The sequence below is a fragment of the Talpa europaea genome, assembly GCF_964194135.1.
Source record: "Talpa europaea genome assembly, chromosome: 5".
NCBI lineage: Eukaryota > Metazoa > Chordata > Mammalia > Eulipotyphla > Talpidae > Talpa > Talpa europaea.
In genome coordinates, this window is record NC_140071.1 from 59,953,301 (window position 1) to 60,025,389 (window position 72,089).

The 72,089-nt window shown below is 38.1% G+C and overlaps 1 protein-coding gene across 1 annotated transcript; it reads left to right on the forward strand.

The window, feature by feature from the left end:
* Positions 1–16,350: 16,350 nt before the first annotated feature.
* On the forward strand, positions 16,351–21,596 carry PLK2 (polo like kinase 2; the record flags this gene model as incomplete). The annotated part of the gene is made up of 14 exons (XM_084233719.1): positions 16,351–16,660; positions 17,224–17,331; positions 17,474–17,590; positions 17,775–17,904; positions 18,145–18,232; positions 18,702–18,797; positions 18,889–19,087; positions 19,174–19,321; positions 19,671–19,768; positions 20,077–20,206; positions 20,423–20,663; positions 20,777–20,906; positions 21,160–21,270; positions 21,405–21,596. The coding sequence occupies exons 1-14, from the start codon at positions 16,391–16,393 to the stop codon at positions 21,594–21,596; spliced, it is 2,058 nt and encodes a 685-aa protein (XP_084089845.1). The 5' UTR covers positions 16,351–16,390.
* Positions 21,597–72,089: the final 50,493 nt, after the last annotated feature.

The window sequence follows — 72,089 nt, forward strand, 5'->3', positions numbered from 1 at the left end:
TAGCCACATAATTTAGCACCCCAATAGCAGGTATGCCACTTATCTTGGACTGTGTACACAATTTCACAAGTTAGATAACGGATAAACTATTTCAAAAATTCTTTTAAAATTCACTTGAAGGAGATAATACTGTGGATTAGGATTAATAACAGACACCAAGTCAGTCATTCTTTAATTCTGTAGGCGTCTTTAGTAAATGTTAAGAGGTATGTCATGACATTTAATAATTTTTTAAATACATATTTTGAAACTTCACACTGTAGTCAGGCTGGAAGAGAAGACTAGTAAATATCAGACACCTTTCTCCCATGAACAACAATGGTCACTATTACCATTTCAAACTATTACCAAGTCAGGCTGGAAGAGAAGACTAGTAAATATCAGACACCTTTCTCCCATGAACAACAATGGTCACTATTACCATTTCAAACCTGGTGAGGACAGGCAGGCTCACCAGAGGAACATACTATTCTAAGTCCTTTGCTTTCAGATCCTGGATGATCTCAGCTGTACACTGATACTGAGCAAGGAACTAGAGAAGGCAGAGGACAGTAATTGCCTTAGATTCACTTTTTTCCCCCCAAACTGGAATGGTAGCCTGTTTAACTCTATTCCCATAAAGAGTAGAAGGTAAAGTAAACATAACAGACACTAACAGACTGAGTGGGGCAGGGGATTTGTCTAAAAAGGCTCCCTATTGTTCCCCTGTAGAAAACATACTTCAGAAGTCATTTCAACTTTAGATGAACAGAAAAGTGAAGGCATTCATGTGAGGGGCAAGAATGGTTAATGTCTCAAGTAAACAAGGGTAATGCTCTAGAAACATATGGAATAAAATGGTTCAACATCACTTATTACAAGGGAAAAGGAAATCAAAACCATATTGAGAGATCATCTTACCTAGTGAGGATGGCCTATATCAAAAAGATGAGAAACAAGTGTTAGTGAGCACTTACTATTGTTGGAAATATAAATTGATATGAACTCTTTGGAAAACAGTATGGAGGTTTCTTAAAAACTAAAAATAGAAACACCATATGCTCCAGAAGTACTACTCCTATGTATTTATTGTATAACATGAAAACACTAAGGCAAAAAGATTGTGTACCCCTACATTTTTAGCAGCATTAGTCACAATAGCCAAGACATGGATTCAAACTGGAGGTTACTGTAGACAGGTGAATAAAGAAATTGTGGCATATATACTCAATGGAATACTACTCAGCTCTTGGGGTTTTTTTTTTTGTTGTTGTTGTTTAAAGATTTATTTATTTATGCATACAAGAGCTGGGGTACAGGCCAGAGGTGTGGGGGGTGAGAGGACTCACCAGAGACAGAGTGGGGAGCAGAACAGCAGATTCACTGAAATACACTGCTGAGGGGATCAGCGGGTAAGTCAGGAGTGGTCTGCTGTGCCATGTGGGCCGCTCCTGGCCAGGGATCAAAATCGTGCTGCAGTGACTGCCAACAGCTTCATAGGTTATGTCTCAACCCCTTGCGCCACCAGGGAGGCCCCCCTATTCAGCTATTGTAAAAGATAACTAGTGACTTCTGGGACAATATGGCTGGATTTGAGGTGATTATGCTAAGTGAATTAACTCAGAAAGTGAAAAACAATTACTGGATAATTTCTCTTGGTTGAGGAATATAAATAAGCAAAGAAAACAAACTGGCAAAACACAACAAAAATAACTCTTAGATTCTCTGAAAACCAGAGTGGTTACTAGGAAGGCGAGGAAGAAAGAAAGGCATAGAAGTGGTGCATTATTAGTGTTCCAGGGCAGGAGCTTGGGTGGAAGGTGAGTCCACTTGCTGCGGTGTGAAAACTGTATTCCCAAACTTACATATTTTTGTAAGTGAATGAAATCAGTACTATTTTGATGGGAAAAAACTTAATGGGTGAAAAGCTTGTTGGTTTTTATAAAAGTAAGTACCCCAAAAAGTTACTCTGCTCCACATAAAAACATGGATATATATATAGCAGCTTCATTCATAACTGCCAAATGACTTTCAATAGATGAATAGATAAATAAACTGTAGTAGCTACAGACAATGGGATGTCATCACTCAGGAGCTATCATAGAAAAACATGGAAGAAAGTTAAATGCATATATATAAGTGAAAGAACCCAATCTAAAAAGGCTACATTTTACATAATTGCAATAATATGACATTCTGGAAAAAGCAAAACTATGGAGATCAAAAAATGATTAGGGGTTGAAAAGGGTTGGGAGTTGGAGGAAAAGAATAGGCAGAGCACAGAGGATTTTTAGGACAGTGAAAACACTCTGTATACTATCACAGTGGTAGATACATATCATCATGCATTTGTGCAAACCCATGGAATGTACAACAGCAAGGGTGAACTGCAAGGAAGGAATGCTGATATTTGGGGAGGCTGTGCATGTTTGGGAGCAAAGGGTATGTGGGAAATTCCTTTTTTTTTAAAGATTTATTTATTTATTTATACAAGTACCGAGGTACAGGCCAAATACGTGGGAGGGTGAAAGGATTCACCAGAGACAGAGCGGGGAGCAGGACAGGCAGACTGACGAAATACACTGCTGAGGGGAGCAGTGGGAGAGACAGGAGAGGTCTGCCACGCCATGTGGGACCCTCGCTGGCTGGCTGGGATCAAACTGGTGCTGCAGAGGCTGTGGACAGCTTCACAGCGCAGTGCTCAACCACCTGCACCACCAGGGGAGGCCCAAAATTCCTTTTTTCTTAATATTGATTTTTTTTAAAAAAATTTACATCATTGTTCATTTTTAAACAATATTTGCTTCCCCCACCCCATCAGGTATAGTCCCCATAGTGTTTCCTTCATCAATGCACCTGTGCACCATCACCTCAGTCCCCTGTGCTCCTCCCTTCCTCCCTTCCACCCTCTGATCGCTCTCCCTCCTCCTCCCCTGCAGGATGTCTCTGATTTATAATTGTCTATTTTTGCTTTGTTGTGTTTTGTACTGTTATTATTTTTTTACACTGATGTCTTATTTGGTTCCCCTATATTCCTACTATAAGTGAAACCATCCGATATTTTTCTTTTTCCTTCTGGCTTATTTCACTGAGCATAATTCCTTCTAGTTCTATCCACGATGCTGCAAATGGCAATGAGTTTATCTTTTTTGATTGCGGAATAATATTCCATTGTGTATATATGCCACATCTTCTTGATCCAGTCATCTATTTTTGGGCATTTGGGTTGTTTCCAGGGTACTATCCCTTGATTTTGTTAGGAACCTAAAACTATTTTTTAAAAAAAGATGCAAAATCAACTGGAATAGGATCCATTACGTGAAACCCAAATTGTTACTGTTAAATTGCTTATATGTATGTATGTACCTATGTACCTATGTATATCTTTTTTTTTGGGGGGGTGGGGTGGGGGGACTGTCCTTCAGGGCTACTGACTGTGGTTGGGCCTTTGGCTATGGATATTTTTTTAAAGGTTTATTTTATTATTCATACAAGAGCTGGGGTGCAGGCTAAAGATGCAGGGGGTGAGAGGATTTACCAGGGACAGAGTAGGGAGCAGAACAGGCAGATTCACTGAAATACACTGCTGAGCGGAGCAGCAGGAGAGACAGGAGATGTCTGCTGTGCCATGTGGGTAGCTCCCTGGCCGGGGATCAAAAACCTGTGCTGCAGTGGCTGCTGATAGTTTCATGGTGCTGAGACTTAACCCCTGTGCCACCAGAGAAGCCCTATATTTATCTTTATACCATCTTAGGCCAGGCTTTATTGATATGTCTACATTCTATCAGAGCTCCTTAGTTGCTAAGGTCAGAGCAATAACTCAAACTGACCTAAACAAATGGATTTATTGACCTATATAACTGAAGAGTCCATGGGTTTAATTTCTTTGTAATCACTTATTTCTTAAACTGCCTTGCGTGTACAGGTAGGAACATGATGCTCATTATATTAGCTTTCACACCTTTTTGAACATCTAAAATATTCCATCATAATAAATACAAATAATAATAAAATAAACCTAAAGTGACTGTATGTAAAAGCTCATCATCAGTTTTGGCACCTTCTCTTGGTTAACTCTTTCCACTGTAGGCTCTCCCACGTGGAAACCCCTTAACACAAGGCTTGATACATATACTGCTGATAGTATAGAGGCAAGAGTGCCTATTTTCTGGACAGTTCCAGAAGTCATCATTGGCCTGAGCCAGGTTTCAGCTAACCTTGGAAGACTTTTGTAGGCTAGAGACATGTAGTGCTCTCAGGGTTGGGCCAGCCTTGCATGCTGACAAATGAGGCTAACCACTTCTCCCCTGCTGACATGGCATGGTTTGCCAAATGATATCATGGTATTTTGACTATAAGAAGTCTAATGTATGCCGTGCAGAAGAAATATAAGTGGCCACTTCAGTTCCCAAAGATTATTTACAGGGGAAAATCTAGGAACAAGATTGTTTCCTCAGAACAGAGATATCTATTTCTAGAGTTAATGCACAAATTCTACTGAGATCGCAAAGCTGTTCCAAAGCAGAATTATTGTCATTAAGTCACTGAGAAGTACTAACAAGGTTCTATTGGTATATGGGCATAGTGGAATTACACTTTTGTCAATAAAACCAGCATAAATACCCTCCCCGTGACAAAGATTTTCTTCATAGCCAAACTTAGTCTCCTGGGAGCCCTTTCTAGACTAGGCCTCAATGTTGGCCAAAAAGATTTGAATTGACACTGCCATAGTTTCTAAGAGATCAAGAATAAACCCCTAGGATGACCCTTATCTCATTTGAAGTACCTGCCTGAGAAAACCCAATGTTGCCCAACCCATTTACTGTTTGTTCCAGCCAACAACTGTAGTTAAGGCCCCTAACCCCAGTTTGTGAGGGACAGGAGACTAACTTCAACAAGCTCCACCGAACAAATTCAGATGGGTTTCATAAGGACGAACATCCCCATCTGCCCTGCCACCCTTTGCCCTTTATGTAAATTTTCACTTTTCTAACTTTACTTAGTACCTGGCTCACCGCCCATTCGAGCCCCTCATTTTCCTATTAACTTGCCTTCGTAAAAATGGAAGCTGTGTTCAGTTCATGTTGAACACCTTTCTCTATTATAATAGTATATTACTGATTTTAATATGTCCTTTTCACTTTACCTAGCGTTCAGTTTTGTTTATCTTTGACATCTATATCATAGGTAGGGAAAATATATATTAATATGATATAAATATATGTATTATGTATATTGTGTGTGAGAGAGAGAGAGAGAGAGAGAGAGAGAGAGAGATATTAAGGGCTGGTATGCTCCAGGAGAAAGTGTTGTAAGATAAAAAGCCTAGAGAAGGCTGCCCCCTGCCGGTTAAACATCTTAGTTTGCTGATGTGCTTGTTCCTCTCCTACTACCTGCCTGCCAGGGTATGATGGTTCCTAAAGACCAGTTGTATGGAAGTCACCGGTGTCTTAACAAAGATGATTCATCATGATGCAATATTCTGTTATTGTACTGCTAGGTTTTGTTGGTTAGATGTCTTATTTTAAAATCCATAATATTCATAAGTAAGATTATCTGTAGACTTTTTGGTATAATCTTGTCAGACCTTGATGTCAATGCTATGCTTGCTTCATAAGAATAAAATTCTAAGTTTTTGTCTTAGTTTATGATCTGGAACAGTTTTAAAAAGTTTGACATTATTTTAACTTTAATTGCAGTATGAAACTATGTAGGCCTGATATGTTTTTTAGTAGTCATTCTTTTACAGTTTCTCTTCTTGGAGACTGGTCTGTTTAACTTTTTAAATTTTGGGGTGTTAAGCTTGATAATTTTTTTTTCTCAGAAAAGTGCATCATCATAGATTTTTGTTATTTATACAGAATAAAGTAGGTTCCAATTATTCTCTAAATTTCTTCTGTGTTTATTTTATTTAAAAAATAAATGTTTTATCTGCCTGTCTCTCAATTTTCTGGAGGGAAAGAGTGGAACCTGGACTAACAGTTTACCCCCATTACTTTTAAGTAAATCTATTATTCTTCATTTATTGATATATAAACATTTTTTTTTTAGAGGCATGTTATTTTATTTATTTGTTTGTTTTATACATGCACTGGATACAGTCAGAAGCGCAGGAGGGTGAAAGAATTCACCAGAGCCAGAGCGGGGAGCAGAGCAGGCAGAAGGACCGAAGTACACTGCTGAGGGGAGCAGCGGGCGGCAGGAGAGGTCTGCGCGCCATGTGGGACCCTCCTCTGGTGGCCGGGGAGCAGCCGGGGATCGAACCGGCGCCGCAGAGGCCGCGGGCAGCTTCGCAACCCAGCGCTCAACCTCTGAGCCACCAGGGAGGCCCGATATATAAACATTTAAAGCTAAGAATTTTTCCCCTGAGCATTACTTTAATTCAGAGTTTCTCAATCTCAGTCTGTTGACATTTTGGGCTAATTATCTGTAATTATTTGTTGTGGAGGGTTTTCTTGTGTATTCTAGGATGTTTAGCAGTATCCCTGCTGTCTACTTAGTAGATGCCAATAGTATCCCCTTCCTCCCCAGTGTGACAACCAAAAATGTCTTTGGGTATTACTAAAGGTTCCCTTGCGGAAGGCAAAAATTGCCCCAGCTGAGACCTAGCTGCTTTAATTGTATACCTTAAATGCTCATAGCTCATGTTTCTCATTGATTTTTTCACATTTCTAAAATTTAGGTTTGCATGTTTTATGTAACCCAACTGCTAAATTTTGAACCATTGTAACAGGGTGGTCCCAGGAAAAAAGCCTGCCCCACCCAAGGGCGGGTGGAGCTGAGCAGGGAGAAGCTGGAAAGAAAACTGAAGAAGGAAAGGAGAGCAAGAAGGAGACTTGGAGGAGGCCCATAAAGAGAAAGACATGTGAAGCAGCTGTGCTTACTTCTTGGCCTTGGACTGGTACTGTTAGGGGGAAAGGATGTCCTAAGCAAACTCCATATGGGCTTTGTGGACTCCACCCCCATTCCATTAAGTCACTGGGAACTACAAATCCCATGATCACCAAAGGGAAGGTGGTGAGGACCTGAGGGCGGAGTTAAGCAACTAGGCTCTCGTTTGGGTTTGGGTATTTAACTGGCCATGTTGTGGGGGTGGGGGGTCACAGGGCCTTGCCAGTGAGGTGTACTAGGTTTTTTTTTTTTTTTTTTTTTTGCCAGCTTGGCTGTTTATTGGGATTCCAGGTGAGCGGAATGGGTAGGATGCATTTATGAACTTATCTCCCCCTTTTTTCCCTGAGTTATTCATTTCCCCATTTCCCCTTCCCTTGTAAATAAACCTTTTATCAACGTGTTATGTATGTCTGCAGTTTAGCATTAATAAGTCCCCTTTAAGCGCACGGGTGAGGACCCACAGTCAGGCAACCCCATTTTATATCGGGGTTTGCCCTGTAACAGTACCAGGGACTTGGAAGGAGACACTTGAAACAGAAGTGGGGGAGAGACCTGTAGGGAGGTTAACAATAGCAAACTTTATCTTGATTTTGATATTTTTCTTCCAGACTTGTCTGGCCCCTCTGTACCTGTCCTGTGGGACCTACCAGAAGGTGCTTTAGGCTTTAGGGCCTCAGTGACCCTGCTTTAAGCCAACCCTATTTGTCTGGGCACTTACCCACGAGGGGATGGGTAACTTTGGATGCTTGATTTGGAAACTTGATTCTTCCCCTTTTCTGTATTGCACACTAATTGTATTAAAGTTTGCTTCCATTAAAGGTTTTACACACTAGAGTGTGTTTTGACTTGATGTGGCAGATGGCAGAACCTATTTAGAGCAGGCAGGCTTAGGGCCCTGGGGTGCCCCTCTCCATGTCATGTAGCAAGTAGACAAGTGAAAAGCAAGGACAGTTAAGAGACCTGCTGTTTCAAGATGTGATGCCCAAAGTGGTCCTGATAATATAGCCCTTATAAGTAGTGTAAATATAGGAGCTGAAATAAGCCAATTTGAGCACTTCTGGACCCCATGACCTTGGTCTGATAAGCTCTCTCCAGACCTTTTTTTTTTTTTTTAAGATTTATATATTTATGCATACAAAAACTGGGGTACAGGCCAGAGGTGTGTGGGGGTGAGAGTGAGACATAGGGCAAGTTAGGGTAATTAGGCAGTTTTAGGGATAATGCTGGAAGGGACCTCTGAAGAGTTTAGGAAGGCTTCAGAGATAAGGACAACTAGAGGAATGTAACTAATTCCACTGGGAAAAACAAATATCCCAGGACCAAGGACAACATTGTTAACACTGGCCTTGGTTTCCCTCAGGTGATAAAGGGAGGTGGAGTTTGGGGAAAGGGAGAGTGGTTTAATTTATGGACAAATTAGGAGGGCAGCAGACTCTTGTCTGGTAGGATCACCATCCTCCCCTTTGTCAGAGCACAGGGATATTTATGCAAGGGGGAGATGAGAATGGGTCAGCACTGAGACTGGTGGGTGGCGGCCTGTTTTTCTTCAATAGCTGATGTTTGACTTTCTCTTTCCTAAAATGCAGGGGTACTCATCTGGGAGACAGGGCCATAAAGATATATCAAACAAGGGGGAAGGTACAACAAATGGGGAAAGACAAACCTGCTAGATAAGGAATGTGAAGATCCCCCGCTCAGTAGCAGATTAAGTGAGACAGCCGAGAACTAACCAATCACAAAGAGACTGGTGGAGCTTTAGAATAATGAGGGAAAGAAGGTATATATTCCCTGAGACATGACTCCACTTTGGCTTCCTTGCCCCTCCCTGGTCTGGTTTCATGGCGTGGGAGTCCCACTTTATTTCTGTTCCTTTTCTCCTCAATAAACTTTTTCTTCCTCTAAACAAACCTGCCTCTTCTCGCTTGCTTGCCTGAGCGTCTGCGAAGTTCCTGCTGCGGCTTTGTGAGACACCAACCCGTGGTGGTCTATTGGCTGGGACTCAGCGCTGCCCCTGCAGCCTGGGATCCGTTCCTCGCTGGGAGACTACGCCTGACAATTCCGGTATCAAGAGGACTCACCAGAGACAGAGTGGGGTACAGAACAGGCAGACTAACTGATACACACTGCTGAGGGGAGCAGCGGGCTAGTCAGGAGAGGTCTGCTGCGCCATGTGGGTAGCTCCCTGGCCGTGGATAAAACTTGTGCTGCAGTGGCTGCGGATAGCTTCATAGGTGGCGTCTTAACCCCTTGCGCCACCAGGGTGGCCCAGCTTTCTCCAGATTTTTGCAAAAACCAACTAAGATTTTCTCTGTGAGAAGCAGTCAACTCCTGCCCCAAAACTGACCCCTGTAAGGGTCTCTCCAGATTTTGTCATCTGCCCAGGTCTCTAGGATTTCCTTAGTGACTCATGCCCTTCTATTATTGCTACCTGAGTTGTATGCCTATATTGTTGTAATATAGACCCCTGCCCAACAAATTCACATTTAAATTCATTTAACTTGAGTCTTAAATGAAATCTCTCTGCTCCGTGTGAGTTAGCACTTTTTAGATCTGAATCTAACATTACATTAAAGAATGTAAGGTCAGTCTTTGATGGTTAAGGCAAAGACAAGTTTGTGAAGCATTTTTAGCAAACTTCAGTTAAAGCTATTCCTGCCTCAAGGAAGAGGCTTTATAGGGAGGCTTTGTTAAGAATTCTTTCCTTTGTGATATTAATGAAACTCCTTAGCTGAAGTCCCTGGGGTTATAGCAGTCACCCAAGAGGGCAATCAGGGGATGGCACAGCCATTCATCGAAAGAGCTGGCCTGCACTCTATCTTTGTATGCTAAGTACCCTTTGTTTTTCAAGGCAGAGATAAATTAACTCCTCACTTAACATCCTTAATAGGAAAACAGGCCCTTAACCTCATTTTATACAGTCCACTCTTTCTTTCTCATCAAAGGTTGTAATAAAACATTCAAACCTCTGGTGTACTTTACATTTGTAAGTTTAGTAATTTTAACTCTTCTGTATTAAAAGCAGTATTGGAATAGTTCTAATAATCTTCATGTCTTTGTGTTGTATTGAAGGTTCTAGTGGGAAGCCTTCAATCTAGAGACTTTCAAATGTCTGCCTTTTTATTTCCTACTTGATGCACCCATAGATTTCCCAATAAAATGTTTTTTCAAGGTTAATGAACAATAGTTGACCAGTTTTTGCAAATATTCTTAAAATAGTAAAACAGGATCTCAAACCCATGGCATGAGAGGTGTGTCGCACCTCTATTGTTTTTCAAGCATATGTTTGAAGAGATGATTTTAAATGAACAGAAAACTCAGAAGTACATGTGTAGAAGACAAACTTCAAGACTTCAGAAGAGGAAGAGAGGAAGACATTCTTTAAAAAGTTATTTAAATTTTAAATTATTTTAAAATCTTTAATTATTTTAAATTAAAAATCATTATGTCATTTTTATTATTTTTTTATATTATTGATTTTTTAAAGATTTTTTTTATTTATGCATACAAGAGCTGGAGTATAGGCCAGAGAGGCAAGGGGTGTGAGGACCATCAGAGACAGAGCGGGGAACAGAACAGGCAGACTGACTGAAATACACTGCTGAGGGGAGCAGCGGTGGGTGAGACAAGAGAGGTCTGCCTCGCCAAGTGGGTTTCTCCCTGGCCAGCCAGGGATTGAACTCGTGCTGCAGAGGCTGTGGATTGCTTCATAGTGAGGTGCTTACGCCCCTGTGCCACCAGGGAGGCCCAATTTTTTTATATTAATACTTAGAAAACATTTTCATTTTCAAGAAAGTTAAAACATCTTTCACTTGGTTTTGGGTTTTTAAATTAGAATTTAAAATAAATTAACTTTAGAAAATAATTGTGCCCTTTCAAGATAGATTCAAAAGTGAGATTACTTTTTTATTTTGACATAATAACTTGGGGATCACTTAAAAGGACAGTTGCATTTCAAACAACCTTGACTTTCAGGATTGATTGGCACTATCATTTTGTACCAGTAGAGGGAGATGTAAACTCACAATAATTAGCTGCTGCAGTTTGTGGTATGGTGGCTATGGGAAAACGTGCTCAAACACTATTACCAAGTTCAGAAAGTAGATAGAAGATTAACTAGATAGATAGATGAGTGAATGAGTAAGAATTTTTGCTGAGCATTTCAATGGCTGTATAATATAAATCTTTTTTTTTTTTTTTTTTTGTGGGACCCTCGCCGGTGGCTGGGGATCAAACCGGCGCTGCAGAGGCTGCGGGCAGTATCACAGCCCAGCGCTCAACCGCTGTACTAGTCCTTTCTACTAGTCCTTTGCAAAAGAAGAATGGCCAAGTGAACATAAAAGACATTTAAATTCATATACTAAAATTAACCTTTTATACTTATTCACTTTTCATAGAGTTAGATATGAAAAGTCAAATATCCAATCAACTTATACTGTGGTAAATATGAAATAAGGTTTGGGCTCTTTTTCACCTTCCAGACTGAAGCTGCAGATGACCAGGTTATTTGGACTTGGAGTCATGAGGTCCAGCCTGGACCCTGCAGCCTTATTAGAAACATGCTTGCATATCAAATTATTCTTCCCATATGTTTCACTTCCCTCACATCGTATGCTTATTAGGAATCAATATTATTTTTTAACCTGGATTTAAAGTAGACGTGATTAGATTTGTTATGCTCCTTGGCTCATGACAGAGTTTCAATTCTCTGCATGTATCAGTCTTCTGCTTGCTCTGTTCTTAGGGGAAAGAAGAACTAACCTAACTGAAGAACTGAATCAATTTTAATATTTCATGGTGACCTCTGTGTTCTTCCGTCTATGTTTCTGACCACACCCACACAAGGTAACTATTATCCTATATTTTGTGTTTTAATATTTCCCCGTTATTGTAAATAGTACTCTAGATCAATATATGTGCATGTATTTATGAAATATTTTGAAAATTTTCTTGAATTTTATTAAAAGAGTAATCTGTGATTTGCCTTTTAGAACTGAACATTAAAATGGATCAATATTGATATGGATATTTGTAATTCATTGCTTATCATGTAGTATCCTATTATAATATGTAGTATGATTTATTTATCCATTCTCTTATTTTATGGGCATTTTGTTTGTGTCTGCTTTGTTTCCTAAGACTAAATGAGCTGCCACTGCTGTACTTGTATGTTTCTCCTAGTACACATGTGCAAGCATTTCTCCTGTTAGGTGGTAGGTATGGTGTAAGAATGACAAATCTACTTTCCCAGCATAATTGCGTAAATAAATTATTAATCTACATCTTCTCCAACACTTGACATCTTAGGCTTCCTAATTCTTATCAATTGAAACAATTAAAATGGTTTTGATTTTCATGTGAATGATAATGAATTTGGGAATCTCATCTCACTTATTAGTTATATATAATCCTTTTTCTATGAAATGTTTCACTCATTTTTCCGTTGATTCATTTCAATTATCGATTTGTAGAGGTCCTTTATGTACTCTTGTACTAATTGTTTATTGGTAAACGTATACAAATTTGTACATGTACCCATTTATAATCTGAGTTTTTATTCTTAGGTGTTTTTGATGAGTAAAATTTCATTTTAATTCAGTCAAATTGATCATTCTCTTCTACAGAGTTAATGATTTTTGCATGCAAAGAAATATTTCTCTTTGTTGTATATCTTTTTCCATTGTATATATTTGGATATATATAAAGAACAATCTCTTCAATAAATGACATTGGGAAAACTAGACAGACATATAAAAGATGTACAATCTATTTTACATCATACATAAAAATCAACTAGAAATTAAACTAAAGACTTGAATGTAAGACCTGAAACCATAAAGCTCTTAGAAGAAAACATAGAGGGTAAGCCCCATGAAATCAGTCATGGAGATGATTTTTTGGAATCTGACAGCAAAAACAAAGACTAAAAAAGCAAACATAAACAAGTGGGACTATATAAAACTAAAAAGGTTCTAAACTAAAAAAGAAAACTAAAACTAAAAGGAAATCACAAACAAAATGATAGGGTAACCCATAAAATGGAAGAAAATATTTGCAAGTCATATATCTGATGAAGGGTTAATCTCTAAAATACATATATAGCATTTCTACAACTCAATAGCAAAATACCCAACTAAATTAATAAGTGAGCAGAGGATCTGAAAAGATACTGCTCCAAAGAACCATAAAAAATGCTAACAAGTACATGGCAGGGTTCAACATCACTAATCATCAGTGAAAAAATGCAAATCAAAATTATAGTGAGCCATTATTGCATCACACCACTTAGAATAGCTTCCATCCAAAAGACAAGAAATAATAAGTGTTGGCAAGGTTCTGGAGAAAAAGGAATACTTATTCACTGTTGTTGAGACTGTAAATTGGTATAACCACTATGGAAAATAGTGCTGAGGTTCCTCAAAATATTAAAAATTGAACTACCATATGATCCAGCAATTCCACTTCTGGATATTTATTCAAAGGAAATGAAAGCACTAACTTAAAGATACATATGCACTCCTAAGTTCAGTGTGGCATTATTCACAATGGCCAAGACATTAAAATAACAAAAGTGTTCATAGACAAATGAATGCATAAGAAAATGTGGTGTGTATCTATGTAATTACTATTCCATCATTAAAGCAAAGGAAAGCCTGCCATTGCAGCAAGGATGGGCTTTAATGGCATTAAACTAAGTGAAGTAAGTCAGAGAAAAACAAATACTCTATGACCTCACTTATATATGGATTTAAAAATAAAAGTGAACTCTTAGTGGTGGATGCTAGAGGTGGGAGGTGGGATTTAATGAAATGAGTGATCAAATGACACAAACTTCCAGTTTTAAGATAAATTAGTTCAGAGATGTAATGTACAACATGTTGACTATAACTAAAACTGTATCATATATGTAAAAGTTGCAAGGAAAGTAAATCATAGAAGTTCCCATCACAAGAAAATGTTAACTCTGTGGTAGTGAATATTAGGTCCTCCATTCCTCATTTATTATGCCTCCTCTGTCATATATCAAAGTTTCATATGTGTATGATGATCTATTTCTAGCATATTCTGTTGGTCAATCTATCCCTGTGAGCTTTCTTGATTGCTATAGCTTCATTATATCCTGACAGCTGGGAGATTTTCCTTTCTTCTTTTACACACTTTCATGTTTTTCAAGTAAATCCAAAATCTTATTGTTATTTTAATTTTACGTGCATTAAGTATATAGAACTACAAATAAATATTTTGTAATTAAAGATTCATCTCTACTGGGAGGTACATTTATTTCCTTTTTTGTTTTCTGGACTACAATTTTGGTTCTATCCACATGGTGGCAGCACAAACTAAAAAATCAGATTTTCACAGTTGGAAAGAAGACAATTTAGCACTTAAGAGTTGATATTTTTAAATACCTGCATGTTTGGGAAGGTAGACCTGTGCTTCATTTCGAGTGTTCAGTAGTCTATCAAATGCTGACGTGCCCTAGGTAAAATTATAAACAAAAGTATGAAATAATCAAAGAACCGAAATAACAATGGAAAAAATCCACGGTATTCTTCACGGTCCAAAAAAATATATGTATCAAGAAGATGGCCAAAAACATAGCTTAGAAGGCCAAAAACTTTTATTTCAATATCAACCAATAAATAAAGACATGGCATAAAGTTAGCTCTAGAAATTGAAGGTAGCATTTCTGAACTAGCAAGCCTAGTATAGGCTAATGAAAAGGTTTGCATAAATCTGGAAAGCAAAGGTCATTCTCAGGTTTGCTGAATAAAGGGACAGGTTATGTAATTCTTTATTTCCACCCCAGGCCACCCAGTATTTTAGTATGTATAATCTTGGAGTAAAGTCTACTTTCACTTATGAGAAACATGCCCAAGCATGCCCGGATTTGTTAAAAATAAATAAGAGAAAACATTCCCTTTCTATTATGTAATGTCACATGAAGTCTTTCTACATTTTATTCAAAGTATGAGAAAGGATGTCTTGTAAGTGCTTTTTTGAAACCCTGCATACCTAACTTGACAGTGGATTAATTTGTTATACAAAATAGTAATGGGGCTTAGTATCAAAAAACTGTCTAATTCCTTTTGTCAAAAATACTTGAATTCTCTAAGCTCCAGTTTCTTCATCTGAAAAACGGTGATGTCTTTTCCACTTGGAATTACTGTAGGATTAAAGGAGGCACTTAAAAATACTAAACCTGATGCCTCGCACGTGTTCAATAAATGTCACACTATTGCTGTCAGAACAAGGTAAAATGGTGTTTCTAGGCTGGCAGAACTGAATAGTAAAATCTGGAATTAAGAAACTAAATAACATTTTGGCTCACTTGCCTGCGGTCCTCCCTTGATCCTACCAATCCCCTCACCTTAGAAAGCTTTGGATTGATTCTCCCAGCCACGAGGCTTAATGAGCAACAAGAAGGACGCATTCTGCAAAATCCATTGGCAATATGAAGTGGGAGGCGATATCGATGGTAAAACCCTATTCAGCAGCATGAGGGCTTTTCACGCCGCTGTCAATGGCCCACACCGCCCTTAACCTCTGCCACGGAGACGGCTGGGCTTCTGGAACATTCCATGAGATGGCGCCCTTGTTTTCTGGTTTTCAGCAACTCGAAGCCTTTCGTCCTCCCTCTCCAAGGTTAAGGGCCTGACCTCCGACCGAGGCCCCGAAGCCCGCTCTGGGGTGATGGGTGAGGCCCCCGCTGGCTAAGAGGACTCGGGCCCGGGGCCGCGAGCCTGACTCCGCATTCAGAAGCCACAGTGGGCTGGGAACATCCGACTCTTGGCGTCTAAGCTCGGGCACGGCCTCCCCGGCGTGCCCGCCACCAGACGGCAGCTAATGGGGTAAAAACGTGCGGGAGCAGCACCGAGTGGGCAGCAGGGCGGGCAGCCGCGGCTCGGAAGCCCTCCGGGTGGCCGGGGCGGGGCCCCACGTTCCCACGCCAAGAACTCGGGGCACACGCGCACACCATGGCCCCGGAGGCGGGAGGCTGCGGGGCGGCCAGGCCGGGCCGCGCGGGGGATGGGCCGGGCGTCCAGCACGCGCCGGCAGGCTCCGCACGCCGCGCGCCCGGCGGGAGGGCGGGCCCGACGGCGGTCCTCGCGTTTCTATTTCAAACCCCGAACTGCCGAGCGTCCGGAGACGGCGTGGCGGCCGGGACACCGCCCGGCCCTTCGGCTGCCCCCCCCCCCGTCGCGGCGAGCGCCCCCAGCTCCCGGAGCCCGGCCCGGGCGGCCGCCCCGCGCCAGGGCCCACGGCGCTCGCCACCCGTCGTGACCTCGGGCCGGCCCCGCGCGCTCGGGCGGCCGGTGGGCGGGGCGTCACCGGTGACGTCTCATCCCGTTTCATTCTCCGCCCCCTTCCCGGCCCATTTATAAGACTTCGCCGGGCGTTCGCACTCGCACAAGTGGATGAAGGCGTCGGGCTCGGGCGGCGGGCGGCGGCGGCTCACGGACTAGGGCCGGCTCGGACGCGCGTCCGCGCCTCGGGGGTGGCGGCAGGCGGCGGGGCGACGATGGAGCTCTTGCGGACTATCACCTACCAGCCGGCCGCCGGCACCAAGATGTGCGAGCAGGCGCTGGGCAAGGCTTGCGGCGGAGACTCGAAGAAGAAGCGACCGCAGCAGACCCCGGAGGAACCGCAGGCGCCGCAGCCCCAGGCGCCGGTGCAGCCCGCGGCCCCTCACCACCACCACCACCACTCGCACTCGGGCGCCGAGATCTCACGGATTATCGTCGACCCCACGACGGGGAAGCGCTACTGCCGGGGCAAAGTGCTGGGAAAGGTGACGAGCGGCGGGCGCCTGGCTGCCAGGAGGGAGGGAGGTCTGACCGGGCGGCCCCCCGAGCCGCGCTGGATGCGGAGCCCCCGCGCCCACAGCTTCTGGGGTTCCAGCCCCGGCGCGACGTGGGCTGCTCACCTGCCCTCCTCTGCCTTTTGTGCGCTGACAGCGACGGAATTGACACTACCTCCTGAGCCGGCTCTGATGCCTCTTGCAGCTAAAAGACATTGATCATGAGGCCAGAAAAGCAGGGGCTTTCTGTACCAGACCTAGCTCCCTCTACCTCCACCCTGGAAACATTTTTGACAAGTCTCTTCACACATTATTTCTCGTCAACCCAACCTACCCCCCACCCCCACCCCCACCCCCATAAAGCTCCTCTTTGTATAGGGAGAAAGGAAAATTCTTGCAAACTGCTGTTTTCAGGAATGATTTTCCCTTCCTCGAGGAGCTTTTAAAAAGTAAACTGCATCCCTCTGTCTCCTTGTATTTTTCCTTATTTTAAAATACCTGCTGTCCATTTTTCTGCCATACTCAATTCCCTTCTCGGCTTTGTTTCCTTTCAGGGTGGCTTTGCAAAATGTTACGAGATGACAGATTTGACAAACAACAAAGTCTATGCTGCAAAAATTATTCCTCATAGCAGAGTAGCTAAACCACATCAAAGGGAAAAGGTGTGTATGACTGTTGAGTAAAGTATTTTCTTTGTGTGCAGGGATAGCCCTTCCCTGTCAGGAAAATGTCTTTTGCATGTGTAAGCAACTGCTCCTCAGAGGTGAAGAGAGGCTAATAAGGTTTATGCTGCTTTTCTTTTAGATTGACAAAGAAATAGAGCTTCACAGAATTCTTCATCATAAGCATGTAGTGCAGTTTTACCACTACTTTGAGGACAAAGAAAACATTTACATTCTCTTGGAATACTGCAGTAGACGGGTAAGCATTAACTTCTCAGTACATCTATTTCTGTCAAACCCAGTTGGTATTCAAATTGTGGTTTATTTGGTATTTTAGTTGAGGAGCTGTACTAAGGCAACATTAACTTTCGTCACTCTTTCTGCAAAAGGAAACCGTTGATTTTTTTGTTTGACGCATTCTCTTTTTTTCCTTCTTTACATAGTCCATGGCTCATATCTTGAAAGCAAGAAAGGTGTTGACGGAGCCAGAAGTCCGATACTACCTCAGGCAGATTGTGTCTGGACTCAAGTACCTTCATGAACAAGAAATCTTGCACAGAGATCTTAAACTAGGTAAGCCCTGTACTCCAAATGCTCACTTTGGTGTTGGGTGGGGAGGGGGGGGCTTTTCTTTTCTCTCACCCTTTTTAATCTGTTAGTGTTGTTAACTGGGATCTAGCTGATGCAATCTTGCTTTTGAATGGGTAACTTTAATATTAAACAACCGGCTCTGTGCTTCCAAAGTGAATGTGTATGCACTTGGTTAGAATGCCTTTTCATAGTAATTCAGATTTTGTTTTATTTGTCCTCTAGGGAACTTTTTTATTAATGAGGCTATGGAACTGAAAGTTGGGGACTTTGGTTTGGCAGCCAGGCTGGAACCCTTGGAACACAGAAGGAGGTAAGAGCCAGAAATGAATACCCTAGTAGTGTTTCTTGGAGATCAAATGTGCCTTTATTACTTTCCAATTAATGTTTCAAGAAGCTTAGCGGATAATAAAATGTTGGTTGATCTATAAACCACAATACTGTTAATTTAAGGAAACATTAAGTGCCTTCTGTGGACCAGACACAAGTACCTTATGCCTACATGGTGATTATGAAAGAAATCTGTCTGATCTTTGCCTAAAATGTATAAAAAGGCCATGCTGTACCTGGTCTCTGTTGAAAACATTGTCATGAGTTCTGAGAACTCCTAACGGGTTAAAAAAAATTACCAGGTCACATGGTCAAATGTCAGTTGTCCAAATGCCAAAAATCAAGAGTCAGATGAATCCAAATAGAAATTCAACATAGTACTTTCAAGATTTTTTTGTCCAGCAAACTAAGTTTGAACAATAGAATAAGATCTTCCTATTTTGTATTTCCAGAACAATATGTGGTACCCCAAATTATCTCTCTCCTGAAGTCCTCAACAAACAAGGACATGGCTGTGAATCGGACATTTGGGCCTTAGGCTGTGTAATGTAAGTAAATGCACCAAGTGATCCGAAAGAAAATTTGGATTTAGATTTTAACACTGGACCATTCCTAAAAAAAATGTTTTCTTGTATGCAGGTATACAATGTTATTAGGAAGACCCCCATTTGAAACCACAAATCTGAAAGAAACCTACAGGTGCATTAGAGAAGCAAGGTATACAATGCCATCGTCATTGCTGGCTCCCGCTAAGCACCTAATAGCTAGCATGTTGTCCAAAAATCCAGAGGATCGTCCCAGTTTGGATGACATCATTCGGCATGAATTTTTTTTGCAGGTTTGTGTGTTTCTTGTGTCTTTTTATTACATGTTATTAGTCCCATTTCCCTAGCCAGTTATTGAAAGTCTTCTGCTATTTCATAGGGCTTCACTCCAGACAGACTTTCTTCTAGCTGTTGTCATACAGTTCCAGATTTCCACCTATCAAGTCCAGCTAAGAATTTCTTTAAGAAAGCAGCTGCTGCTCTTTTTGGTGGCAAAAAAGACAAAGCAAGATATATTGACACACATAGTAAGTATTAAAAGTTCTCGCTCTCTTATGTAACCAATATTATATTAAATTTTAAGTGAATTAAAATATTTTTATAGTAACATAACTTAGCAGGTATGCTTATGTACACTTGACCTTTTTATATAGCCTAAAATCCCACACTGCAAATTGTGATTGATAGCTTTTTATTTCATGTATGTTAAAGAGTGCTGTTTGCATATTGCAGCAGATGTCAATGATAAATCAAAACACTGTTTTTGCCTTTGTTGCTTATAAGCTAGTTATTAATGCAAAAGGAGGAAATATGACTAGCTCTGTTCCTATCTTGTCAGGCTAAATAATGCTCATAATTCTTTTCCTTGATTTACAGATAAAGTGTCTAAAGAAGATGAAGACATTTACAAGCTTAGGCATGATTTGAAAAAGACTTCGATAACTCAGCAACCCAGCAAACACAGGACAGATGAGGTATACTGGAAATAAATAAAATAGACACAAACACTTTACATCGCTTTCATGCTGCATCAATTATCACTTGGACTATGATTATCACATTTCAAGCATGCTGAATTGACTTCAAATTTTCCCTTTAAAAGGAGATATTCTGTCTTTCAGTTAAACCATGCATGCAGTTGATTTACTACAGTATCTTTTATGTCCTTGTGCCCTTTACTTCTTGATAAGATTTCCCAGGAACTTAACTCAACATAACCCCAAAATCTCAACCTTAAATGAATTTTAGAAGCTTGACTCATTGCTTGACTTCTCTTTTCTAGGAGCTCCAGCCACCCAGCACTACAGTTGCCAGATCTGGCACACCTGCAGTAGAAAACAAGCAGCAGATTGGAGATGCCATTCGGATGATAGTCAGAGGGACTCTTGGCAGCTGCAGCAGTAGCAGTGAATGTAAGTGGTTGTCAGTCATGTTTTAAATGGTGAAACTGTAAATGCCAATGATTGAAGTCAATTTGTTTTGTAGCCTGATTTAACATAGAAGCAGAATCAGAGGAATTGGAAAAAGGAGAATTTTAAGTTCTGTGTCTTTCAAATTAGTGTGGGAAGGCTTAGCATCTACCAGAGACAGATTTTATTAAGTATTTTGTAACTTTTTGTGACCTGCAGGCCTTGAAGACAGTACCATGGGAAGTGTTGCAGATACAGTGGCAAGAGTCCTTCGAGGCTGTCTAGAGAACATGCCTGAAGCTGACTGCATTCCCAAAGAGCAGCTGAGCACTTCCTTTCAGTGGGTTACCAAATGGGTCGATTACTCTAACAAATATGGCTTTGGGTACCAGCTCTCTGACCACACTGTAGGTGTCCTTTTCAACAACGGTGCTCACATGAGCCTCCTTCCGGACAAAAAGTAAGTATCCAACTGATGAAATCCTGTCAGTTCTTTAGTCTTGTGCTAGAGAATCCTGAAAATGATGACTAACTTCTTCTATTTTTTTTTTCTTTTATTGTCCTGTTTTTTAGAACAGTTCACTATTATGCAGAACTTGGCCAATGTTCTGTTTTCCCGGCAACGGATGCCCCTGAACAATTTATTAGTCAAGTGACGGTGCTGAAATACTTCTCTCATTACATGGAGGAGAACCTCATGGATGTAAGTACTGTGACTTTGGAGCAGTGGTATTTGAAGCCTTGTTGAGAGCCCAGAAGCATCTGTGTACACTTGGAGCTTGTTAGAAGCACAGATGCTCATGTCCTACGCTAGATTTTCTGAGTCAGAACCTCTGTGAGGTGGGGGTAGAAAACTAGCATTTTGATGCTTCCTTAAGTGTGAGGCATTTGCTTAGAAGAATTGAGTTCACATCGCAAAAATCTTAATAGGAACTAACACTTCGAATATCTTTCAGGGTGGAGATCTGCCTAGTGTTACTGACATTCGAAGACCTCGGCTCTACCTCCTTCAGTGGCTAAAATCTGATAAGGCCTTAATGATGCTCTTCAATGATGGCACTTTTCAAGTAAGTGAACCCTTTCAGAAAGTGCATCTTTAGGTCCTAAAAAATGGTTTCTACCTAACGAGTTTAATTATTGACTAAAATTTCTAATTCTTTAACATTTGTAGCCATCTAATATCTCCGTTTACTTTTTAAAGGTGAATTTCTACCATGATCATACGAAAATAATCATCTGTAGCCAAAATGAAGAATACCTTCTCACTTACATCAATGAGGACAGAATATCTACGACATTCAGGCTGACAACTCTGTTGATGTCTGGCTGTTCACTAGAATTAAAACATCGAATGGAATATGCTCTGAATATGCTGTTACAGAGATGTAACTAAAAGACTTGAACGGACCCTATGGGACTCCTCTTTTCCACTGTGAGATCTACAGGGAAGCCAGTAGAACGATCTATAGCATGTTGAAGAAGAAGGGCAGGTGGTGGTACGAAAACAATTCCTTTGTGGCCTGCTGGACTGAGTGGAGCCAGACCAGGCTGAGGCATACAGTTCGTGACTTTGGATAATCCAAGAGTGAACCAGAATGCAGTTTTCCTGACGTACCTGTTTTAAAGGGTTTTTCAGACAATTACGCAGAAAGGTGCATAGACTCTTAACTTCTCTCTGTTGAGAGCATTTCAGACAGAGGACTTGGAACTGTGAATAAACTTCCTGAAGGGGAGGGAGAAGGGAGGAAGCTCCCATGTTGTTTAAAGGCTGTAATTAAAGCAGCTTTTGGCTGCTTAACTGTGAACTATGGCCATATATAATTTTTTTTTTTTTTTGCTTAATTTTTGAAGATACTTGTGGCTGGAAAAGTGCATTCCTTGTTAATAAACTTTTTATTTATTACAGCCCAAAGAGCAGTATTTATTATCAATTTTTTTTTTATGTTGACCATTTCAAACTGTTGGCAATAAAGCGTATGGAAAAGTAAAAAATAATGGTCTCCCGTCTTTGGTATGTCACATCACTGCATCACAACCTCCTTTGCCAACGGATTCTTGGCACTATAGCATATTTAGTATGGAAGCATATCAGAAAGTTAGACCTTTTATTTTGCTAATAATAGTTTAGGAAAGTCAGTCTCTTAACACCTGAAATACAATCATCCTGGATGAATCTATCTAGAGAAGAGAATATAACAAGAATACCACTCTTGTTACAACCAAAACATAGGATTCCTACTAAATCCAAAACTCATTTCTCCCTGGAGTATTTCCTCAAAACTTGTTTAGCTTGGACCTGAAAGCCAGAGTAATCCTGTGTAAACAGATCTCTGTTATTAAGTGTTAATAGGTACAGAAGTTTATCTTATGGGCACAACTCTGTAATACTTGCTGTGCACCATCTAAATGCATTATTCAGCTTACACCTGGCTAAATGCTTCCAGTGCACTGGCAGTACTGGCATGTAACTAGCAGTGGGAGATATTTTGTAATAAGTTATTTTATTATCCTCTGGTACATGGCAGATAAGGGATGGTATGGGAACCAACCTATGGTTTTAAGTCTATCTTTTAAACTATTAGATTATCCAAGAGCCATGCAGAGGTTTTTCTCTTTCAGTAGATTTACTCTTTGACAGATGTTAAAAAGCTGTTCATCCTGTTACTTTGAACTCACAGGGACCTGTGTGAGATGCAAATACTTTTTTTTCTTATAATCCCACTATAACGAAAACACTGCCCCAAGAAAATCAGCACTTTGTGTAGTAGACTCTTCCTTTTAGGATACTGCCTAGTGGAGCATTGAGATCGTGGTTATACTTACACATTTTCCTAAAATTTTTTTTTTTAAAGATTCATTTTATTTATACAAGAGCTGGGGTATAGGCCAGATGCGCGGGAGGGTGAGAGCGGGGAACAGAACAAGCAGACTGATGAAATACACTGCTGAGAGAAGCAGCGGGCGAGACAGGAGAGGTCTGCTCGCCGTGTGGGTTACTCTGAGGCCGGCGGGGATCGAACCGGCACTACAGAGGCTGTGGACAGCTTTCACAGCGCTGTGGTCAACCACCTACGCCACCAGGGAGGCCCATTTTCCTAAAATTATTCCAAAGTCTACACCTGGTATACCTAGTTAATAAAAAAAAAAAAAAAAAAAGTTGAACTTGCTATGGAGACTTGAAAGACTAGATGAACTCCTCCTGGCTGGAGTTCTCCAGTCACCTCTATAACCTCAGTCTTTGTTTAATGGCTTAAAGTAGTATTCAAAGAAAACTGGATTATTACTCTAGTAGTTGCATGTATAAAGCAGAATCTAGTCTCAGGTACAGCGCAGATAAAATAGAAGTTTTAAACAGCAAAAATGTTCTTTTGAGCTTCATGATGTAGATAGTATATTAATTCAAAGTTTCAAAGTAAGCACTTGTCCATTCTAGTAGGTACTGAGGGATTACCATGTTCCAGATCCAGGGCCTGGCAGTGAAAATGTGCACTGAACCTGAGCCTCTCCCTGCCCTCAAGGAAGTGAATGGAGGAGATAGTGCATTTGCGTATTAGTCTGATAAGTGCTGTGATATGATGAAAAAGGTATGCACTAGGTATTGTGGGAACTGAGAATCATGAAGGAGCCCCAGGCATGGGAGAGGAGTTTCCAGAGAAGGAAATTCCTTTCTATAGTGTTTTGAAACATAAAGGGGGTTAAGCAGAAGTGTGAGATGGGGAGAGGTGTTAGAATTAGTGGGAGCAATATGTATATAAGACAGGTGAAAGGTTTTGTAGAAGGGGGTATGTTAATCTGAAGGGGATAGGTAGAGGCTGGAAGCAATCAGACACGATGTATCCCACATGTCATGGCAAAGCATTTAGACTGCATGGAAGGCTGTGTGTAACTACTGAAAGACTTTAAGAATGTTTCAATTGTAAAAATTCATTCTGGGGTCATAGGCAAGATGGGTGGAGAAGAAGATGGAAAATGACAGCTCAAACAGTAAAGAGATTAATAATGTGATCCAGATAAGAAAGAACTTAAGGAAAACATGGACATATAAAGAGTTACACAGGAAGTTACTCCTTCAGCATATGAGGTTTATTTTAATACCCCAGGACTGAGGACCAGGCCTGGCAAAAGGCCTGGAAGAATACATAAGTGATGCTTTCATTAAATATTTGAAGAATGAATAAGTGATACTAGATTTGGGAGGGACTTAAAAAGTTGATGATAACAGTATTTGGTAGCTGGTTGGATGTGGAGCCTGAGGAAGAGAGTGGGGTTTAGAATGATTGACTGGGGGCCTCCCCGGTGGCGCAGCAGGTTGAGCACAGCACCGTGAAGCTGTCCACAGCCTCTACTATGCTGGTTCGATTCCCAGCCTGCCAGGGAGATTCCCACATGACGTGGAAGACCTCTCCTGTCTCACCCGCTGCTCCCCTCAGCACTGTTTTCAGTCTGTTTGCCTGTTCTGCTCCCCGCTCTGTCTCTGGTGAATCCTCTCACCCTCCGTGCTTCTGGCCTGTACCCCAGCTCTTGTATAAATAAAAAATAAATCTTTAAAAAAAAATAGAATGATTGACTAGGGCAGTTGATAGGGGAAAGGTGGTGTACTATGTGCCCAGTATATAAATATAGAAGGAAGAGCCTTATATTCAGGGAAATACAGTGAGTGCAGGGCATACTGAATCTGACTTATACGAGAATAACAAATAGAGCCAGAGGTAGTGGATATACATGTTTATATCTCAAGCGAGAGCAAGATCTGGGGGGTAATCAGGTTTTGGTTAACACAGAAGCAGATAAGAGCACCTATTCCTTCCACCTTTCCCACAGCAGCATTTTTTTTTTTTTTGATACTGAGGATGTCTAAAACAGAACAATGTTAATAAACTTTTTCAGTGGAAGGAGGATGAAAAGTTCCAAAATAAATTGTTCTCTTCCAAACACAGGGATCCTAGAGTCCATGAAAACAACTCCAGAATAACAGAATGCTTAATATATATTTTCAGTTCTCAAAAATAAACACTTTCTCAGTCATCCTCAAATCCTGGCAGGATATAGACTCATGAAAGGCAGTCTTTAAAGAGGTAACAGTTGTGCTGCATAATAATGGCTACATTCAGCTAAGCTTGGTATGGACATAGCAGTCAGTCAAATTCCAGGTTACATGATATTTACTACTTTTATCTCTTAGTTCCCCCAGTCCTTCAAGAATATTTCTAAATGTAGGGCCTCCCCTGGTGGCGCAGGCAGTTGAGCGCAGTGCTGTAAAGCTGTCTGCAGCCTCTGCAACGTGGGTTCAATCCCGGCCTGCTGGAGAGGGTCCCACATGGCGAAGCAGACCTCTCTAGTCTTGCCTGCTGTTCCCCTCAGCAGTGTATTTCATCAGTCTGCCTGTTCTGTTCCCCACTCTTTCTCTGGTGAATCCTCTCACCCTCCCGTGAATCTAGCCTGTAACCCGGTTCTTGTATAAATAAATAAATAAATCCTAAAAAAAAATATTTCTAAATGTAACTTTGCTAGGGAAGAAGTATGCTTCAGTGACAACACTTTTGAATCAGTCCTGATTTCAAATTCTTGTTCAACCATATATTAGAAATAGGATCTTAGTAACGACCTAATTTCTCTGAGCTTCAGTTTCCTCATCTGTCAGGATGAAATGTAATAAAGCACTTGCATACCAAATGTACTCAATCAGTATTTGTTCCCTTTCTTGTTCCATTTCCCCTGCCTCTTTTCATATAGACAATAGCAGTTACCCTGGTTACCATGAAGGAAAAACAGCTGATTCATTTTCCAGCCTTCAGTCTTATATCTGTGTCCATCAGGGTCCAGTCAGGGGCACAAAAATCATTTTAGAAACTTTCAAAGAAGAGAAATTTAGTGGATTATTTCTTATACAGATGATGAAAGAACTCAGAAGCCACACAATGGGTGGTAAGGCCACTCAGAGATTACCAGCAGCAGGAAGCACAACTACTCTTAGAGCTAGAGAGACCCAAAAGAAAGTAGTCACACCTGAATTCAGACCTGGGGGTTACCGGCAGATACTAGAACCCTGGCTGCTGATGTAGTCACTGTTTGAGGTGACCCCCTGGATATATTTGGTTGATAAAGAGACAAAACACTCCAGATTCTTTTTCCCTTTGCCCTCCACTCTTGCATTAACCAACTGAACTGGAAGCCAGTTTAGAAAAGAAACCTGAGTTTGCAGGCATCATTCTAATATTCTAGAACAAGTCAGGGAATAGCAGGGATGGGTTGACCTTTAACAGAAAATCACATGGCCTACCTTCCTTCTTTCTTAACTTTACTACTCCATTAATTTTGTTGCCACCCTTATCTACTCTTCATCGTAAATCCCAAAGTGACCTAAGTGCTAAGAGTTATAGTGCACTCCACAGGGGAGTGACAGTTGCTGGAAGGTTGGGGAAGGATCAAAATAGGCTGGGGAAGGATTAAAACTTGAGTCATTCTTGTCCTAGATTTCTGTGATTTAAAACCTCATCAGACCTTTCAAACATTATAGCAGTTTTAGTCTAAATGAAAATAAGTGGGATTAACAGTGAATAATATGCATTTTTATAGGTACACAGAGAAATCAGTGATGTTATTTTATAACAATTCCATGCATGAGAGTCAGTGGATTCCTAAGACTTGCATAGACACTTCTATTAATAGAAAACTGTAGATTCTATTTTGTTTCTCCATGACTTGAAAGAGATTCTAGTCTGTACATTCTTAGATTCATGCTTTGTTCTAACACTTCTTTATGCCTTATTAACTTTAGTAATAGAAAGCATCTCAGTTTGAATTGCCACAATTTAACTATATTAATGAATCTAAATTAAAAAGTTAACTTCACGTATGCAGTGCTGGGATCTAATATCATGGTTCATCAATATTTGGAATTCAATTGCATAAAATATAAAAATTTTTCCCCAAGAATTAGTTGTGTGTGTGTGTGCATGTGTGTAAACAAAATTGATTTTAATGATAGATTTTAAATAACTTCACTTCCAAGTTAAGGGAAAAACATTAAATTTACCGAGCTATCTCTGTTACAAAATACTGGATGATTGATATTTTAACCCAATCATGCACAGTAGGACAAATTCTCTTTTAAAATTCACCACTTAGTATTGCCAAAAAAAAAAAAAAAAACAACAACAACAACAAAAAACAGGCAGCAGTCCTAAATGAAATAACATCAACAATGTCTCTTTCCTGCGTGGTGCTTTGAAATCAATGGCAGCAGGATGACCTTTAAAGTTGGGATCATGTAGCTGAATATGCCAGAAGAGATTCATTGAGCATAAAAGTCAATGTCACCAAAAAAAATCTCATTGGCAAACTTTTTCTGGGCATTTGGTTTGGGGATGAATATAAGCCTATAATTTCATTGCAGCAATATGCTTTTGAGAACATGATGTGAACCAAGAACTAGTAGAAATGAATAGGAAAGATGAAATCTACATAAAGGGGTAGGTAAACCATCAGAGACCAGGTTGGAAATTGGCAGCAAAGAGACTTTTGGTTCAAATACAGAAGGCTTAAAAATATTGTCAAAAACGATTATCCTCACTTAATGGGACCTTTCAGAGAAAAATTAAACACTTCAACTTCTTTTGAAAAAATTCCAGATCAGGCAAACTGGATTTCACTTCTGCATATCGACAGTCAATAAATTGCCTATTGATTGCCAGAGCTAAATAGGCTCTGGACCCTCCAGAAAGGGCAAGTCCTCTCCATGGTCCTCACCTTACTGTTTCACTCATTTGGCTCCTCTAAACTTCTGTGTTAGTGATTTATGAAATGTTTTAAGCATTAGGTAGAGCTGAAGAGAAATGAAAAAATAAGCTAAAACTGACAAATAAAAACCTACCAAAGTCTTCATCAGAAAGGGTCCACCAAAATATGGATGACTTCTTTTCTTCATAGATATCTACTGATCAACATGAGGATACTGAATTCACCTCATAGCATTCTCTTTAGGATGAAATCTGGAATAAAGAAAGATGAATTTGGAAGTGTAATAGACTACAAACAGCAGATCATTCCTTTCTTAACTGCACTGCTGGCTCAGATATACATTTTATTAGCAGTTACCATTAACCTGTCTCCATTATTCCTTTCTCTGTCTTATAGATTCACTTTACTGATTCTGAAATATTTGAAGTATGTGGTCTGGTGTGTCTAATCTCATTTATTTTACCATATTGATAGAAAATAAGGTAAAATGCTGTCTATGGATAGTGAAGCTGCAGCTGTATAGCAGCAAGCTGTGCCAGTCACAGATGAACTTGACCTCATGCATTCTTTTATGACCACCCTTCTTGCTTCCATTCACTATTCTATAGGTATGACTGAAATTTTTGCTACAGAGACACTAAAGATTAAACCTCAAAGAATGTTCTCCTTGTAGATTAGTCATAGGGAAGGGTAAGTAACCGAAATAGTCCCGGGCAAAACATCATAACTTTTGGTTATATCTAAATAATATACATTGATTTGAAGCACATAAATCTTCCTCCAAATGCAACTTTTCTACCTAGACTAACTAAAGAAAATTTTGTGGTATCTGATATATTCCTCTCAGGTTGTCTTTCCTCTAGATTACACACACACACACATATTTAAAATCAGTCACTTTACATGTACCCAAGTTAAAATAATTTAGTTAAAAGTATAACAGTAAATAACTTTCTCACTTTAACAGAGTAATTAAAAATTGGAATCAAAAATACCTTTGGAAATGGATTTTTCCAAATGCATTCCAAGATAACAATGAAAACAAACTTGTTTGCTCTGAATTTTTTATATATATATATATATATATTAAAAGGCTAATATGTAAAAAGGGGTTAATAGATAGAAAATATGCAAGTTATGATTTTTGTTTAAAATACAAAACTTATGGTAAATATCACTTCCCCAAATAAGAAACATTTGTGACTAAAACAAAAATAAATTATTTTTATCTTTACATGATGTAGCAGAAAAAATTCAAAATTTTAATCAGATATAGCAAGCTTCATGCAACTGGGTCAGTTGTTTGCTGAGTAATCAGGGACACTGATTTTTATTTTTCTCTGCTGTAGACAAGAGTCATAAAAAATATATTAGAAACTACTAGGTTGAATAATATGATATTGACTATATTTTACTATTTTAAACAAAAAAACATTTCTTACCATTCAGAAGAATAACAAAAAGGAAAAATGATTCTCCCTCTTTTAATATTATTTTTATTAATATTTCTTTGGGCATATGACCTTTTTTCCTATCGACACCAGTGGTTATGTATATTTATATTATATTGTCATTCAGTAGAGACTATCTCATACTTAAAAATATTATTAAAGATTTGCAATTATTAATTGTTTTATTCATTATGTTCCTGGGGAATCAAATAGTGAGAACTATTTATTCTTTCAGATTGACAAAACAAGTCACAAATACTTCCCACAATGAGACCTCTCGTTTATTCCTGCTGCAGTCTCTTCTAACTTATTTCCAAAAGACTTCCCCAAAGGTTTTTAAGGAATATCAAATATCTTTGCTATTCTAAAATATTACCTAAAAAATATATTCACTGGTGGATTAGATTAGGAAATTAAAGTAAACAATTTCTTTATATCTAGCATACTCAGGAACTTTAATATGCTATATCTGCACTGTAAATCTCTAAGAAATAGAGCATATAGGTTTTTCCAAACTTTTTTGTCATATATATTTTTTCTTGAATTGCTTTTAAGTATTCTTTGAACATAGTTTGTTAATATATATAATATTTGTCCTCAATAAGTTACCTATAAAGTAACTTGGGTCTGTGAGATGGGTTGGGATAAAACCATAGATCTTTATGGTAGAACAATATTTAGATAAATAGGGAATTTATCATCTCTCTGATATCATAGTTCCAGAGTCCTCAGATGTCTTGTCTACAATCTCAATAAGAAAATCTTCCTTCTAGAGGGAGAAATGTATGGCTTAGATTTCAACCAGATGTCCAAGTAGCTAAGTTAACTTTGCAAAGCAGACATCCCACCCCCAGATAATAACGAGTGGCCTATAATTAAATTTTACACCAATCTATTTCTTTATGATAGAATTGAAATATTTTAAAATGGTTTGCAGAAACTACCTGGGTTTGGAAAAGAGCATATTGGTAGCTCTCTACACTAACCAATACAGTTGTAAAAGCTATATGCTCTCCTTCTCAACTACCTCCTGTGAAGACCCTATTTAACAAACCCTGTGAATAGCATGTTGAATATATTAGAGGAAACATTTTTAATTTTTAGATTACTATAGAACGATAAACTCAACTGATTTACTTCAATGGCATGATGAAGAAAGGTATCATATATTCAGAAATGACATAGAAACTCAGGTCAGTGAAGAAATTCAGGAAATCTGATGAATAAATCTCATGCAGTTCCTGAAATATAATTTTACATTTCCACTTCAAGATAAGGTCCCTCAATATCTACTACATGGTTTGGAACATGTTGTGCTAGCTATTGATGACACAGTCCAATTTTTTAGTTTTTTTAAAAATATCTATTTTATTGAAGTAATTTTTCATGATAACATTATATAGGTTCCAGGTGTGCATCACTGTCCAATTGATTTTTTTCATTCGTATTGAACAGCCATGTGCTGCTAAAGATATGATGGAGAATGACCTTGTATTTCAGTCTACTTGGGAAAGTCTTAACTTGTCTTATTCCAGTGAAATTAATCTAGTCTGGATTTGGAAGATGAATTACATGGCTTCTTTATGAAATAGTAATTGCTATTCCATGTGAGATTAATATAGCTAAAATACTTCTAGCATGATCCACTCCCCTGTTACAGAACTTCTGATTTTAATTCCTTTTTCTACAAGAGGTAGGCTAAATTTTTCATTTCTGGTAGTATCTATGATCTTTTTAAATATTTTATTAAGCAGGGCAGGAGAAAAATGAGTCTAGGCAGTATGAACTTATTCATATCTTATTATATGTTATATGCTTCTTCACTTTATCTGGTTGTTAAGACTATGACAATGATGGCAAAATATTAATTTTAGTTAACGACATAAGTGCCATCTGGTAATTAGAATGAAAGAATGTATTTGGTCAGGATCAAGTTTCTCTAATCACTAACCTTTTATAGACCCTGACTCATAATCAATTACTTGTCATTTCAACATGGAGGTATATGGTTTTATTACAGTGATTTGATTTCAACCTGGCTTCAAAGAGGAAGGACTGAAAGAGAACTATGGAATCCTTGTTTCAGATAAAAGTCATTTCCTACAATTTAGGTGGAAACAATGAGGAAAATAATTTGATGGGAAAAATGAATTTGAAATACGATCTGAGAAAAATAGATCTAATTGATTTTAAAATATTCAAAACATTCTGTAGAATGTGATGAGCACTTTCGGAGATAAGAATTTAAATATAACCATCCTAGCTTCTTTGGTCAATATTAGCTGAAGTGCCAAATTCTAAGCAAATATACCAAGATATCATAACTATTTATAAAGGAGAGGAAGTTATAAAATAATGTCCTTCTGAGTTCCTAGATAAATGAAAGAATTTCACCTTTAACTCAGTAACACTGTCAATTTACTAATGCATTTAGAAGTGCAGTTGTATTGGTATATTTTATGGGCTTAGCTAAGAATTAAAAGGATGCACTTTATTTTTTTAAAGATTTATTTATTTATGCATACAAGAGCTGGGGTACAGGCCAAAGGTATATGTGTGTGTGTGTGGGGGGGGGGAGGTTGACAGGATTCACCAGAAACAGAGTGGGGAGCAGAACAGGCAGATTGACTGAAGTACACTGCTGAGGGGAGCAGCGGTGAGTCAGGAGAGGTCTGCTGTGCCATGTGGGTTGCTCCCTGGCTGGCCAGGGATTGAACTCCTGCTGCAGAGGCTGCAGACAGCTTCATAGGTTGAGTCTTTACCCCTTGTGCCACCAGGAAGGCCCAGGATGCACTTTATATCAGACATGTTAACAGCTGGTTTGCTTTAGTGACATAGACAATACACTGCATAGAAATGTAAAATTTTCATTTGAATTTCCCAGATTCTAAGTGGCTTTTCTCCTAATATTCCTGGCATAAGAATGATTTATGGTTTCTTAAAATTGTCTTATTATTTAATTGGCGAGAAGAGTAACGACAGGAACAAAGATTGGGGGTCACAATATCAACAATAAAACAGGAATTTTATTGCATGTATTTAAAAATTTGCTAAGAATAGTCAAAAGAAACATTTTTAAAAATCTCTGGGCTATGTCTACCTCTTTTATTGAAGACCTAAATGTTTGTGATTTAAAATACACAGACATAGGCCATGTGAAAAAACTTTAAATTCTTATAGAGAATGTAGATTCTACTTCTTGTTCTTCCACTCTGTTAATTACTAAAACTTATGTTAAACAGACATGGTTTTTAATTCCTTATGTGTTCAGGTGACTTTTTTTCAGTAAAGCACTATGAGTTTTTCCAAGTAGGCATTAAATATATTGATATCATTTACTTACTACTGTTGCCACAGTAGCAGGCTGGTATTAAAATGTATCAAGTGTCTGTAGGGGCAAATTTCTTTTCAGCATAAAGGAATTTTAAGTCAATAAAGAGAACTTTGATGTTCAGTTATATTCCAATCTATTGACCTTGTTGAAGTTATTGTGGATTGTTTTCCAAAGATGTGTGCTTGCTTTAAGTGGGTGTGAGATGAATTAAAGGACAGTTTCTTGACAAGCTAATAGAAATATGTTGTTCACTTACACAGTAAAACAAAAAACTAAAATGCACATTCCTTAGCAAAGGGTACAAAAGATAAGATAGGTGCCAAGTGGAAGAATGAACATTTTTGAGAACTTTGGGCTAGGAATCCCTATATTTTAGGAATAAATTAGACATTTTGAGGAATGGACTGTTCTGTATGCTTGTCTGCTCTTGTGGTCATGTTTGTTGTTTGTTTGGTTTCATTGTTGGTAGACCATAGTTACTAGGACTAAGTGAAGCACTTTGACAGAGGTTTGAAAGACAGGCATTAAAAAAAAAAAGGTGTTTATTTATTTGAAGACATTCAGTAGGATATTAATTCATTGAAAACCAAAAAAAAGTCAAAAAAGAAAAATGACACTAATGCAATTTAGAAAAAAATTCATTCCTATGAAATAGTTTATAATACATAATATCATTCATGAAAACCCTTGCTTGTGAATCTTAGAAAAATGCATCTGTATTAAATAAGCCAGAAAGAAAAAGAAAAATACCAGATGGTCTCACTCATAGCAGGAATCTAGAAAACTTAAATAAGGGACCAGGAAAAAGAATAACTATCAGAAAGAAAATATCAAAATCGACAAACAACTATAAACCAGAGACACTCTATTGGGGGTGGGGTGCGGGGAAAGGAGGGCTTGGGGACAAAATAAGGGGGTTGTAATTGTATGGGGAATATAAAAAATAAAATTTAAATATGAAAAAATGCATCTGTATTATTTCAGGTCAACCTTGACAATCAATAGCAGCTTTAAGAAAAATATTTTGTTGGCTCAAGTGCTTTAGACAATCCAATTCGGGTGAAAGTTTGCATTTCTTATCTAAAAATGGCTTCTCAGGAATAAGTATGCCTTATCAAGTTTGCAAGCCACAGCTGTCTCCCTGGTTAATAGTTTTGCCCCTAGTAATTCAGGCATGTTTAGGTAGAGTCATTCATTAAGATTTCAGCTATCTGGGTGCTGTATCTTAGGCTCTCTTTGGAGAGATTACACATCTTATAGTTCCCTGAGTGTGAGGCACCAGCTGACTACTGGAGGCAGTCACTATGATGTCACAGTCCCCAGGCCCAGTAATGCTGTTGTGTTGATTCTCGGTTAAAGAGCAAAGTGGCGGGGCACCCTGGTGGCACAGCAGTTTGAACGCCACGCTGTGAAACTGTCCACAGCCTCCGCAGCACTGTTTCAATTCCTGGCCAGCTAGGGAGAATCCCACATGGCGAGGCAGACTTCTCCTGTCTCGCCCACTGCTCCCCTCAGCAGTGTATTTCAGTCAATCTTCCTATTCTGTTCCCTACTCTGCCTCTGGTGAATCCTCTCACCCCACACCTCTGGCCTGTACCCCAGTTCTTGTATGCATAAATAAATAAATCTTTTTAAAAAAAGAGCAAAGTGGCACTTTTAGTACTGAAGCAAAGTCTGCTTCATTGTTTTATACTTTTTTCCTGAGCTAATGTTCAAAGAAATAGTGTTATTCATTTAAATCTTTAACTATTACAAGTAAAGTAAAATGAAGTCTCAGGTGGAAGGTATAAGATTATGAGATTTCAATCTTCAACAACAGACTGTAAAATGGTAGAATCTGTAAAATTGGAAAGTATTTACTGTCTATACACTTGCAGTGGAAAATAACAATTATGATAATACATATTATGATGAGTTCAATGTGGTAATAATCATCGGTGAAGCTCTTATTTCAGTTAAAATCATATTTATAAATGTTATATATACATTCACATTTCTGTTTCTAGACACCTCTTTGAAACCATCTCTTCCATATAATTTTAGAGGCATTAGTTCCTTCATTCTAGTGAGGTCAGTGGTGGCAAAGATCTTCTTCACTTTAAAGACAGAGAAATTGATCAACAGAGAAGTTAACACTTTGTTCCTGTGGCAGAGTTAGTGGTAAATAAATAGAATCTCAAGACAAAGCGTGCAAATGAAATAAAATCCAATTCTTTTCTTACTTCATTCATCAATTTAAAGATACCATACTACTCCTGAATCCATCAGGATAAAAAAAAATAAAGATAAATCTTCCCAGAATCATAGAAATTCATTTTCTCAGAGGCTTGCCCACAGCTAGCGGTATCATGAGGTGGTGCCAAGAGCAGGTGCCCAAAGTTGTAGTGCTGTCTTTGCTAGTGGCTAGCTGTTTAACCTAGACTAAATGCTTCTCTGAGTCTGTGTCCTCATCTGCAAATGAAGGCTAATGCTGCCTTAATGCTCCATTAGGGGGTATTGTGAGGATCACACTGGGTGAGAGGTTTGAAATACTTTTAGAATGTGAAATAATCAACAAAAGCATTATTTTTAAAAAAGATTTATTTATTTATAGAAGAACTGGCACACAGACCAGATGTGTGGGAGGGTGAGAGGATTCACCAGAGACAGAGTGGGGAACAGAACAGGCAGACTGACTGAAATACACTGCTGAGGGGAGCAGCGGGCAAGACAGGAGAGGTCTCCTCGCCATGTGGGTTGCTCTGAGGCCGTCGGGGATTGAACCTGCACTGTAGAGGCTGTGGACAGCTTCACAGCGCTGTGCTCAACCGCATGCACCACCAGGGAGGCCCTCCACAAAAGTATTATTACAAATCATTATTATGGATGATGGAAGCAAAGACCTGATCAGCAGAAGCTTCTTCTACTCAGGGACAGAGGAGCATACCGTGAGAATATCCATATGGAGCTTAAAGGCACCCAAAGTTCATCCTTCCACTAGGGGCAAAGAAAGCCTGGATCATTCTTTATTGCCAAGCTTCATTCAAAGGAAACACATGGGTAGGCAATGTGTTTCTAAAAATGATCCCCAGACCCTGTTTGCAATACTTGTTCCTGGCATTGTTCTTGGCATTGTTCCTGAAAACTCAGAAAATCATCTTCTATTTCATTCTTTTAGTTTTGTCTCAGCTATCTCTCACAACCAGTGTGTCACTCTGGTATTGCTGACACTGAACAGAGAAAGCTGCCTGTCCCTCTTCAAAGGGACATACAACACTTGCCCCTCCCCCACACACAAACACATGCATGGATGTTGTGCATATATGCTACAATCATTGTCCCCAATATCTGGTCATAAGCTGTCTCCTAGTTTATTTTTGAATGTAAAATCCTCTAGGCCATGGCTGTACTTTTTTTTTTTTTTTAAGATTTGTTTATTTATTTATACAAGCACTGGGTACAGTCAGAAGTGCGGGAGGGTGAGAGAATTCACCAGAGCCAGAGTAGGGAGCAGAACAGGGAGACTGACCAAGTACACTGCAGAGGGGAGCAGTGGGCGCGGCAGGAGAGGTCTGCGTGCCACGTGGGACCCTCGCCAGCGGCCAGGGATGGAACCAGTGCTGCAGAGGCTGTGGGCAGGTTTGCAGCCCAGCGCTCAACCACTGCACCACTGGGGAGGCCGGCTGTACTTTTTTTTATTGGGAATTGCTGGGACTGGTGGTAGCCTTGAAAAGTAATAATACAGGTTTCTCATCCATAGTTAACTAAAAATGTCAGAAACATGAAACAAAACAAAAACCAGTGATTAAGTTTGGGTAACAGGCCCTGTCTAACCCCTTCCTGGCACCGACATGGCTGCTATTGTGTTGACTTGTTTTCTTTGGATAACTTCCTAAACCTATGTATTAACTTTGAGTATAATTACAATGTCAATTTACCTTTTTGGGCCAGAGACAATTATATGCTGTATTAAGGAGATAAACCAGGTCTTGATAATCACAGTATGATATACAACTGATAATGCACAGTAAGCCCACACATATGAAAACATGAAAATCAAAGCCATCAAAAGTGGAATGAGAAATGATTAAAACACTATTTATGAAAGAGTTAGCACACAAAGGACATTGTCAGGGAACAAAACTCACAGTTTGTTTTCTTAGGCTGTACCAGACTTGAAGGGGGTGGGGAATAGGTAAAAAGGGAACAGTTATAAAGCTGATTTTCTGGACTCTCACTCCTACTTACTAATGCAGAATCTTCAATTTCCAGAGATATTTTACCCCCAATTATTTATGGGCCTTCCAGCTGCTTCTGTTTCTCCTACTCTTCCAGCCCCCTAAAGAATGCCCAAATTTCCACAAGGCCCATACACTCAGTGCTCTCAGGAACCACCATGAGCCATATCCTGCCCTTATGCTGAAAACTTCCAGATGCCAAAATGAAAGTATACATTCTAGCACCTTCACTGGTTCGATAGGGAACACATGGGAAGGCCCATTGTACCTTCTGACACATGGAATTCCCATTTTTGTATGGGAATTTCATGATGTGGGTATCAAAATGTTGCTGTTTTATGAATTTTTAATGAAAACAACTGGTACAGGTTTAATTGATAGTCCTGTTTCTACCTGGACCACGTCATCAATCAATGGGATCAACAGTGAGGGTAAATCTAAATGACAGACATCAGGCTAAAATCTGGAAATTTTTCTCCCAACTGATGAAATAGTAAGGTATGCAGTTCTAAAGTAAGGTCACTGAATCCAAGTTTCAGCTCTATCAAACTAGTTTTATGACTGGGCAAGTTTCTTAACTTCCCTGTCTGGGTCTCTATCACAACTCTATAAACTGGCATAAACCCATGTCAAAGAGGCATGACTCTTCTGAGTGCTTGTTAAAATAATCCAGACAGTGGCTGGCAGAGTCAACTCAGTAAATATCAACTATAATTTTATTAAAAATATTCAATGTTTGGAGAAATTATTTCTCAATGTGAAAAAAAAATCTCATTTCAAGTGAACATGGGAAAAAGAGCTTATATAAAACCTTTTTTGTAAGCACGTGATGGAAATTACATATCTCCTTTGTTGGGGGGTGTGGGGGAAGAAGCTGTCCCATCTCAACTCGATGAGTTAATTCACATGATAGGCAGGAGTTAGGTCTGAAGTTTTCTAGCAAACATATCTTGGGTGACCAGAGTAAATTCATTTGGGCCCTCTCTACAAACACATGAGCTTATTCTTGTTTCATTTTCTTTGTTGTGCAGCCAGTGCTGAATGTCTTGACTGAGCTGCTATTTTTTCTCCATGGCTGGATTAGCTGTGCTGATGGGATAGATTTTTTTGGCACAGCACAAATCTAAAGTCTTAATATCTCTATTCCTGGTTTCCTTTATCAAAGGGCAATTATCATAAAATCACAAAAGACACAGCGAGAAATGACTGATAAAACTCATTCAAATCCTCTGACATGTAGTGTCCTATAAATAATGGTACATGGGGGCCTCCCCGGTGGTGCAGTGGTTGAGTGCTGGGCTACGAAGCTGCCCGCAGCTTCTGCAGCACTGGTTCCATCTCTGGCCAGCCAGCAAGGGTCCCACATGGCACGCAGACCTCTCCTGCTGCGCCTGCTGCTCCCCTCAGCGGTGTATTTCGTCAGTCTGCCTGTTCTGTTCCTGGCTCTGGCTCTGGTGAATTCTCTCCCCTTCCACCCTTCTGACTGTACCCAGTGCTTGAATAAATAAATAAATAAATAAATCTTTAAAAAAAAATAATGGTACATGGTAAGTACAACTTGAGGACCGGCCTTTATATTTTATGAATCACATTTCTTAAGGGGAAATCTATGAAATAAAAATACGAAGCTCCAAAAATTAAATTTCATCCTCTTTTCACATAGGTACTTTGAAGCATTAAGATCAATTTCCTTAGCAGTGGAAGGGTTTGGTTGAAGAAATAAACCTTGCATTCTGAAGATTACCTCAAAGGATTTCATTGCATCAACATTCTTTTATTCATGAGTAATGAGTACCAAAACTTATTTCAAAATATAATGATGAATATGCTAATATAAATTTGTTCTAGCTACAAGTACTTGAACATCTTAGAAATAAGAATTTGCTCATTATCACATGTGAATGCTGAACTCAGTGGGTTGTTAGGAGTTTTCTTGACTTCTTTTGCATATACAAGACCATTTGCAATCAAGTTGTTAGAAGCACATTTTTGTACTGTGTAGCTGCACAATTTCCCCTCCCTTTGAAACAATTGAGTAAAATTTGCTAATGCCAAAATACAATATGTTGTATATTTTCCCACCTCGTTCTACAGTGATGGTTCCAGGATTTTAAGATATGAAATCATTAGTTACATATAATTACTGACATTTATTGGTTGAAATATAAATTTCTATAGAAAAGGAATGAAATAAAATTTTATTTATATTTAATCTGATGAGATTTAGAGATGTTCCTGAAAAGCAATTAAGACTGAATAAAGAACACAATATACCAAGTCAAAAATTACACAATGTATCTGAAAATAGATAACAATGATCAGAACAAAAAGCAACTGAGGGAAATATGTTTATTTGCTACCAATAAAAAGTAGATCAGTCAAAATATTACCACATTATTGATAAAAATGATATATTTTATATAAATGATAAAATCCACATTTTATTTTCATGTGGATTATAGGTACAATTCCTATTTCTAAATTTTCAAATCTTAATATTTCAAATAAAATGTGCATTTTAAAAACTAGTATCAACTAAATAATCAAATTCAGTGTTTAAATCTCAAGCCATGGGAAATTACATTGATTGTATTTTATTAGAGTTAACTGGCAGCTTTACAAATTTAAGGAGATGTGAGAAGTCATTTTGCTGTGAGCGAAGAAGAGCTGTCTCTTATTTGTGGGTGATTTTAACAGAGTGATAAGGAGATGTATTTAGATTAGCTGAGTCAGACTGTGCCTTTTATTCTAAGGGGGGCATTTACCAAATTTAAGATTAAATACTTAAAATATCTTTCTCACACATTAATTATTTTGTTCAGATTTTCTTACCATTGCATCATACCTCCTAACACACTGTGTTATTCAAAATTAAAATTTTAAATTGTGGGGGATTTGCCATTCTCTGTGAACTTACTTTAAAAGCAATAATATTACATTCAGAAGGAAACTGATTTTAAATTATTGAGTATAAGACATTTGTTGATTTGAGTGAACATCACTCATATTAGCATTTTTTAATCATTTCTTTAAACTCCCCCATCTTATCCAGAGATTGGTTTATTTTTAGACAACCTCCTCTTTTTTCTTTCTTTTTTTAAAGATTTATTTATTTATGCATACAAGAACTGAGGTATAGGCCAGAGGTGTGGGGGGGTGAGAGGATTCACCAGAGACAGAGTGGGGAACAGAACAGGCAGACTGACAAAATACACTGCTGAGGGGAGCAGCACGCGAGTCAGGAGAGGTCTGCTGCACCATGTGGGTAGCTCCCTGGCCAGGGATGGAACTCATGCTGCAGTGGCTGCGGACAGCCTCATAGGTTGCATCTTAACTCCTTCCGCCACCAGGGAGGCCCTAGACAAGCTCCTCTTTACCAGATTCCATTGCATGGCCACTTTTTGGAGATTTAATGCTTACTTTTCTCTTGATTGGTTAATTTCTTGTTGAAGCTACCTCAAGAGAGTTGTTTTCTTTAAGGAAAAAAGACAATTCTTCTTGCTAACTGAGATAGTTTTTGTAAAGAGACATAAAGATACTTTATAATCAGATTTCTTTTTATAAAACATACATTGGGGAAATTGACTGTCATTGTTGTCCTGAATTATTTTTCAAATAACTAGCTTTTTTATTTTTGATGAAATAAAGTATAATTTTAAAATCAGAAGACAACTTCAAAACCATTTACTCCAATCTAGTCATGTATAGAGAAGGGATTTTTGTTCAGAAGATGTGTTTTGCTAGGATAAAATCAGATCTGTATGATAATGCCAAGGGAAGGTGTTACTGTTATTTATTTTACATGAGTAAAATTTTACTAAATGTTTTATCTACAAAAGTCAGAGGTAGATTTTTTGAATGAAATTAATATAAAATTAATAAAGCTTTGCTTGTAAGGACACTTTCTACAATTCTGGAAGCATTGCAATGTATCCACAAGAATATGCATTTTGTAATGTTGGCAAAATATTTCAGCCACAATCAGTTAAGACTTTATCTCTAGCCAGGCAGCACTGAAGTAGCTACAGTTTGGGGATTTGGCACAAACTGGTGTTGAGCTGGGAAATGTGTTAAGCATAAAGTGTTTTTATGAAGCAGTATTTCCCCAATTTATACAAATTTCAGATCTGACCTTACATTTTTACCTCATACTCTACACTGTTAGTAAATTAGTGTTCTACATTATAGAACATAATTTATGAAATTATTTAAAAGATATTTGACAAAGTACCTTATTCATTAAGAGATGAAAAGACTGGCATACATTAAAGCATAAAAAAGGAGAACCTGTAGCTGGCTGAGAAATTGATAAATGTGATATTTGTATTCTGTCTTTATAATTTTGATATGTCATTTACCTTGGAATTTTGCATTAAATTTGCCTTTTTAAAAATATTCCATTAAGGGAGCTTCCATATGATCCAGCAATTCCACTCCTAGGTATTTACCCAAAGGACACAGAAACATTAAAAGGACACCTGCACCCCTGTGTTCATAGCAGCACTATTTACAATAGCTAAGCTATGGAAACAACCCAAATGCCCCAAAATAGATGACTGGATCAAGAAGATGTGGTACATATACACAATGGAATATTACTCAGCAATCAAAAAAGATAAACTCATGCAAATTGCCGCAACATGGATGCAGCTGGAAGGGATCATGCTCAGTGAAATAAGCCAAAAAGAAAAAGAAAAATAGCAGATGGTCTCACTCATATCAGGAATTTAGAAAACCTATATAAGGGACCAGGAAAAAAATTAATTATAATAAAGTAAAATCAACAAGCAACTATAAATCAGAGACACACTACAAGGGGGAGGAGGGAGTAGGATCAAAACAAGGGGGGTGGGAATTGTATGAGGACTATAACCAAGATGAAAATGCATACATTGTGCAAAAATGAAAAATGATGTAAAAAATATACAAAATAAAATAAAAATGCTCAAAAAGAGACTGTAAACCAATCAGTCAAAAAAATTCATTAAAATATTTTAAAATACTGATTAGTTTTTTCACCCCCTTAAATTCTGTACCTGATTTGAGTCCCCTCCAGTCTCAAGTCTTAGCCCTACCATATTCAAAACATTTAATATTAATTTGAATGTAGTTATATAAATCATATTTATTGTTTTCTATATTACATAAGGCTAGGTGGGATAGAGAGAGATTTACAGCATCTTAAAGGCTGATCAAAAGTTAATGATGAAACTAAGCAAGTACAAGAAACTAAGCAAGTACATAGGTTTTCTAAATTCCCTTACTTCACAAAGCTAATTGCCAAATACCAAAAACAACTAGTTTATTAACTTGTGAATAAACTAGAGAAATATGACTTGTGAACAAAGATCATAAGAATAAAATGTGATTCCAAAATGTATCTGATAAAATATGAATGTGACCTGGGTCTATTTGACAATCAACTCAATATAAACTCGAAGTGTGATGTGGTCATTCTGAGCTTTTTCTCTGATAGCCAGATGGCTCTCAGACCTATAACTCTTTCGCCTCTGCCAGCCTTAGCTTCCCTATTCTTCCAGCTCTCCTAGACCCCGGTTAGGTTTCTGGTTAGGTTCAGTTCATGCTGGGCTTTGACTGACAACTGGCGGGTGGAGAGAGAGGAAGATCAAGAGTATTTCAGCCCCCAGACCACATACCTGTGTCCTGTGCTCTCATTCCCACAGACAGTCCATACCAGGCCTTGATTCTTAGCTTCTAAATGCAGACTGGCTTCAGGCTCTGCTTCTGTGTTCTAGAGATGGTAAAGTTTCTTGCTCTTGCTAATCTCTTGGTTGCCTCTTTACCCTGTTTGGCCTCTCAATTCTTTGATCACCTGTGTAACCAATTCCTTCTATTTTGGTTCTCCATGTTTGGAAGTTGTAGAGTGATTTCTATTTTTCTGGCTGATAACAAACTCACATTTCAGTAATAGATGTAATGGAAGACAGGAGATTCCTTCAGTGTGCAATTGGAGCAGCACACATTGGAGGAGCAGGGTACTTTAAAATAGGTGTGGCACTGAGGAAGGAGACATCCTGCATGTGGAACCAGCCTGTGTCTACTTCTCCGTATAGAACCTACTACTTGGGACTTCTTGTGAGTCAATTACTTTTCCCAGCCTGAATTTATTAACCTATAAAATGATGATGGTGGTAATATGTATGCTATGCACTGAGAGGCTCAACTAATATATGTGGTAGAGTTTTATTATGCACAAGGCAGGTGGTTCTGCTCTGGTTTCTATGGCATTTAAGGAAATGTTTACCAAGCAAAAGAGACACCCCAGAGAAGTGGCAGTAATCTGCACATATGGAGAAGATAAGTAATCTTTATATAGTGTTATAGTGCAAAAACATGTCCAATGGATGGAAATTCCAGGAAAACATATTTTGGCTTAGCAAAAATAAGCTCTTTAGTTTAATAATGTAAAATGCTACCTTAGGGAGTAAAGAACTCCTGATCTCTGATCATTCCAGCAGAGCCTGTTGGCTCACAGCAGGGTGACATAATAATTCCTTAGATAACAACAATAACATTATTAACAGTTGACATTTATTGGGGGCTTATCAAATGTAAATTTCTGCACTAAGCACTTGATACATATTAATTCATTTAATTCTCACAACAATGAAATGAATGCACCTGAATTACTTTATAGATGAAAAATGAGGCACAAAAATTTAGTAATTTGTCCAATATTACACAAATAGTAAGGTGGAGATCTACAGATTAAGGTTCTAGAAACTGTAACATCTGCATAGTAGATGCTTAATAAATGTATTTTAGCTCAATATGTTATTTCATTATTGCCTTCTATTCATGCTTTTCATTTTCTTAAAGATTTATTTATGCATATAAGAACTGGGGTACAGGCCAGAGGTGTGGGGGTTAAGAGGATTCACCAGAGACAGAGTGGGGAACAGAACAGGCAGATTGACAGAAATACACTGCTGAGGGGAGCAGCAGGTGAGCCAGGAGAGGTCTGCTGTGCCATGTGGGTAGCTCCCTGGCCTTGGATCGAACTTGTGCTACAGCGGTTGCGGATAGCTTCATAGCTTGCGTTTTAACCCCCGGTGCCACCAGGGAAATGCAGCTACTCCTATACTCTGGCCAAAGAACCATTTCTCTGTATTCTGGGGAAGGACATCCTTTTCCACTAGGAAGGAGCTTCTGGAGGAACACACCTGGAGTGGTGAGGGAGGAAGGGGACACCCACCCAGCCAGCCAGATCAGCCAAATCAACCATGGCGATCAGTCAGATGACAGACGTCACAGCCAGATAGCTCTCACATCCTGAAGCTTTTGATTTTTCTTGTAGGATCTGTTATAGTTTTGTTTCTAATATTTTTTTCTAATTACAGAAAAAGATTTTATATATTAATTTTTATATTCAATTTCTTATAAATTTAGCTATACACAATTTGGAAGTTACAGACAAATGCAAAGAAATCAAATAAGTTTCCGGTAATCCCAGGATCCAGAGATCAAACTTCTGTTTCAGTATGCATCCCGTTATTTTCCCTACAGTCCTTAATTTTTAAAACAAATGTAGATATTTTCACACACTTAATTTTAAAAATGGCAGTATGCTTTATAAAATTTAAGATATTAGATTTAACCTATTAATTGAGAGGATTTTACATTACTTCTAATTCTATTTCCAAAGGATGAGGACTGATAGTGGTGTGATTTTCTGCATATTCCACAAATGACCCTCACATAGCCAAGTTTTTTTTTTTTTAATTTAGTGAATAAATTGTTGTCCTTCATCAGCCCTTCCTATCTCCTGATCTTTCAACCCTAGCCATTAGGTCAATGAACTCCTTTTGTGGGACACTCTCAATAAGAACCAGATTAATATCTGTATTTCTTCAGTATCCAAAATGCTTAGTGCAGGACCTAGCCATAACATGTACAATAAGATTTAGTAATCAGATGAGTAATATTTGAAATATATATATTCATATGTTACAAATGTAGCACATGTACTATCACTAATGCAGTTCTAAAGACTGACTACTAGGGGGTAAAGATCAGAACTCTGCTTTCTACCACCTGGTTTGGCTGCCAGGTTATGCTAATAACCTAAGTGAGCCTCTCCTTGTAATTTAAGTATGACCTATAGACTTCCTGAATCAGAGTCTCCCTGGTCACTTGCTAAAATTGAGATTTCCCTCTAGCTTGAGACCTATGAAGCAAAAATTTCAGAGAAATCCCAGCTGATTTTTAACATATTCCCAAGTGATTCTCAAATAGAAAAAAAAGGTTGGGAACCATTGCTCCTGTCTCTTCAGCAAGTGAAGAAAGCAAGGAATCCTGGAAATTAAACAGCAAGGCATTCAGGAAAACTGGAATTAAACTCCAAGGAATTACATATCCTAGGTGCTGACACTTCTCACAGACTGTTGAGTCAAGGGAGAGAAGGGAGGCAGAAGGAATTCTCTTGAATTAAGCCCTCTGATATCCTAAAAAGTAATTCTTAAAGATCAAGGGCCCTGACCCCTATCACTTAGAAATACTTACCTCTTGAATAGGATACTTCACTGGAAATAGACTAATAACTTCTGATGAAGCATTTAGCTCCAATGTTCTTAAAGAGCGAGAGAGAGAAGGATGAAAGGGCACAAGACAGCCTCTCTGAACTGAGTTTGTGTGGAAGGCAGCTATTTGAGCTGCATGAGATGGGGCCCTGACCTTGGCACCCAAGGGCAGCTGCCTAATCTATGTGACAGGATGGCCTTAAGAGAAAGAGAGAGCTACACACTCAGTTTGGTGTCAAACATACATTCATAACACTGACAGTTACTAATGGGAATCAGATTTTTACACCTCTCAGTATTGACAGATGTGAACTACATCAAATCCTAGGAAATCAGGGAAAGCTTATTCTAGGATGGAAGCCAACTCTTGATATATGTCAGAGCAGACACAGTTCCTCACACAAAAGAAAATAAGTCTTCTGAATAAATCAATAACATGACTACTTAGCTCTGTTCTTGGCAAAGCTGGGGGATACAGAAGACAGAAACCTTCCCTCATGGAGCAGTAGTTGAGGAGAAAGGACATTTCTGTTCACCATAACAACACCCCAGGTAGTTAAGGGATACACCATAGATCTGGAAACTTCACAGGCATCAATTCACCTGGTAGGCTTATTACAATACAGATATCTATCTGAGCCCCACCCCTGATATCTGATTCATTAAGTCTGAGGTGGGGCCCATGAATTTGTTTTCTAAAAAATTTCCAAAGGTTACTGAGGATACTGAGTCTACTTCACAGTTTGAAAACTAATAGGCTAAATTATGGGGATCATTTGTCCTGCTTTTGATACTGTATTATAATTACATAAATATTATCATTTGGAATAGTTGGAAATAGAGTATACAGGACCACTCTTTTTTTTCAACTTCCCATAAGTTTATAAGTATTATTAAATAAAACATCTTCATAAAATTAGCAATTTACACAATTATGACCACACACCAATATTTAATATTTTGGCTTAATTTCTCTAGCTGCTCAATTTTTTCCTGAGCTTAAATTTAAATTTCATCAAGTTTCTCCACATGCAAATTAGTGTTTAGATATTTATTAAAGGTAAACAAAACTTATTTTTTTAAAAATAATGTGACAGTGATTTATAACATACAGGCTTCAAGTATACAGCATTATACCTTGACATCTGCATGTACTACATTATGTTCATTACTGAAAGTCTAGTTTTTGTGCTTTGCCATATAATTGATCCCTTTTATTCTATTTGCCTATCCCCTCTCCCATTGATCTGGTAACCACTATTTTGTTCTTAAAGTCTGGGTCTGCTTTTGTTTCATTAGTTTATTTGTTCTATTTCTTTATCATCCACATAAGAGTGATATCATATAGTATTTATCTTTCTCTGTTTAGTTGAGGTCTGTCCTTATTGTTGCACATGACAAGATTTCATCTTTCTATAGCTGAGTAGTATTCAATTCTGTATATGTATACAATGGCATTTTTATCCATTCATCTACTGATGGACATTTTGGTTGTTTCTACATCTTGATTAGTAAAAATATTTCTAATCTGTAAAGTATCTCTAATCATTGACCAAAGAGAGTGAATTGTGTTTTCAACACTTAGTTCTGTCACCATTAATTAAGCTTAATTAATCCGTTGTGGCACTAATTTCCTCATTTTTACAATAATAGTATCTATGGTAGTCATTTTAAGGCTTAAGTGTACTTAAAATGTGCACACAACAGTACCTGTCACATAGTAAGCACCCTATAAATACTGGCAATGATGATGGTGAAAATAATAAGATAATATACTTGTGCTCATGCAGATCTCCAGACAATACCAGCACTTGGTCACTCTTTACTCTGCCATCCATACCCAAATCATCCTTACTGCTATAGGTTCAGCAAGAGTAAGAGTACTGTATGTAGGAAATTTAGGTAGGTATAGATTTAATTCAAGTTTGGGTGCTGGAAAGGACTTCAGAAAAGAAATGTCAGGGAAAGCTATCGCTAGTTTGTACATTTGCCCCTAACGGTCACAGAATGGGAGAGTTCAAATAACCATAGAAAATTGTCATCAATGTCCACAGTTGTCTGGAGCATGAAAGTAGTTAATTCTTAGAAAAATGCCAAAGTCACTAAGAAACTTCAACCATACAATAGCCCCACATGTTGACTTGCTACTGTCAAAGGAATAATAATATACCATTGTGTCTTTTACCTCCAAATTTATGTAAGTGCTTGTGATGGGCAGAATCTTATCAAAATGCATTTAGCAAGGGATCCCTGGAAAAGCAACTCCCAAGCTAGCCCTCATGATGCAGTAGAATGACAGAAGATGGTGAAAAGTGCTCCAACTATCCAATAGGCAATAGATGCCATACTTTCCTTGAATACTTTGATCATTGTCCCATCCACATCTCTGAACTAGTATTGCATTTTCTTTACAACCCTTTTTTGAAAGCTCTAACATCTGGCCTTAATTGTAGTCATTTATACAGTGAATTATCTCGCTTACTAGACAAAGTTTTAGAAGTTTTAAAAGAGCATCCTGCACATGACAGATGCTCACTACAAGTTTATTAGAGAAATGAGTGTGTTAATACGTCTTATTCCTATTTTTTAGTCCTTTATTGTTTGATATTCATAGAAGTCTACAATGGAAGAAATTACCAGCTGTGAGGGAGGGAGGGATGGAGGGAGAGAGGGAGGGAGGGAGAGAGATCACACAAATAAGAAAAATGGAGTGGTTTTTTTTTTAGGGTCTTCTAAAACATAACTGGAGGGAAAGAATTCTATTTCACAAATGGTTTTCTTTTGTTTGTCACAGATTTTATTCTCAAATAACCTCAGCTATCCTAAAGGTTAGCTAATTGAAATATATATCTTTTATCTAATGCACAGAATGATAACTGTGGTTAACAATGCTGTATTGTATCCAGAAAGTTGCTATGAGAAAAGAAGCTCTAATAATCTCACCATAACAAAAACAAAATGATAATTTTGTGATATGCAGAATGTGTTAATTGACTTTACTGTGGTAAATAAATTGGAAAATAGACATGTATCAGATGACCACATCATAACCTTAAACTTACATGTATTATATGTTAATTCTATCTCAATAAAACAAACTAAAAATTTAAAGGTACTTGAAATGTTTCAATACAATCAAAAAAATTAAAGCAAACACAATTAAGTATATACACATGTTGATTTTCAGTGATGTACACTGGAAAGTTACATACTTTTATGATGCAATGTTACATCAATAAAAATTTTTAAAATAAAACAATGGTTGAAATCTCTACAGGGGTTGAAGAGCAACATTGGTGATGGTCTTTTGACAGTCTCTGCCACACACAGAAAAGGCAGCCTCTTGCTTCGGCAGCTATAATGGCTTAGAAAGGGCTCAGATTCCCTCCAGTCTCTAAATTTCATCCTAAGTGCTAGCAAATTGCATAAAAGGGAAGTACTGAGTTCAGATAAAGTAGAACAAGCTTAGCTCCATTACTCTGAGAGCACTATGACAAGTCATTGAATCAGCTATTTGGCCTTGTACTATTTCTTCCTGATGAGACTATGTTTTAAAACAAAACTGAAGTCACCTTAAGAAAGCAGTGTTTTACTTTTGGGATAGCCATGCTGTATACAAGAATGAGCAGTGTAATGTGGTTCAGAAGTTGTACCACACTGGGAAACTGCAGTAGTGCAATTAGCATCTGCTTCTCTAATAATTTTTTTTTTCCTGTGGGGCTAAAATTCTTCACGGAGGCAGCTGTTAATTTCCAAATCAAATTCTGCTGGGTAGAGAGGGACTATTTATAGAGGTTCTATTTGGAAAATTCTGAGAAAGACACTAGCTAGATCTGTCATTCTCTGGTCATGAACCTACTCTGCTCTCCTAAATTTTTTTATCATGATCTTGGAGAAATCAATGAAATTAAGAGTTAATCCATGGATTGTGTAGTGGACCATTCCATCTGTACAACTTGTACTCTTTCAAAGACAGCTTATACAGAGCTCTCTATTTCCTAATTAAAGTTGTAGCTCCAGCAATGGAGGGACATTATTTTAGAGACTATGTGAGGGGACAAATATATTAGTGATAATTTGCTAATTGTGCCAAATAGGAGGTCTTTTCCATCAACACCACAATGACTCTCTCTGCCCACAACAGTGCTGGTTGAAGACAAAATTATGAAAACATCTTTGGTGTCCCAAGTCTTTCTTGGTGCTCTTCTTTCATCCCCCTCAGATGAAGTTTTATCCTTCCATCGTTTACAATCTGTTCACAAGATATAACACAGTGCTATATATTTTATTCAAATATGATAGTCTAGTTTAGAATGGACAGGTATCCCTCATGTGAAGGAACCTCAGGCTTCCACAGACAATATGGCATTTGAGGGGCCAGACAACTCTCTGTTGATCCTGTAGCAAAATTCCTTTTAGAACCTCACTTTTTGTATCTGTAAGATGGCAGGGACTATGACTCAGGAATTTACTGTGAGAACTAAATGAGATGTCCGCTTAGAGTGTCTAGTTTGTTCTTGCACTTGGCATGGTTACACTTAATGGTGACTCTCTTCCCCTCTTCCTTTTCACTCCATAGGAGAGGCTGGGCTTGGTCTACCAAATATATGATTTTGTGTGTGTATAAATACATAAATATGTATATATGTATAATAACTGCATTCTTATACATGAATTACATTTACAATATACGTATATAAGTGTGTATCTATGAATAATGAAGGAAAAGTGATCAGGAATGCACTATGTATTTAGAAAAATATCAAATTAATTTTCAAATGTCAATAATTTTTCATTGAGTTGCAAAGAATCTGTATTTTTTGTTGAAGATAAATATGGATTTTCTTTAAAAATATGTAATCGCTTTAAAACTGTATTGTGCCTTGTCTGATTCTTCTTTTTCACTGTTTAATAAACATTGCATAATGGTTTGATGAACGGTAGAATTGGACATTTAGAAATGAACTTAAAGTAGTATATACTCATGTCAATTTTCAGTGGTGCACATCTGAAACTTACAGACTGTTGAATCTCAATGTTACTTCAATTAAAAAAAAATTAGTGGGTAGCAAGCATTGTGTGCCAAAACATGCCAAGCCACAGCAATATATCCCTATATATTACAAAATAAAACACATACTGATGATTTAGACTTTTGAGATATTGTAACAGGGTGGTGCCCAGGAAAAAGGGGAGGTTCCAGATTCCCTGCCCCACCCAAAGTGGGTGGAGCTGAGCAGGGAGGAGAGCAAACTGGAGAGGAGACTGGAGAATGAAGGAAGCAGGATGGAGAGCAAGAAGGAGACCTGGAGGAGGCGCATGGAGCAGAGAGACATGTGAAGAAACTGCGCTTGCTTCCTGGTCTTGGGCTGGTTGGAATAGATGTGGCTGAGAGACCTGTGGGAGGTTAATAATGGCAGCTTTTATCTTGATTTTGATTTTACTCTTTTCCTTCCAGACTTGTCTGACCGTCTCTGACCCTTTTCTATGGGTTCCTGCTGGGAGGTGCTTTAGCCTTGTGGCAGGCTTTCAGGCTTTACTTTGGGCCAATCCTGCTTGGCTGCATTTTTACCCATAAAGGGATGGGTAACTTTGGGTGCTTGATTTGGAAGCTATATTCTTTGTCTTTTCTGGATTACACACTAATTTTATTAAAGTTCCTTTCCATTAAAGGTCTATATGTTTTGTCTTGATGCAGCCAATGGCAAAACCTATTTAGAGCACACAGGTTTGGGGTTTCTGGGATGCCCCTCTCCCTGCCCTGTAACAATATGATATATCTGCCTGCTACTTTTCTTCAGTTTTCTCCCTTCTCATTTTTGTAATCACTCTATTGAAAGTTTCTATATTAATGCTATTAAAGAACTTTTAGGAATATCAAGTTCATGTTTCTCTACATTTTCAAAATAAAATTGGGATGATGGTTATGTGGGTGGGTCACTGAACCTATATGAGGGGGGTCACCACACCATACAAGTTCCACTTTCTCCATTTGGGAAAAACAGAACTGTGCATTGTTGTGGGTATATCAGACTGAGCCTCATACAATCTTTGATGATACCAAGTGGTTAAAATATATTGAAGTCCTTCCTACAATTCCCACAATTCTGAGATTTAAGGAATTAATAAAAATGAACCAAACTCTCTTTTGGAAGCTTTAAATAACCTTCCTATTTAGGAAGGACAATATATTCTCACATTTTCTTGTTATTTGAACTCTCACCAATGGTTGACCCAATGACAACTTCACCCTTGAAACACTCCTTGCCATCTTGAACTCTGCATTTCTGTGGTTTTCCAGCTGACTCCTTTGCAACTCCATTTCATTCTTCCTTATCTCATCCCTAAATGTTGGTGTTCTTTTTAAGGTTCTATCTTCTCCACCCCCGGTTCAGATAACTGACAACAGAGATCACTAGCTTTGAGCTCTTTCCCAGATTCCACACCCATGAACTTAATAACCTATTTGAAAAATCATCTTGGAGTACTCAGCTTAGATTAATTCAGCATATTCAAAATTGAACTTATGACCTTTTCACTTAATCCTCACTCCTGTTTCAGTATTCCATTTCTCAGTAACAACTTCTCACCCCTCCCTCCATTCAAGCAGCTCACAATCATCCCTGACATGTCTTTCTCTTGCCAAATGAATACATCCTAACTCATTCTAATGTATAATCGCCGCTCACCTGAACTATTGCTCTGCTCTTCTCCACTCTAACATGTCTGCTCCTCTACCTTGTGGTCAGAGTTACATTTTCCTCCAAAGTCAAGCTAATCATGTCACTTTTGTCCTTCTCTGAAGGTTAAAAATTTCAATTGTTCCCCACTGCACATTTGCAAGCCAAATTCCCTAAGATAACACATAAGACTCTGAAAGGTCTAAACCTGAGCTGCCCTTCCATCTCACATCATTTTCCCTTTTGCCGGATACAAGTGTCTGGTTTCATTTCAGTGCCTTTATTATTTATGTTTCTTTCAACCTCTGGGCCTTTGTACAAGCCATTCCATTTTCTAATATTCCCTCAACCTCTCCCATATCCAACCTAGTTAACTCCTTCTCATTCTTCAGATCTTAGTTCAATTTAAACTTCTCCAGGGAATCTTTCCTCAGATCCCTGATACAGTCGAATCTTCCTATTACAGAGACTCATCATACTCTGTACCCCGCCATCTGTGGCATTAGTCAGAGTTGTAGTTTTGTGCCTGTTTCACTCTTGCTTAAGTAACTGATACAACTGACTCTCCTGCTTGCCTTTAAAGCCAATACATTTATATTTTTGTTGTTTTATTTTTGATTACCATTGAATTCCTGTACATGATAAATTTTTTTTGACACATTGCAGAAACTAACATTTTTCAAATATATTTCATGAGTCTGTTTAAAAGTTCACTTGTATTTCTATTGTAGGTTATATTTTCCGTATTTTTTTTACTCAATCCACTTTCAATGCAATTTCTTTAACTTTACAATTATTTCCTTGTAACCCTTTCTCCATCACACTGTGAGCTGTCTGTCTAGTTCCTGGGGGCTACATTAATGAATGCTTGCCTCTCTGGAACAGACAAGTCAACACAAGTATGAAACAAAACAACCAACATTTGCCTATTGAAAAAAATTAATTGTTTAGATGATGAAAACAAACCTTCCATAATTTCTTACTAAAAGATGCACATTAAAAATGAGGTCACAATGTTAGAACAAAATATCTATTAAATTGCCACTATTTCTTTTGAACAAATAGTACATGTGTCTAATATATTTTTTAATCCCTTGATTTATAAGCATCTACCTCTGTGGACATTGTACAAATATCAATTCAGTGAAGTGATTTTAATTCTGGCTTCATCTTGGGGGCAGGATTCCCTCACTAACTTTTCATAATTTAGAGACAGCAGATAGAAATCAGTGATAGCTAAGAATGTAGGCAGTCAATAAAATTTCCAAAGTTGCAAATAAAGAGAATTGGCAAAGATAGGATTTTTCTCCAAATATTTTTAGATGACAATCTCAGCGTTCTCTTTACCAAGCTTAATATTGCCATTTCTCTTTGTCATTTCTTACTGTCATATTTACACGCCACCATTTTGGATCATCCTTGACATGAGTTCCGGTTTCTCAATCACTCTTTTTAAATGTATCACCCAAAATTGGATGAACTATTCCAAGAATGAATTATTTAGTGGAAGAAATAGAGGAAAGGGCCTCCCTGGTGGTGCAAGGGATTAAGCACCACACTATGAAGCAATCCGCAGCCTCTGCAGCACGAGTTCGAGTTAGATTCCGGCCGCCCAGGGAGAAACACATATGGTGAAGCAGACTTCTCCTATCTCACCTGCTGCTCCCCTCAGCAGTGTATTTCAGTCCGTCTGCCTGTTCTGCTTCCCGCTTTGTCTCTGGTGAATCCTCTCACAGCCCCCCTGCATCTCTGGCCTGTACCCCAGCTCTTGTATGCATAAATAAATAAATCTTTAATTTAAAAAAAAAAGAAATAGAGGAAATACCTTCTCATATGTCTTAACCATGTAGCTTTGCTATAGCAAAATACCATAGGTTAGATGCTAGATGGACAGAAATTTGTTGAAAAATGTAACTGAAGTCAAAGAAGATGATGCAAAAATGGATAAGTGAGAAGGAAGGGAGATAAAAATATTCCTTCATAGTGAGAAAGACAACCAATTTTTCAGGTGAGTAAGATCTGGAGTAGATAGAATTTCAAGAGCTGAGGATACCAACTATAAAAGCTTTAAAAATACTCTCATGAAAAACTAAAATTGTTTTCTACATCCTATGCTTAGTATTAGCTTAGGATACCCGCAATTTCTTAAAATATCTATTTTCCTTATGGATTAAAGAATTGAAATAAACATTAAGTTTAAAAAATCAGAAATCAATAATTTATTAAACAATAGCAGACCAGCTGAGTGCTATACCTTCTTGATTTCATTTAGTTCTCATAAAAACCAAATGATATCTGCATACTGGTTTTCCTGTTTTACAAATGAAGAGGTTTCTAGATAAGTCAAATGATTTGCCCAAAATCATGTAACAGTAATATTTAGAGTGAGGTAGTTCAACCCAAGGAGAGTCCAGATCCTTTGTGCTTAAACTACTATACTGTACTTGATTCTTTATTACTGTAATGTTCATGATTAAAATGAAAAAGTGGACAGCCTTTTGAATAACATAATATTGGATAATATGTGCTGGTTTTAGTTCTCTTAACTGGCTTTGCTGGCAGTTACTAGAAAGGCCCTCCTGGACTTAAGTTATATCATCAGGAAAGGCATCAGATGCAACGAGGAATAGAAAGTCCAGTAATAGTGCTTAAACAAATGGAGATTTGTATTTCTCATATAATAACAAGTCTAGAAGTAGGTGATTCCCAGCATGGATTTAGTGAATTAAGAGTGTCAGGTTCAACATGCAATTTGCAGCAACATGGATGGAGCTGGAAGGGATCATGCTCAGCGAAATAAGCCAGAAAGAAAAAGAAAAATACCGGATGGTCTCATTCATAGCAGGAATCTAGAAAACTTAAATAAGGGACCAGGAAAAAGAATAACTATAAGAAAGAAAATATCAAAATCAACAAACAACTATGAACCAGAGACACTCTATGGGGGGTGGAAGCGGGGAGAGAAGGGATTGGGGTCAAAATAAGGGGGTTGCAATTGTATGGGGAATATAAAAATAAAATTATAAAAAAAAAAAAAGTGTCAGGTTCAGGGTCTCCCTGGTGAGGTGAGGGGTTGAGACACAACCTATGAGTTTGACTACCGCCACTGCAGCACTATTTCTATCCCCGGCCGGGGAGCAGCCCACATGGCACAGCAGACCTCTCCTGGCTTGCCTGCTGCTCCCCTCAGCAGTGTATTTCAGTTAATCTGCCTGATCTGTTCCCCACTCTGTCCCTGGTGAATGCTCTCACACACCCCAAGCCCCCACACCTCTGGCTTGTACCCCAGCTCTTGTATGCATAAAAATAAATCTTTAAAAAAAAAAGAGTGTCAGGTTCAATGCCTTCATGATATTCGGGGACTTTTCTCCCATGGTTCAAAGTTTTCTGCTGCAGTTCCAGCTTTTATGTACCTATTCAAGGCAGGAAGATGGAGTAACCATGGTTGCCTTTTTATCAGAGAGAATAAGTTTCCTTAAAAGTGCCTAGCAGTATCTAGCTGGATGGTCTTATGGCCTCATCCAGGTTCCAGGGAAGGTGGGAAAATGAAGAACAGTGTTGTGATGATTGAGTTTGTCTAATCATGATCTGTCATCTAGGGCAGGGCCAGAAAATGTTTGTGTAAATGGCCACATTATAAATATTTTAGGATTTGCAGTCCAGATGGTCTCTGTAATGGCCACTCAACTTTGTGGCTGTTGTACTGAAAAAAACTATTTAAATGGTCTCTTCTGTGTTCCAACAAAGCTTTATTTACATAGTGACAGTGGGACTGTTTTGACCCCTTGCTGCAGTCAACAATCCCTAACCTGGAACTTGATGCATTGCTGCTGAGAGGAATTGGGATTTAATTGTGAGCAAGGGTGGGGAAGAGATCGGGGTAGAAACTAACTGCATCTGTAATTGAGGATAGAAACATTCTCTGGACTAATTCTTTCCCCTCCCCTTTTTCCAAGTTTGCTGTATGTTCTTGTGCTATGAAATTGTAAAGGTAGCAGTAATAGGCTGAACAGAACTCCATCAGGAGAGCTTGCAGACTCAAGGGGCCTTGTAGGCACATACAAACTATCTGCTTTTGGTAATGGATGAATGGACTATTGGCTGGCAGGGTGTGGTAGACAGTGATTGCTGTCTGCCCATTTTCCATTCTCCTCCTTCCTTATTATTCAGCAAGAGAAGGAATGTGCAGATTAATAAAGTTTATTTCCAGCTTCCCATGAAGCAAATAATGGCTGGGAGACAACATTCTGACCAAGGAGAGCTACACAGAAGTCTGGATGGGAAAGTTCTTTAACGTGGCAATTTGGCTTCCATGAGCTTTTGCCCTTTTCCTGCCTCCTTTGTCCTTCTTGTTTAGATAGAGTCATCTTGCAAGAAATATAAGGATGAAAGCTAACTGCTAAAATTACTAAACAGAAGGGAAGAGGAGTCAGGAACCTGACGCCATTGTGACTTTTCTGTACTAACTATAGGACACTGGATGTGTTACCTGAAGAAAAGAAGCCTGAGACTGAAGACGTTGCTTGCTTGTGGTTCCTGTGGCTTGAACCAGGGTACACTTGGATACAGGGAGTCTTGTGCTCAAATGGGAAAAAAAGAAATTGCTTTTCTTCCCTCCTTGATCAGGAGAATTGGTCTTATTTTCTGCTCTGACTCTGTGGTGACACATTCCTATTCTTCTTACTCAGGGTTAGTCTTCTGGAGTTTTTAATGCTTTTTTGGTTGAGATTGACTTAGTATGTCCTATTACAGAGATCATGCTGTGCAATGGTGTCTGGGATCCTGATTTTCTACTTTGGTTCCCACCACACCTTATTTGTTTATTAGGTCACAGATGTTTCTTCAAACCCATTCAAGCAGTTTAGAGTTACTGTGATTGCATTTCCTCAGCTCAAGTGTTGAATGTATTTTGAAGTGGTCAGCAAATAAATTCACTAAAGAATTAGGAATATTACCTAATCTTTCCATTGACATACAGGTTGGTCACATATTTTTTCCACATTAAAAAAAATACATTTAATTCCACCATACAGAGATGACCACTGTTAACATTTGGTAGTACTGCCTCTTGGATACACATTCAGATACATATTTTACAACCACAATCACCTCCTTGAAATTGTCATTTAATTTTGTATTTTGCTGTTTTTTTCACCTTATAAAGTGACCAATTCTTTATTCTCCCATAGTATATGTAGTATTTAAAACACTGTTTTCAGTGGCTTCAAAACATTTATTACATTACAAAGCACATTTTATTTTTAAAATTTACTAAAGAAGGATGTTTTACTTGTTTACTATTTCATCATTATAAACAATACAGAACAAAATAGTACAATAATGAATGACTTACATGTAAATTTTCTACTTTTGTTTGAGTATTTTCTTAAATTACTGGAAATGAACCTTCTGGATCAAGGAGCTACAGTTATTTGCCTAATGTTTTAATCTTATCAGTAGTGTCTTTGCAGGTGTATTAAGTATATGTGTTTGCAATATCTGCAGCACTTTTAAATAAATTTAGCCAAGTTGAAAAAAAAGCTTGAGGTCAATTTCATAGGAAAAATAAATCTTTAAATTTTGTGTTGTGAATGAGTGAGATCAAACATCCATTTCATATTATGATAATTTGTGTTTTACTTCTCTTGTGATGATTTGGGTGTATTTTATTTAGAGATATTTTAGTGATTTATGTACTATTGACATAATTTTTTTTCTTCTCTGTGTTTATGAAAAATAACCCCCCAGTATGAACTACTGATGTCTCTGCAAAGTGACAGAAACTTGTTCTTTCTGTGCTGCTCCAATGAAAACAGTAAATTGCGAAGCCCCTGCAGGCAGCAGAAGCATCAATCATTTAGCCTTCTAGGTTGAGCATGGAAGATGTTTCACTCTTGATATTCGTATTTATGAAGAACATATATTACCTTTGTTCTGTTTTCTTTACAAATGACATGTATTTCGAATGGAAGTCCATAGTCTTTTTGTCGATATGTACTTTAATGTGTAACTTTAATGTGTAATATGTGTGACTTTAATGTAGTCTCTATTCCTTGACGTATGCTTCTTTTATCCTTGAATTGCAGCTCTGTAGCCCCTCAACAGTGTTTTTCCAAAGTCCTTGACTCTGCAATATATTTCACGAACATTTTAAACCACATTTTTTAAGCTCAAATATTTGTATCTCTTTTCTTCAACTGCTTTGAAACTCATACAATTTATCTGCAAATGCTCATAAACAATAGCTGTTAGGCATTTCTTTAAACTGGTCTGATGACTTTAATTTCCTTGAACCTAAAACAAAATTTTGCATGGGAAATATTCCACAGTTTTATTACAATTAAATTTATTAATTAGGTAACTCTTAAATACCTGATTTTTTTTCCCCCTTAAACCTACCAATTTTATCATCCCTTTGTTCTCATGAGGAGATTCTAGAATTCCTGGATGTTATTTCGAAAGGATATTTTTCATAAAGGTAAATAGTCTCCAGAGTTTCAATATTTTAAAGGCTAAAGAAGTCACCTTTTCTGATTCTGGTTGTATCTGCTTCTCATTCTTCCTTGACCAGCCCTATGGACTAAGATTCCTTATTGTGAAACCAGAAACTGATGATGTCATGTCTGAGAATTTCATTGTACAGCATTTACAGTGGGAAGGACAGTACTTTTTTTTTTTCTTGTTCCTCTCTGAATACAACGCACTCTCTCACTATTGTTTAAAATAAATGTGTTCTACACCCAATTGTTATCTGACAAGAACCCTATAGGTCCAATATTTGCCAGACCTTTTGGGAGTTAAGTCAGGGATATTATGCTTTAAAATTATAATAAAGAGTAGTTACTCTTCTAAAGAGAAAAAAAATATCCTGTTTTCAAAGCTTGAATAAGGCTAACTATATCAAGAATTTTTTTTTCTGGCTAGTTGATGGCTAATGATAACAAAGTCAATGAGATAATGTTGAGTGAGATTATAGTGCACATCTTTTGGATATTTCCATCAATTTAAAGACTTTAATACCTGGCATCACATTAATTTGTTCTGTGCTAGTCTTTTCAAGGCAGTCACCACTTGGACTTGGTAACAGATTTATAACAAGGATTTATCAAGCTTGTGTTATGTCCCAGCATGGCCCTCACTGACCCACACAGAGTCTTCACATAGCTTAGGAAAAGCTGCCTATCTGGTGGGCATAGGACTTGGCAAGCAATGGTCTTTTGTGTACATATTAAATGGTGCCTGACCTCCTGGGCAGAACCAGCCCCATACCCAGGAGAAGGGAGTGTGGGCTGGAATTTAGACCCCTCTTGTTCCCTAAGCAAGACATCCTTGTTCACTGTGCAACCTGAACATCCACACATGATGTGAAGCACTTCACCTGGAATAGCTCACTTAATTGTAAGGATGAGAACCCTATGATTTGAGAACTATAGTTGGAAAGAGTGAGTCTAAGTAATTTGCCTCAGGGAAGGGGGTGGAGATGGAGGGCAAAGGGGACTCCTTGGCTTCCTGATTGTGCCTACTTAGCCTGCGGTAGAAGAAAACTGCCTTGAGTGAGCTCAGGGACCATTGTATTTGTATGAGACACTTAGAAGAATCACCGGGCAGCATTTCAGCTCAGGCCCAGAGTTCAGGAATGTGGAAGGGAAGGAGTGGGGTTTGTAGTGGATGAGCTGTAACAATAGTTACTAAAAAATTCAGAAAGAGGCTAGTGAGAGGCTTACTGATTATTCACTATTGTGTCACTGGGAGCCATCTTTGCCTTTAGATATATCAACATATTAGGAAGTGATCTGATGGAGACTTAAAGAGCAGAGTTCTATCTTCAAATCATCCATGGACTCCAAGTTACTTTGGGTTAGTTTCATCAGATATGACAGCTAGCAATGGACCAAGTTCAGAAGGAGTGCTGAGGACCAAGTTGGGGATAGAAGGAGGTCAGATGGGCAGGCCCAGTTCTGCATTAGAGCATTGTCTGGCCTGAGGATGAGTGACAGCTGGAGTAAGCACCAGAAGAGAAGAGAGGAGAATATGTGAATCCACAGGTCCCTGGCATAAGAGAGAGGTGTGCTTGGTTGTTGAGATCTAAGGACTTCAGAGCATTTCCAATATGCCATGTTTGAACTCCTGTTGTCTCTTGGAGAGAAGTGACCAGTGAGGAGCAAGTCTGTGGTAAATCAGAGAATTTGCACAAACAATAAGGGATGGACATCTTCAGGAAACGGGGTACTCCCAGCAATTGAGACTGAGCAGAGTTATGTGCACAAGCTAGGTCAAGCTGCTAAGTCTGACAATTCATCCTGTGGGACAATGGAAGTCTGTACTGGAAGGGAGATAGGAACCACATTGCAGAAGGACATGACTTCTCAGAAGGGGCTTACATTTTTTGAGTGTATTTTATTCGCTAGACAATTTCATATGTGTGAGTTCATTCTGTTCTCACTATAACTGCCATTTTTGTTATTTTAAATTATAACTGTTATTCCCATTTGGCTGATGAGGAAAATGAATTTGGGAGGGAGGGTTAAGTCACATTTCTGAGAATAAAGGTAAATTGGGAATTTGAACACAAGTTTATCTGATTCTAAAACCCAAACATTTTGAATTATCCTATGCTATTAGAATTTAACAATGAGGTACTTGAGAAATATAATGAAATTAAGGACTGAGGAAGAATAACTTAAGTATGGTGAACACACTAGATTGGAGCAGATCACCTAGAGGTATGGAATTTTTTTTTTTAAGAAAATGGTTTTAGAGTAGAGCCTAGGGTAATTTGGAGACAAAAGAAAAGGATATACCTAAGAAATGCTTCATATAAATGTCATTGGGATTTAGTGACTGGCTGATAACAGGAGAAGGAAAGGGAAGAACAAGGTGGAATAGTGAAAGGAACACTTGATAGGGGTTGAGGAGACAGAGTAAAGCCCTGGCTCTACTCCTTTTGATGAGAACTTGGAGAAAGCAAGCTCCATTTCAGCTCCGTGTCCTTGTCTGAAAAGTAAAGGGGTTGGCTTAGGAACTGTTTGAGACTTTCTCCAGCTTTCAAATTATATGCATCTCTGACTCAAAGATGACTCAAGGTTTGCAAGCCTGGGTGGCTGGAAGAACATTTTTCTTTGATGGAAAGTACATCTTTCATTGATGGAAATATACTAATAGGAAGGGTGTGGTTACATTTTTTTTGATGGATAAAGCATGCATTCAGTTTTGCATGAATTCAACTTTTACCCAAATGCACCCCTGCCCTTCCCCTGATTTTCTACCATAAAAGAATCTTCCAAACTGCACCATTTATGAACCCTCCATCTTCTAGCCAAAGCCCCACATTCCAATCCCTAGTTTACTCCACTTTGGGCTGATACCACACTGAGCCATCACTTTAGTCTTGCACAGTGTCTATACGTATGTTATAACTGCCAATCTACGTACTTTGTCTTCCTAAAAGGAGAGAAAGTCAAGACTAAGGAAACCTTTTCATCTAAATTATTTGGTGAAGAAATTTTTCTTGTTTGATATAAAAAATGGTTATCTTGAAATCATGGTCATAAATAAGAAAGTATGTATAGACCTTTCAGCAGATTTTCATAAATAGCAAAAATTTTCTAAAGTATTTGAAGCATGACTTTAATTTTAAAAAATGTTGTTGGCACAAGTGTTTTTAGGTTTTTACATATGGTGTAATACAGGGTACACTTGTGAATGGAAAGGTAAGCATTGTAATTGCATTAGTAATCAACCTGAAACTATGTTTGGAGAAAGTAGGCTGCACCTAATGTTCCGAGAGATTTTTGCTGACTCAAAAGGGCAATAGGAAATATGTTCGTAAACTCTTCCCCAACCTTCCCTTTTAGATGAGATTTGCAACACAGGGACTGTTGGTAATCAAAGGGAAAGCTTAGATACCTCTTGACAAAGACATTTTCTCCAACAATTCAAGTTAACATTACAGATAAAAGAACTTTCATTTCCACCATATTCTTGTAAAGCAGGGCTGCAAGGCAGGGTTGCACCCTTCAGTTAGACTGAGTTACCACTGACTTTTCTAAAAAGTTTCTAATGGTAGAATATCAGGTCTTCCAGTATTCAGATAAGACCTTTTTCAGTCATACCTGTCTTCAAACCTGATATTCCACTATCAGAAACTTTTCAATGTGATGGAATTTTGATTCCCAGAATACTGGTTAAATGCAAGTACATGAAATGGATAACAAAAGATAGAGCTCACATCCATTCCTGCTGCTACCAATTAGTACCTTTGCAGCTTCAGGTCATTTGCCTCCTGTCGGACCTTTCTGTAATGAAGCCCTGCAAAATTATCTAATTTTCAAATGGACAATAAGGTGGTATTAATGCTTTATTGTCATGGAATTATAGAGTTGGAGATGAATGCTTAAAAGGCACTTTATTTAAATGACAAATCCCATAAAGGCAAAAGGAAGCACCCAAGATCTCTGTATTAGTTAATGGCAGAGCAGAGAACAGCTCTGCAAACATCCAAGAAATGCATGCATGGTATGTGAGCACAGCAGGGGCGGGACCTCGGAACTCTGCAGAGAACTCAGTCTACTGTCAGAGCTTAGAAAATCTTAAGTTACCATTAATAAAATAACACAATATATGGAAAGGGCAGAGGGAAACTGAAGACTGGAACTTCAGAAATTTAGATATAGGTTCCTATTACCTAAGCTGAAGGGCTAATAGATACATACATCTCATGGAGATGCTCTTCAGAGATCAACACAGCAGGGATCCTCTTAGAGGGTTTGGGAACTTTGCATATTACAACAATTATCTTCTTTGTCTAAGGATTAGAGCAGATGCTTTATCCTGAATCTCTTTTGGTGGAAGAGGAAATAGTAAGATTCCAGGATAGCAATATATTGTAACTATTTTTCTGACATATCCACACCCACAACTGCTGTTCTCACCTCCATCATTGAGTTACATTATTGTTGCCTCATGCACATGTTTTTCTTGGCAGCAGAGAAAGTAAAGAAGAAAGGAGTGAAAATAGAGGAAGAGGGAAAAAGACTGAAAGAGCTTGTTCTTTCTCTGCTGCAGGCATTATCTTATTTCCTCACTATAGTTAGAGATTGCCTGCACAAGCAGGTAAAGATGAAGATCCCTGGCAAGTGAAGGCAACTAAGCGTGCCAAAGTCAATCCCCAAAGATTTTAACTAGTTCCCCCTTCCTTGCTTTAAAGAAATCAGCCCCTAAGACCTTTTAAACACTGTTCTCTCAGGTTTTGTATTTTGTAGTATGAATGGGGGAAATATCTCCAACACAATTTCCCTCATTATAACTGATTTTAAATTCCCATCTAGTTTGATGTACCAAACTCAAAGTGCCCATTTCTCTTCTCTCCCTGTCTGCCAAATTCTAGTCATTGCATATGATAGTGTGCTTGGTTTAAAGCCTTCCCTGATTTCATTTAAATCGCATGTTGCTGAAATTTCAGACTTCTTTTCATCAACCCATCTGGAATTCACATTTCTAAAAGGTTGTTCCCTGAAGTAGATAATCATCTTTCCAGTAAAACACTGTGTCAAGCTACAAAGCAATGATTACCCTTGGGTGGGGCTTTGGTATTTCTGGTCGGCGCATAGTTTGTTCTCACAGTGGAAATGACAGTACAGGAGAAGCTTTACCTTTGCCAGCAAATTAATTGTTCAAACCATTTCAATAATTAAAAACTAAACAAAAAGAGTAAAATGTGGCATTTTCTACTACTTTTACCGGCATCTTCTCGTGGCAAATCCAGGTAGCCACTAATTTGCAATCTAACAATAACTGCATATGTTTGTATGAGTGTAGTGGTTGCCTTTCAGACATCACTGCATGAAAAATACAGGGAAGAATCTATGTCATAAAAAAAGGATACACACCTAGTTCTATGGATTTGACATTTGTAACCAAATCCTTGAGAGACATGGCACCATTCGACATTTTTGATGTTGAAAATTGAGTGCTGTTAAAGGTTCATATCATACCAAAGAAAAGTTTAAAGAATGAAAGTATGTTAAATAAGAAACATTTTTATGTAATTAAAGTGCAATTCACACAGGTTTTTTTTTTTTTTTTTTTTTTGATGGGGCAGGATCGGTAAAGAATAAGATATTTCTCAATACTATGTACCTAAAAGGTTTGCGTTAGGTAAGTATAGTTTTTAACAAAATTTGCTTTTAAGTATTCTAAAATCTACATATTTGTACAGTAGAGTTGTATCCATGTCACTTACATCCTTTCCATTTGTGGTTTGAATGCTAACATATTTGAATCATTTCACAGTGATTCATGTCCTGGCATGGCTCATTACTCAGGTAATTTTGTGGTGTGAATGTACTCACAACCCACAAAGCTTTGTGATTTCTAAATGTTTAAGCTTCATTTGGATAGGCAAATGTAGACTTTATCAGTCTCATTCTATAGCGTCACAAAAATTATAATGGGCAGTGGTTTCTCTTAATAATTAAAAGATACATGAGAAGAGTCATTCTACCAGCCCTCAGGCCTTGGAATGACCACCTGGGCTGATGACCCAGCTGCTGCCCTGTCCTTGTGGCTCATTTGGGGAGATAAGCTCATCCACAATGTTACTCTCCAGGAAAACAAGTACAGAAATAGATATAGAAAAATGCCCAGTTTGGGGGCCACTTGTCAAAGATGCCCTCCCAGGAGTTATTCCTAGAATAGTTAGTGTGTTTCTCTAGCTCTAATAGAATATATATTCCCCATACCCATGACCAATGTCCATTATATGAGTCAGATTTTTAGGAGGCCAAGAAGACTCCCCAATATTAAGTGTATTCTTTATCTGTATGCAAAAAAGAAGTTTAGTATTGATAAGAATTTCTAATAGGTGGTTACAGTGATGGATTAATAGAGTACATTCCAAATGAAGACTTTGGAGTAGGGATCTGGTAAACAATCTGGGTTACATTTGGGAAAGTTGTACAAAATTATAATGAAATACACTGAATCCATTGCTTGGAGACCTGGAGTCTTCCAAGGTCATGGAACCCTCTGCAGCTGTACAAGTAAGTAGCCTTAAGTCTACAGTGTTCCTTACCCTGCACAAATAACTCTTAAAAGTAGATTAATGGGGTTACTAAGTCATACTGAAACCTCAAGGAAAAAGCTATAAAATTATGGAAAGAAGATCTGTGAAACTAATTGTGCTGGCATGCTATATTGGGGGGTGTGAGGGAGAATTCAAGATTTAGGAATAACCAGCAAAGTCTGCATATGTTTCAAATTGTCAATCACACAGGAAGATAAAAATCATCTCTTAATATTTTCTCAAAGACTTGAATGCAGTGACTAGCAAAGCAACAGTATTTGAAAGTCAAACAGACACAACTTTGTGGGAGACTATGGATCCAGGTTGGATTCAGATTAGTGATCTAATAAAACTCAGAATATTCATCTCTACTATGTCATTCCTTCCTTTTGCAGGACAACTCTGGGTGACTTTTACTACTCTGATTTGCATAAATGTAAAGAACCAAGAAATTGTTTTAATTTGTCACCATGTATAAGGCATTTTTTATGACAACTATATTACGTAGGAAACAAAACAAAATGATTAATGAAATAGTTGTGACAAAATGAACTCACTAACAAACAGAAGATGAGTCTTCTTTTTCTTATGATTGTTTCTCCTTCCCTTTTCCTGCGATTTCTATGTCTTGCTCTCTGCTGAATGTGCAATGACACTAGTTCTGACACCACTGAAAGTGTAGCATGTGAGACTGAGCAAGGAGGACCTTGCAAGATGATTTAGATACTAATGTATCCCAAGTATTATACATAATGGCTTATTAATGCAAGAGCAAAAATAATAGAAAAGGAGGAAAATGGAGAAAAATCAAATCATAATCAATATATTCTTTTTCCTCCTTTTTTTATATCTGTTAAACAATCTGTCATAAAATTCTAAAACCCACACAGGCTGATACGAGCATTTACTTATTGATGCAGTTCAAAACTTTTAATAGTTACCATGTTGCATGACAGAAAACACCAAGATTAGTAAGGCAGTCTTTCCAAGAAGCTCATAAGAATTTTATCATCATTCCTGCTTGTCTACATTCTTTAGCCTTAGCGCCATGACTCCGAGTATTTTAAGGAAGTCTAGTTTTAGAAAAGGAATCCTGGTGGTGAAAAAGAAGTCATTTTTCTGCTTTTTATATTTCTTCTAAAGTAGGGTTTGCACCCAGATATCCTGAGAAACACCCACCTGCTATCATAGGTTGTTTTCTCTAACAAGGTGGACAGGAAAAGGATTTGCTGAGCTGTTTGAGGAGTTGGCCATCAAAACATGAGAAAGCCAGAGAATCAGAGAAGGAAAGTAGCTTCTTGTGCTTGGAACCTGGGCAGCATGCGTGGCCTGTGGAAATTGCAGAATCATGGGCAGGTGGGAATACTTTCCTCTCTACAGTGATAAATCCTGTCAGCCAGCCTGGGTTCATTCTGAGAATGCTGCCTGCTTTCAGGACCTGGAAGGGGCTGACAGCAAGGGCCACACTCAGAGCAATAATGGTTTGCCAGAGGCCAAAGTCCCTGGTGCAGATGCAGGCTCTTTCTCTAAGTACCCTGTGATCTAGGGCTATCGCCCGGGTCTGTTTCTGAGATATAACTGACTTATGAAATCAGGATTGTTTCAGGGATTATATCAATACAGCTGTTGAAGTGCTTGGCATATAAAACCTGTTCAATAAGAATTTGCTTTGAAAGAGGGGATTGCTGATCAGAACCTATAGCCAGTCCGCAGTTGGAGGGAGGAAACCACTCTTGGGCTTTGCTACAAGATCAGGTGACTCATGACTTTCATACATGAAATGGCCACTGAGCAAGGACTAAGGCCAAATATAGAAGGATTGGGATGGCAGTGAGTCACTCTAAAACAGATGAGCAAATTCTACAGTTCCACATTTCTGAATCAATGTTTCTTTTCACTATTAGTTAGGCAAGATAGTTTATTCTACGTTTCTGTCCAATTCCCATTGCTCATCAAGAGAATGTGACAATTCCAACAGTTATTTTCTATTCATATACAATAGCAGGTTTTCTAAGGAAGTTTGTGGCATGGTATTTTGCCAGAGAAATTTACAAATTGACAAAAGTAGCTGAAGCATTGGCATGTGAACAACTCAAATGGAAAAAGAAGGAGGAGTAACCTGGACAACTGTTTGCTTTTCCACAATCTGGCCTAAGTACATATCAAAGAATGCATGCTTCTCTTCAGAACAAATAGTTCGGTTGGGATGGTCAATTCCTGGCAGAAGTTAGAGCATTCATTTTTAACACTCTGGAAATAGTTCTTTTAATCTAATGGTTGGCACAGGTGAGTTTCTCCTGAAGTTGCTAAAAATACATTGGCTCCTTGAATAAAAGTCTGTAGATCACTTGGGATTTCAACATGTCCTTCAGTGGGGATTGACTTACAGCCTTGATTTTTAACATACCTTAATCTGTGATAACTCCTTAATCTGTAGTAAACGTTGACTACCATTCTTAAAAAGAGAGCTCGAAAATTCTTTCAATGAAAATACCAAATAACCAGATAGTCATCTGCTCATTCTCAAATACGAACTGCAGCTATACCTATAATTGAATCAGTCAAATTAACAAATATCCATGGAGTATCAAACATTGACTTAAGTGCTCAAAACAGAATAGTAAACAAGGTCAAAGAGGCCACTGCCTTCTGGGAGCTTATAGTCTATTGAGAAAGACAAACATTGAACATGTAATCAGTGTAATTAAAGTGGTTAATGTAGAAGGCATTTGGAAAACCTGACCCGGATTTACCTGCCAGAGTATGGGAAAGGCTTCCCAGAGGAAATCTGAGCTCTGAGAAGTGTTATCTAGCCAGGCAACTGTGGGGTGGGGTGGGGGAGGGATAATAATCAGGTCTTTTTTTTTCCTTAAGGATTTTAATATTTTTTAAGATGAAGCAGTTCATTCCTCTTTTTTTAGCCTTGCCTATAGACTAGACTGCCAGGTTTAGTATGCTATGGTTATTCCCTTATGTTACTCAGAATGAGTAGGGTTGTTGCCTAGCAGAAGGTTGCCTCTTTAGGGTAATAAGGGTAATATGTAAAGCAATAGCACAAATCATTCCATGGAACATTTAAGATGCTCCAGGACATATTTGGTAAAGCTAATTATTAAATCTCAGTGTCAGGCAGCAGTGTGCTTGGGAAAGTATGGAGGACTATGAGCTGGTTTGGAGCTTGCACAGTCTGCTGAACTTCAGCAAGCAACCCTGCTTGCTGCTGCTGGCCTGACATGCCATAGTTCTAAGACAAAAGCTTGACATTTCCCTGGGTTAGTCCTTTTGTTTTAGAAGCACCTTCCAAAGCACCTCAAGGAACTCAGTAATATATGAGGGGGCAAAATCAGCATTTCAGAAACTCTGAAAGACACTTTAGAGCAGGATTAAAGATGAGTTTCTATTAAAGGCACATGCATAATTTACACCTCTAATATTCTTGCTTTCATTTCTTTCTTTCCTTGTCTCCTAGTGGGCTAAATTAACATTAATCTCTTTTTAGCAAGTTACATAAAGAAAATTTAGCAAACTTCAAAAATACTTAAATTTTTCATGCCTCACAATTTAATAGTAAATGATAACAAGTCTCATCTTTTTCTAGTAATTCATGCATTAGACTTTATTCATGCTTCTCCAGAAGGTGATTTGAAGTTCTGTGACTGATATTTTATTCTTGGAACAAACCATGTTCTAGATGACAAACTCAAAAGTTAATCCCTTTATTTTCTTCAAAGGAAAAAATGTGGATATGAAAAAAAATGATTTCCATATAATCTATTCATCTGAATGACTCCAGCAATCAATGACAGGAATGAAAATGTGTCTGTTGACGTGTATTCTCTTCCTCACATTCCCACTTCTTAGTTTTGACTATTATAAACTTTTGTATATTTATTTCAAATAATTATTGTTACACTGTTAAAAGGCTTACATTATTCACCCTGTCTTACAAAGAAATTTTTGTGTACATTCTCTTTCAATTTTTTTTTTTTTAGGGTAAATTACATGGATGCTGGCCTTACTACTAGTTTTCATCAACTATTCACATAGAAGTTCTTTATTTTATTTTTTGGACTGAATTATGGAAATTGTTTTAGAGATTTTGAAAATGTGGAAAAGTTTTTCTATTGCATGAAATATAAAATTGAATGAATCTACAGATCTTAATCCTTTCCCCTCAAAACTGACTATTCATTTATTATCTTCCATCATCTGATGTTCCATAGTAGGAGGTAGCTGATATTTTTTCCCTTTGAAAATACTCAGTTTTCCATTTTTATATTAGATATTTGGATGAATCTTTTTTTCTTAGTCTTATAAAGTCATTAAATTTTCTAGGTTATGTTTAGATGTTAGTTGCTTACTATTAAACTTGCAGGATTTGGTTAGTTCTTTCACACCCCCTCCCCCAATTTCTTTTTCAGATTGGGAGATAGGATTATACTATAGCTTTGTTCTACTACAGCCTTATTTTCATAACTTTTATTTCTAGTATCTTTTTATAAAAATCATTTTTATATTTTATTTTTACTATGCTTTCTATGTTGTCATCATCTTTCTGGTATATTCATCTCTATCTTTTTTCCCTTGAAAAACTAAGTAATTCTTTTCAAGAAATTATGCATAAAAATATAATTTTCTGTAACGTAAAATTTTTTATTAATACTATTTTACTTTTCAGAACTTTCTTTATTCTTTAATATGTTACCTTAACTCTGCCAGCTATCACGTCATTCCAAATCCTTGTTTTATTATCTTTTTATCATATTTAATTAATTTCTTTAAAAAGACAAAGTATTTTGTACCTAAAAATTTACTTGTGTATCCTGGAGTAAATCTTGAGATGTATTTCCTTTCACTGATCCTTCCATGTTACATTTGTCTCATTTCAGATTGCTGAACCATTGAAGACCACACTGCATATTGTTCCTGTTCTTTTAGTTAATTCTTGGATGAGGACAAGTTTATCTGGGCTTAGTAGATACATCACAATAATCTGTGCTGATTTTCCTTGGACTTCTTGGTTTTCATATAAAGGTCTTTCCTTTAGTATCAGTCTGAAGTTCTGAATGAAAATTAAGGAAAAAATTCTCTGTATTCCTAATTCTTAACTTGGGTGTTTATATGGAGGGGGAGTAGAGGTGAGGGGGACATACAGTTTCAGAGGGGCAATTTTTCTCTGCAGGATTTTCTTTCTCAGTTGGTGCCACTATACCACAGACCAACTTTCTGGCCTACTCTCTACACCCATACGGAGTATGATCGTGTTCTCCTGGATTTTCATCATGGAACTGTTGACTTCTAGCTGAAAGGGCACATTCTGTCTCATACCAGAGATGTCTGTATTTTTAAAAGTGTTACTCCCAGATCAGGTGGAACTGGCAGGACAAGAAGACAATGACAAGAAGTCCAGTCCCAGGCAGTACTGGCTTTACAGTCCCTCTAGTACATTTACGTCTGATGCTCTTAACCTGTAATAGTGGGGGGCAAGAATGGTCCCATCTCTCCACACTCTAGAACCTTTTCTAGCTTTCTCCCTTTCTTGTTAAAGGATTCATCTCCATTTCATTTCATGTTATAGTTAACTCCTGACTCAACCAAGAAGCTGAACTATAAAATCCCATAGCACCTTCAAAGGGTCTGTTGGACTTAGCTGCCAAATTCTCTAACTAAGATTCAGACTGTTCCAAATTCAGAGTGGCCAGAGGCATCCACTGCAGTATTGCCTCATAACCAGAGAGCTCTGAGTCTTAGCTAAGTCCTCCAAAGTATTCTGCCAGGGCTTCCATTCCCAGGGCATCCTTTTCTTATTCTTTATAATGTTGTTTCATTCTCTCGAGAAGACAACTGTGAGTCAGTCTTTGATTTTATTCCAAGCACACTATAACTAACAAAATTCCTACAATTTTGTGGTAGGAAGTTGTCACAGCTCTTGAGTTCCCTTTCTGATGACAGGTTTTCATTTTTTTTAATTTTTCTCTGGCCTTTCTTTGGTTGGATATTTGGTTGTAAGCTCCCTCATATTACAATCTTGTCAGGGGTTGTAATATTCTTCATGTCATGTTTTATTTTTTTAAAGAATTCTTACATCCTTCCAATAAAATGTTCTAAGAAGCTTAGTTAATCCAAATAACTCAATGCTATATTTTCTAGCTTTATTTAATTTTAGGGTTGAAAGCAGTTGCATAAATAAGACAAGTTGGAAGCCTCTACTGTGATTGTCTCTCTCTCTCTCATGAACCTGTGATCTACAGAGTGCTGGCCACCGTGCTCTTTGGTGGCCTGGCACACACTCAAGCCCATGTATCCTGCTGCTTGCCCTGTGCTGCCCTGCACTTCCCCCCTCTCCATGATCTTGCCTCCCACTCACTGGCTACCATCAAATATATACATATTTTCCTTGTAGTAAACATAAATCTATTTAATAGTTTAAAACTATCTGTTTAATGCTATCAAAATAGTATCTATTTTGATACTGGATATATTAATGAAGAGCTTATTCAAAAGATTTTTAAAGAAACAGTAAATTAAAAACTATCCTTATAATACTATGTCTAATGATGGTGTAATAAAACAGCATAGACTAACACCATTTAATTGGCTGGTTTTGTTTATGCTTTGCTCTCTGTGGTATATATGGATGACATATTATCAAAGGTGGATTTTCTAGACATCAGCACGAATGTGCAACCAATCAGCTCAAGCCTGATTTCCACATTTCGTGCTACTTAGCTACTTCCCCTTAGGCTTTCTGGCCTAAGGTTTTGCAGCACTAGGACTGGAATTCATGGCCCTGCCAAAAGCACGCTGTGCCTGCAACCACAGTACCCATCTGCCACTTGTCTAAGTGGGGTTTTCTTTCTG